This window comes from Myxine glutinosa, chromosome 10 (assembly GCF_964187855.1).
Source record: "Myxine glutinosa chromosome 10, kmMyxGlut1.1, whole genome shotgun sequence".
NCBI lineage: Eukaryota > Metazoa > Chordata > Myxini > Myxiniformes > Myxinidae > Myxine > Myxine glutinosa.
In genome coordinates, this window is record NC_136270.1 from 33,368,757 (window position 1) to 33,440,845 (window position 72,089).

Genomic DNA, 72,089 nt, shown 5'->3' on the forward strand with positions numbered 1-72,089 from the left:
GCTGATTGGTGGTTAAGGGCTCTCTGACCCCAACTTTTGATGACGATGAGGTGCCACGCCTTTCTTCCCCGAACAGAGCACATGCTTAATGGCGGAAATTGCAGACAACAGCCAAATGCAGTTGGAAATTGACGAAAAGGGGGGTTGGAAGGGAATCTACCTTATTTCACTTGGTGCAATGGAGTATTTCAATTAATGGAAGACACAGCCTTACACTAATACACATAATAAGGATATAACTGTCAACAAGGGGGGAAATCTATGATTGGCTAACGTGTGGTGTTTATGAACTAATTACGGGACGCACTTTGACCTTTATACATAACTGGAGCAAGGAGGGCGATACTTTACAACAATTTACACAACAACAACAACAAAAAAAAAACATTCTCATATCCACAACAGAAAGTGGATTATTAATGAAAAATGAACATTTATTACAACCTGGGTTTATTGTGATTTTCAAGTCAGAGATCCGTTTGAGAACGACAGAGGAGGGGTGGAATGAAGGTGAGTTTAGAGAATGTAGGGAGGAATGACTGTAAGAGATTGAATATTTTTTTGAAATGGAATGATTTGATGAGGAAATTGAAAAAAGCCTTTTCAATAGGAAGAAAAACAGCATGTGGTAATAAAACACTGCAGGGGAAAGTTTAAACATATTTAAACAAAACCGTGAAAAACAATCTGGGGGAAAGTCCCTGAAGTGAGGTCGTGGATCAGTGAGGTGTTGTTTGAGGGGGGAGGGAGGGCAGAGCAAAGTCGAAAGTTCGAGGAGGTGGGGGTTTGTGATGGAAGGGAGAGGAAGTGGGGAGGAGGCAGCTTTGAGGAGGAGGTGGTAGGGGGGAGATTTGGAGAGAGATAGTTGGGGGGGGGGGAGATTTGAAGGGGAGGGATGGGGGGGGGTTAGGAGGGGAGGAGTGAAGGGGGAGTTTAGAAAGTGGATTATTAATGAAAAATGAACATTTATTACAACCTGGGTTTATTGTGATTTTCAAGTCAGAGATCCGTTTGAGAACGACAGAGGAGGGGTGGAATGAAGGTGAGTTTAGAGAATGTCGGGAGGAATGACTGTAAGAGATTGAATATTTTTTTGAAATGGAATGATTTGATGAGGAAATTGAAAAAAGCCTTTTAAATAGGAAGAAAAACAGCATGTTGTAATAAAACACTGCAGGGGAAAGTTTAAACATATTTAAACAAAACCATGAAAAACAATCTGGGGGAAAGTCCCTGAAGTGAGGTAGTGGATAAGAGAAAGGAGAAAGGGTTAAATGAGATGGAGGAAGGAGAATGAGATGGAGTAAACGATGGATGGTGTTGGTGTTGTTTGAGGTGTATAGGTCCATTGTATAGGTCCATACTACATCTGTGCCAAATTTGGTGCTTTCCTGAAAAAATGAACGATGCTTCCTCTTAACTGCCTAACTAAAGGCCCCAGATGTTTGAGGTCCATACCGTTAAGGAAGAGGGAGTGGGGGCATCGGGTACATGACAGGAGAGGGGAGGGGTAGAGTAAGATGAGGGGTGAGAGGAGGAGGTAGGGAGAGCTGTTTATAGTGTGTCGGAGATTGCAGAAGAGTTAGGAGAAAGGGAAGGATGAGGAGGACAAATGGTTGATGGTGATGGGAAGAGGGACAGTGAGGTGTTGTTTGAGGGGGGAGGGGGGCAGAGCAAAGTCGAAAGTTGGAGGAGGTGGGGGTATGTGATGGAAGGGAGAGGAAGTGGGGAGGAGGCAGCTTTGAGGAGGAGGTGGTAGGGGGGAGATTTGGAGAGAGATAGTTGGGGGGGGGGGGGAGATTTGAAGGGGAGGGATGGGGGGGTTAGGAGGGGAGGGGTGAAGGGGGAGTTTAGAAAGTGGATTATTAATGAAAAATGAACATTTATTACAACCTGGGTTTATTGTGATTTTCAAGTCAGAGATCCGTTTGAGAATGACAGAGGAGGGGTGGAATGAAGGTGAGTTTAGAGAATGTAGGGAGGAATGACTGTAAGAGATTGAATATTTTTTTGAAATGGAATGATTTGATGAGGAAATTGAAAAAAGCCTTTTAACTAGGAAGAAAAACAGCATGTTGTAATAAAACACTGCAGGGGAAAGTTTAAACATATTTAAACAAAACCGTGAAAAACAATCTGGGGGAAAGTCCCTGAAGTGAGGTAGTGGATCAGAGAAAGGAGAAAGGGTTAAATGAGATGGAGGATGGAGAATGAGATGGAGTAAACGATGGATGGAGGAAACTAGGATTGGAAAGGCGAGTTACGGCTGGAGAAAGAAGGAAAAAAATTTTTTGTGTGTGTTTAAAACGTTAGACAAAGGGTAGATGTGCGGGGAAGTTAAGGGGAGAAACGAAAATCTAAGAAATAAGAAATACAGTGAAGGAAATAACTTAAATACACAAAACACCGATGGGGGGAGGGAAGCTTCAAGTTACATGGCCGCGCATGCCGTGCGAACAAAAAACGATTTAATTATACACAAGTTTGCACGAATTGTAAACTAAGATTAACTCGAAACACACCGTAACACATACACAATAAAATAACGAGCGGAAATTTGACAAAGACACAAATGGGAAAATACTTAAACTTTGATGCAGTGTAGAGGTCGAAGTCGCTTCCTTGCTCACATCCTCAACATTTACCTATTTTCCCTCCTCTCTGAAAAATATTAAAAATAAAAAACATCAAAATTAATAAATAACTTTATCTCTCCGCACGGTCTCTCAAATTCAATTTCATTTCTATTGGAATTTATTTCGGCCTGTTCTCCCGGTTCTACATTTCCCTCTGCCCCCTTCTTTTGTCATGTTGAAGAATCTTACTACTGAACTCCAACTTAGAAACCTCTCAACCAGATTACCCAAAGAAACTCAAACTTGTTTTACCAAGTCAATGTTTTATTGAGGCTGCAGAGAGCGGTTACATAAATAAACGGACTAATGTTCAAGATAATGACAACGCGTCACGCTCTCTCATTCTGCCGGTCTTTGCAGCGCTGCTCTTACTCTCGATGACCAGTCCAGTTTCTCGGAGCATCGTGGTTAAATAGCAAAAGCTCCTTTGTTGTCGTGGCATTGGAATGCAAAGTTCAACACAAAGCTTATAGCTTTCAGACATTTAGGCGCTTCGAGGCATCTGTTTCCTGTCTTGAAAGCCCTAAAGGCTTTGCAACAGCTGCTTATCGTTGGGAACTACGAAACACTTCATTATCCTTCCTGGAAAGGTCATTCTCTCATGACCTGCCCGAGGAGGAATGCGCTCAGCTTTTTCCGTCCAGGTTCCATTTCCAAAAGCGTTACACAGGAAATCATGTTCTGTCCTTAAATGGATTTGAGAACATATATTTTTTATAATTCCACAATCCCTCATTTTTTCTTTTTGTTCATATTAACCATTAATCTAAACATCACCACAATACTCAAACCACAAATTTGGTAATCCAATTCCCTAAGGCATACACCGTCATCCTGGAAGAATCTGATAACAAAACATTTCTTTATTCATTGACTCTTTCCATATTGATAATGCAATTCAATTCATTTGCATAAAGCATACAACACTTCACCTTCACCAAAACACAATAATTTCAATTCACCATTTAAAAAAATAATGAAGCATCTGCAACATTTGGCAATACGTTTTGCTTCAAAACAAATGTGACTCTTTGTTTGAAAAAAAGGGGCTGATCACTTGTGTTTGAAATTCAAGTATGAAACATTTTTTCTTCTAATGTCTTCATAGCACCGACACTCTTTCGTGTAGGGTTCCGCTGTTGTAATAGCTGAGCGGAGTCATAGACTGACCCTGATCTCCATGTATCATCCTTGCCACTCTTGCTGTGAGCCATAGTAATTCCTGAACAAGGCCTTCGCCCAGTTGTAGTCGACTTGCCTCCTCACTCATCATGAGTGGGCAGCAAGTATTGGTGTGATGTTGATTGGCCAGCAAGATGTGGAACAGGGATGCCAGATGCATCCACAATGATGTTGGGACCATGGTGTTCAAGTTGTCCATGGTCCATACCAGGAGCAACCAGCAAAATCATGCACAGCTGTTGTGGAGGAAAAGGCACAGCCGTTCACTTGCAGCTCCATGCTGGCTCCCCGGAAGTTGGTGAAGTAATGACACACGTCACCGCATCCCGTAGAAGTTGCAGGTAAAATGTCGTCGTCCTGCAATTGCTGCGTGATGAATGTTTGAGGCATTCAAACAAAAGTAAGTGATCGCCCTTCCTTCATATGTTGCAGTGTGATCCAGGCAAATGGTCACATACATTTTCCTTGGTGAAGGTAAGCATCCATCTCCAATCTTACAAAGGAGTATGTCTTCATCATTCTTTGAGAAGGAGGGTGTATGCCAAGATTAACTTCATTTTTTCCACAAATTTTCTTTCTCAAACTTCTTCCCAAATGTCGTTATCACTCCATTTGAGATGTGATCTGGTCTTTCCTCCACTCAGCCACATTTATATCTGCTTTCCACACACACTGAATCAGATAGGGTACATCGTAACATGAAATCACTATATTTTAACTAATCATGTATATCTTATAACAGCTTCACACGAATAATATTCAAATCAGGTATGTGTTTTATACTACTAAACGAAGAATAGCATCCACAATTGCTTTCAGGTTAATATAGTTCAAAAATTAAAGTCATGCAGGTATTTTAACACTACTCAAAGAAAATAAATGCATTAATAATGAGTATATATGATTAAAATCACAAACAGGAATATCTAATTCCCAACAAATTTTGCAAACAAACAAATTAAGCATGATGTATTATTATCATAATTCCTCCCCACTGTTTTTATTTTTTTATTTTTTTATTAACAGTGTGTAACTCGTGGTGATAGGAGTTCACCGATCTTGTAAAACGGACACAATTCACAACATTTTGTTATGCCCTTATCTTAACTCTACTGTATTCATTTGCAACATCACTTGATTCAATCTTTTAATCTCAGTATTCATGTCACCATAAAAGTCTTCCTCTTGTGGTTCCACATTTATTTCCTCATTCGTTGCTTCATTTATTTCCTCATTTGTTGCTTCATGCACTATCATAGTGTTGTTTGTTACTTTATTCAAACACACCATCACTAAGGCTTTCAAGCAAGCCACCACTAAAACTATTGCCAATATAACTACTAATCCAACAAACAAGTATTGGAGTATCTTAGCTGCCACTCCTCCAAATGTGTTTCCCAACCATGCAAAGGCACCCCCTTTCACATAATCGTGATATCTTGCTCCCTCTTGTCTTATTTTATCGGCTATGTTATAAACTTCTCCCGAATTATCAGGTATGTATGTACAACAATCTGTACCAATCACTGCACATGTCCCTCCTTTTTCCGCTAACAGCATATCTAATGCCATACGATTTTGTAATGCCATGGTTCTTGTCGCTGCCAGCTCATTTGTAAGTTTTGTCAATCCACTAGCTGTTTTATTTGCCAATGTTTCCATAGCCAATGCCATTTGCCGAAGTTCATGTCCTGCCTTCCAGGTTCCATAAAATGGAAATATTACCATTTCAATCCATTCTCCCATACTAATAGTTCTTTTCTGCCTAGAATGCAGGATACGCATTGGTGACTTTGTTAACAAACGCATGTGTGGAAGTACAAACCCAAGAAAGCATGTTCCGAACCATCCCGACAGAAGATACGGATATGCCTTGTGTCCACATATAAAATATGTATTATTATATGTCCATGTGTTGTCCATTCCCCAAGTGCCTTCCCAATACAAAGTTAAACCCTTGGTGCCATTTGGTCCTAGTGGGACAGGCATTCTCATCCAGCCTTCTTCACGACCATAATTGTGACATTCGGAGGTTCCCATAGACCTGTTATTCGTAGGCGTTTGGGGTCTGGTGATACACATGAATCCTTTCATTTGTTGTTGAATAGTCACGTAAGAGGGCATTTTGTCCTTATCATATCATATGTAGGTCTATAACTGTCCTCAAATTGGTAACAATTATATCCTCCTCTTTGCCATCCTATTCTCCCTGACATTGAGCCTTCAAAATCTGCTGCTATCAGGGTGTCTGGGAAACGGCTACATAACTCTGCCCAACCAAAAGGAACTGCCTCCAATGGTACTCCGTTCTCACTAGAATGCGGCATTTGTGTACATATCCAACAATTACTTTCATTTGCTCTATCAGCCCTTGTGTGGGCTAAATGTAAAAAAGTATTAATCCCGTGTAATCCATCGGGTTCTAAAGGTGTGTCCCTATCTTCCATCAAACTTCTCTTTTGCTTATGTCGTACCGCATAATCATATATCTGTATGTCGGCCACTAATGTTGTGTTTTGTTCTCTCATTACCCCGAAATAATCCATGCAACACAGAGTCCCCACTACTAGAGAACTCATCCCTAGGATAAATATCAACATTTTCAAGGAGTATCCGAAGTAGAAGTCTCCGGTTTCCCCTGATTGGTCGGCTTGTCTTGATAAGGTCTTTCCCTGTGTCCACCTGTATCCATCTGTAAAACATATGAGCTACCCCTTGTATATGTCCATACCTATAACATAATTACATGTCAATGAAATTCAACATTATATACCAAACTCATAACTAGCAAGCTTCCTAACAGGTTAATAAAGAAAAATCCCTTAATATTTAACATAAATCTGATTATTTGCCTTTCCCTGATCCCCCTATCTCCCGGGGTCCAACTAAATCCCCTGATCATGAGTGTAGTTGTGATACATTATCACTCATGCTGCACTAATATCAGTAGATAATTGTATGTCATGTAGGCAAATAAATGTCACTATCTTTCAAATTCCAAGTAGGAATACTACATGTTGAAAATGCAATGTTTATCAATGCAAGGGGTGATAAAATGTAATTCAAATGAATGGAAATCATGACTTTCATTTATCTGCCACTGAATGTTCTGCTGGGCTGTCAGGTGCAGCCTCATTTTCTGTGGGACTGTCCTCCTTAGCCCCATGTGCTCGCTTGCAATGAGAGGCATGAATCCAACTTGGTCTGCCTTGGCATTTCACTGCAGTATGCGTTGTCAGCAGCACCTGATATGGTCCTGACCATCGTGGTGTCAACGCAGTTTTCTGTTTGAAAATTTTGATGTACACATAATCTCCAGGTTGAAAAGAATGACACTCATTCTCTGCAGGTTCTGGTAAAGCTTCCTTCACCTGGGAATGAAACATCTTCACGATTTTGGTCAATTCAATACAGAAGGAGGACATCAAATCGTCCATCTGATGAATATCCATCTCCTTGATCGTCAAGGGAGGTGAATGAGGTACCCGCATTGGTCTCCCCATCAAGATTTCATGCGGGGATAATCCCGTTCTCCTATTGGGAGTAGCCCTCATCGCGAGGAGTGCAAGTGGAATGGCATCCGGCCATTTCAAGTTGGTTTCCACACAGATTTTGGCCAACTTGTTCTTTATTACTCCATTATGTCGTTCCACTGCTCCCGCCGACTGGGGGTGATAAGGACAGTGAAGATGAAGGTTTATCTGCATTGCCTTACCCAATTCCTTAACGACCTCTGCTGTGAAATGCATACCCTGATCAGAAGAAATCCTGCAAGGAACTCCGAAGCGACATATGAAGTCCTTCAACAGAATCTTCACAACTGTTTTGGCATCTGCATGTCGACAAGGGTAAGTTTCTACCCACTTCGTAAACATGTCTACAATCGCTAAAACAAACTCAAATCCAGCGCACTTCTCCATTTGGATAAAATCCATTTGTAAATGTACAAACGGACCTGACGGTGCGGGATGAGCTCCTGGTGTAGTCTTTTCACCTTTTCCTGGATTATACGCCTGACACACCTGACATGTAGCACAACATTGCTCTGCCACAAGTGTAAATCCAGGTGCATACCATTGTCTTGACACTGATGCACACATTCCTCCTTTGCCTGTATGACTCACTCCATGAGCCAGACGAGCAATCAATGGCAACAACTGGCGAGGAGCAACAACACGCCCATCGCGAGAAGTCCATAATTTAGATTCCTTGTCAAATGTGCATCCAGTCTGTACCCACACATCTTTTTCCCGGTCCTCCACCACTTCTTGCATAGCACTGACGTCTTGCAGCGTCGGAGTGTTTTCAGGAATCCTTACAGGTCCCTGTATAATCACTGGGTCTTGTTCAAAATGTGCCGCAAGCTTTGCTGCTTCATCCGCCCTTGCATTGCCCTGCGAGACCTCATCTCTCCCTCGTGAATGGGCCTCACATTTGACCACTGCAATTGCAGATGGTAGAAGGATTGCTTCCAAAAGGCTAGCAATCAACTTCCCGTTTTTAATTTGGCTTCCTGAAGATGTCAAAAAGCCTCTCTGTTTCCAGAGAGCACCATAATCATGAACAACCCCATGCGCATAACTGGAGTCTGTATAAATGGTGACTCTCTGGCTTTCCGCTAAACAACAGGCTCTAGTTAATGCATAAAGTTCTGCCTGTTGAGCCGAGTAAGTGTTTGGTAATTTCCCGCTCTCCCATGTCTCAACATCTGTGCATACTGCATATCCCGTCAATAGTGAACCATCCAATGCTCTCGTTGATGGTCCGTCAACATACAGTACCAGATCTGTGTCTGGGATGGGAATGTCCTTCAAGTCGATGCGAGGCACTAGTGCATGTGCCAATACCTCCGCACAATCATGGGGCTCACCATCTTCCTCTGTTGCCAGCATAGATGCTGGGTTCAGCGTTGGACAACGCTGAGTGGTAAGGTTTGATGGCGTCAATAACCCTAGTTCATACGTTGTAGCCCTTGATGCTGAAAGGTGCTGTGTTCCTGCCTTCAGCAAAACCATCGCCACCGCATGCTCAACAAGAAGAATTAAGGGGCACCCCAGGACTATTGTAGCTGTGGCTTCTACTGCATATGATGCTGCTGCCACTGCTCGCAAGCACTGTGGAAACCCTCGTGCTACTGGATCCAATCGAGTGCTGTGATACGCTATGGGGCGCAGTTTTCCCCCATGTTTTTGCGCCAACACTGATTGGGCGAATCCTCCTTTCTCATGTGAATAGAGGAAGAATTTTTTTTCATAATCCGGCAGTCCTAAAGCAGGAGCTGATGCTAAGGCGTCTTTCAATGTCGTAAAAGCTTGTTCAGCCTCCGGGGTCCATTTCAAAGGATTTGGACTGTTTGGTAAGCTGATGTCCAACAGGGGGCGAGTCAGTAATGTGTAATCAGCAATCCACTGATGGCAAAACCCTGTTGTCCCCAGGAAAGATTTCATCTGCTTGACAGTTGTAGGTTTTGGGAGTGCCCTGATTGCCTTTACACGTTCAGGGCACAGTCGTCTCGTGTCTCCTTTCAAAATATGTCCTATATATTTCACCTCTTCCTTACAGAACTGCAACTTATCTCTCGAGGCCTTGTGTCCTTTGTCTGCCAACGCTGTCAGTAGCACAACAGTATCCTGCTCACATCCTTCCTTTGAAGTCGAGCATATGAGAAGGTCGTCAACATATTGTACCATCACTGAACCTCCAGGAAATTCAATGTCGCTGAGGTCTTCATGTAGAGCACGTGAAAACAAAGTTGGGCTCTCTGTGTACCCTTGTGGTAAAACAGTCCAAGTAAACTGTAAACCTTCGTACGTGAATGTGAAAAGATAACGTGAATCCTCATGAATGGGTACACTAAAGAACGCTGAACATAAGTCCACCACAGAGTAGAACTTTGTATTGCATGGAATACTTGACAGTACAGTGATCAGATTAGGGACCACCGGATAGGCTGGGATGACACAATCATTAATTGCTCGGAGATCCTGTACAAATCTCCAAGTAGTCTTGACTGGCTTCTTCACAGGTAAAATAGGAGTGTTGCACATGCTCACAGTGCGAACTATAACTCCCTGATCCACCAATGATCGAATCACTGGTGCAATACCAGCTTTTGCCTCTGGTCTCAATGGATATTGGCGCTTTCTAGGCAGTGGCTTAGAATCATCTACTGTGATCCTTACAGGTGCAATACTCTTGATCCGTCCCACATCATTCGGATGCGTTGTCCACAAGCATGTTGGTATTTGATCGAGTGGGTCCGGGTCACCGTTGGTGTCGGAGCTGAGTAGGTATACCCCAACATCGTCAGTGTCATCTGATTCAACAATCATGTTGAAAGTTGAAGAAAGCACCTGCTCTTCGAGCTGCCAGCAAAATCCATTTCCATCTAAGTCATAGAGTGGGGCGCATTGAATTTCTCCCATGTATCCCATGTTTTTACACTCTTTCAAAGTTGCAATCATTGTTCCAACATCTTTTGCTTCATATCCTTCTGCCACCGCTAAGGTGACGTGTGGGGTTGTTGTTTCGGGTTGATTCCACAGGAGTTGTTGGTCTGGCGTCAAAGACACTGACATGCCAACTCCCTGTCTTCCTACCCACAACGACATCAGATGTACATCATACCTGGTGTGCAGGTATTTAGAAACCTGCTCTGCATAGGACACCTCCTCTCCTGTAGCATCACAACATGTCGTACAGTGAAGATCAGTCTGCCATGTCAGAGAGTCCATCAAAAAATTGTCTACCCATTCCTGTACTTTGGGCATTTCATCCTTCAATGTCATAAAACTAACACACAAAAGTTCCGCCATTTGTGTATCATCGATGTCCCATCGATGTGTTCTTGGTCTTGTCAGGCTGTGTAGCACCTCAGAAATAAAGTCGTGGGAGTGTTCTGGCATTTCTAGATACACTCCGTTTTCATTACAGATGACAGTACAATTCAATTTACACAATAAATCTCTTCCCATCAAATTTACTGGAACGCCAGATGCCACAAGAAAGGCATGTTGTGCAGTCAACGGGCCAAGTTGGACACACAATTCTTCTGTGACAGGCGTGAGTATGGGAACCCCTGATACTCCTACCACCTTCGTATAGTATTTTGACAATGGTATATTGGGAAAATCTGCTTGTCGTAACGTGGAACGCGTGGCACCCGTATCGATTAGGAAAGGAGCCTTGCGTCCGCCTACTGTCAAATTAACATTTGGTTCCTGTGCAGCCGACCTTGAGATTAAAGGAAGCGCTGCCACTTGGTCATTCTGGTCTAGTCAAAAGGATGTTGCAGACCATCTATTCTGCTGAGGTCCTCCCTTAATTGGGGCGTTCCTCAACGGAGCCCTATTTGGTGGGTAAGGTGTTGGTAGTTGGTAGTATCCCTGTCCTTGGTTTCCCTTTCGAAATTGTCTTTGGTTGATATATGGGCATCTCTTCTTCCAATGTCCCATTTCTCCACAATTGAAACATCGATTTCTGTCATTGCCTGGTCTGTCCACCTGTTCACTTGTATTTCTGGGCTGCATCTCTGGGTCTCTGGGTTGCCACTCCAATCTCCGGTTATCTCCTGAAACAGAGTTGTTTCCTGCTGCATTGTTGCGTTGTTGCCCAGAAAACCTATTGCGTTGATTCATAGTCATCAGGGCTTGTGTCTGTAGTTGCATCAATTTTTCGGCATTTACTGGCAGTTCCTGGCCTGAATTCGCTGATGATGCAAGGCATAATTCAATATGTCCTGCATTGGCTTGCCTTCCCAAGCAATACACTGTCTTTCCACTTCACTCTTCAATTTTGGCAACAGACCATTAATAAAAAGAGGTTTTAAGGCATTGTCAATTTGTGCCCGGTCTATTGCCGAATATAGTCGAAAAACATCTCGCAATCTGTCCAAATAATCACTAGCATCTTCGCCTGATTTCTGCTTGCATGTAACCACTTTGTTCCAATCCGTCACGGGTGGAAATTTTTGTATGGCCTCTATCAATCTATTTATCTGTGCCGTTTTAGCATCCGTGGGCATGTCTAACTGTCCATCTTCTGCATTTACCCAGTTTGCCTCACCCATTAATTTCCTCAAAGTGGTGGTATTAGGAATTAACCACTTCAAAAGTATTTCCATGTCCCTTGCAGTCAGCAATTGAGTTTCCACAATCAGTCGCAGCTCCTCCGCGAATTGAAGTGGATCTGTTTTGATTGATGGCATACTACTCTGCAATGCCTTCAATTGATGTACTTGCCAAGGTCTATACATCAGATTCCTGATTTGCCCCTGGAAATTGCCGCTGAGGAAAATTCATAACACCACATTGCTCAAAACCTCCCTGTGAGAGAGTCAAGTTTTGATTGTTCACTGGCAAATCACATTGATCATTGGATTGATTGGCATTTATCACAGGACCCTTACTCCTTGTATTGTGAAATGAAGAGTATTTTGAAGTTGTTGCAGCTGGTTGCATCGCTTGCCCACTTTGAGTCAGTTCCTGTCTCTGAATCTGTTCCTGTCCCCCAATTGCACCTTCTTGGGTAGTTACCTCAGATGGGTCACTTCTTTCATCTGTCCTCTGTTGACTAGAACCAATCGCTCCACTCTGTTCTGGTCTTTCGGCAGGTACAGGTACAGGTACTACCTGTGGCTGATATACAATATTTCTCCGATAGGGTGGAGGAGTTTCCTCTTCCCGTTCATCTATCTCGTATGACTTTGCTTCTGGGTACAATCTGGACTGGGATCGCTTTCCGTTGCTAACTTCAAGAGGCATCTGAGTGGATACCTTGCCCAACCTATGCTGTATCTGTTTCACCTCTTTCTTCAAACCCCCCATCTTTGCTTTGGTCTCCCTGTCCCTAGACTCAATGTCCCAGTAATAAAATGGTTTCCAATCCACTTTCAACTTCTGTCTCCCTCTTGCTTCTAATTCTTCTCTGAATGTTTCCAATGTGTTCCTGTCAAAAGTGCCATCCTTTTGGAATTCCTTTTTCCTTCCTTTTGTCCATTCATGCCAGGATTCCACATCTTTAAGTGAATCTGCACCATATCGCTGATATATGTAGTTGATACAAGCACCTCTTTGGGACAAGTCTAATTGACCTTGTTTATCCTTGCAGACTCCATTCCCCATTTCGCCTGTGTGTGAATAACACTCTATACTCACTCAATGTACCAGATAACTACTAGGACTACACTTTGGACTACACCTGTACCCACTATCGACTGTGTGTACTGCAAAAATCTCTGAAGTTTGTTCCACCTTATACAGAGTAGCGTTGGATGCGTTGTTTCCTAGCTTATTCCTATAAGCTCCACTCTGTGGTCTCCCAGGAAGTATCTCTCCACCTTTTCAATCGATGACTTCAGGTGATTTCCAGAGAGTCTCCCTGTCCTGTGGCTTTTCCACACCCCAATCTCACTGATCGGTGTTGCAGATGGGCCAAATTGATCAGTAAGAAATGGGTCAGCAGGTATTCCGTTCTGTTGAGGGGGAATCACACAGAAAATAACCACATATATAATATAACTATATCGACTCACCACCTTACTCTTTGTTTTCCTTTTTCTTTTTCTCCAAGGTTTTCTTCACATTGATGTCTCACAAATATATCAAAGCTTCTTCCTTGAATAACTCATTTACACATTAAGCAAGCAATCTATCAATGTTCATCAATAAATCACATTATTCATTCAGATAACTCTATACATAAGCCTTTTCCCAATGTTGCCAGAACAGTTCCATCCACTGACTGAGATCTATGATCATTGATCATCACCTTTGACCCATACCTTTTGTCAATTGACAAATCACCGTTCTGCCTCTGGATCATATCTGACATATTTTTCCAATCTTGTCTGGCCATTATATCACAAATTCGAGTTTTGAAACCACTGAAGGCAACCCAACCCTTCATTTGTGAGATAGTCAGCCAAGATTAATCAAACAGGTACGAAACAGGTCACTGAGAAAAATGTCCCAATTTGAATGGTACCCAAACTTCTTGACAATTAAAATTTTGTAAAACTCCTGAAATGTTCTACCAATGAATGACAATTAATTCATAATATTTGCCAATTTTAAAACAATCATGCTCAAATTTTGACACTTTATTTAACTCTATTACTTGTAATGCATCATTAATCCTACAGGGCTCAAAAGTTGTCCTTAAGCCCAAGCAATCATTTTACACCGAAAACTTCATGATCTCATTCCTGTCAATCATAACAATGTCATGATTTTTTAAAATCATTATCATAACGATTTATCATTATTATCATAACCATAGTCAACAATATTCATCCATTTTAGAAGACAAACATTTCCTGTATCATCACATCCACGTGGTATAATCAACAATGAGAGAAAAAAAAAACAATGAGAACTGTACATAGCAACAAGCTACCATAAAGGTTTGAAAGGAGGGGGGTGGGAGGGAGGGAAAGGGGGAGGAAGGAAAAAGCAAAGGGGAAAACAGGTAAAAGACAGGTGAGAGAGGTAGGAAGGAAGGGCGAGGGAAAAGAGGAGTAAAGAGGGGAGGAAAAAGGGTGGGGCGAGGGAGTAGGAGGAGGGATTTTTTTTTTTTTTTTTTTTTTTTGTATACAAGATCGAGGCTCGTGAAAGAGCGAACATTAATCACACAGAAAGACAAACCGACACATAAAACATAACATCGGGAGCGGTAGACAAGATGGGGAGAGAGGGGGAAGGACACAAACACAACATTTGAGAGCAGGGACCGAGAGACATGGAGACATCGAGAGATCTGAGAGAGGGCGAGGGCTTTGGGGGGGGGGGGGCATGGGAAGGGGGCGGTGGGAGAGGTATAAAACATATGGACACTGCCAGGACTTCGAGGAAAGAAGTTGGAATTTCAAACAAGGTGGATCTGGGGTGAATTAGCGGGGGTAGAAAAGATCAAGGTTTTGGATGGGGGAAGATAAGAGATGGTGGTGAACAGCTGTTTTAAAGACCTGGAGGGAGGAGTGGGATTGAAGGGAGTGAGGGAGTTTGTTCCAGAGGCGGGAGAAAAGAGGAATGAAAGAGTGAAGGTGAGCAGAGAGCCGAGATTTCGGCAGTTTAACCATCAGAGGGTTGCTGGCAGATCTTGTGCGACCTGTAGGAATATTTGGGGGACAGAGCACAGAGAGAGCTGGGGGTGCAAGGCCGGAGAGGAGTCGGTAGAAGACAGAAAGACCACCTACCTGCCTGCGGTGAGTGAGTGAAAGGCCCTCAGAGATAGCATCATCGCGGGAGATTCCAATAATTCTGAAAGCTTTGGTTTCAACAGCGTGAAGCCGAGCTAGGTGTGAGGCAGGAGCACCGGCCCATAGGGGAGAACAGTATTCCATTGAGCTGCGGATGAAAGCCTTGTATGTGGTGAGGAGCTCAGGTGTGCCGAGGAAGGACTTCGCACGACGGAGGATGCCCAGTCGGCGACTGGCTTTGGAGGCCAGCTTGGAAATGTGGTTTTCCCAAGAAAGATCATGGCAGATAGTGAGACCCAAAAGCTTGAGCGACAGAACTTCTTGGAGAGGATTGTTGAGAAAGTAGATGGGAGGGTTGTCCAGTCGATCTTTTCGGAGAGACATAGTAAGAGTGTGAGATTTGTCAGGATTGAAAGACATGTTCCACTTGTTTGACCAGTCTGTGATTTTGTCCAAGTCTTCAGAGAGTGAGGAGGCTGCAGACTGCCGATCTGAGGGAAGAGGAATGGAGCGGCAGAGAGTGGAGTCATCAGCAAAGAGATAGAGAGGATTTTCAAGAGAGTCAGAGAGATCATTGATGAAGACCAGAAAAAGCATGGGGCCCAGAACACTGCCTTGGGGAACTCCAGCCTGAACAGGAAGAGGAGATGAGAGAAACCCATTCAGGGCCACACGTTGACGACGACTAGAGAGGAAGTCCGCCAGCCATGCATGGAGATTTCCATGGATACCAAAGGAGAAGTGTTTGGTGAGCAGAGCGGGGTGCCAGACCGTGTCGAAGGCACGTGATATGTCGAGGGAGACAGCTCTAATTTCCTGTTTGGCATTGAGGACCTCCATCCATTGTTGAGACAGCAGAAGCAGCATGTCCAGAGTAGAGTGACCTGGTCTGAAACCAAATTGATGATCAGAGATCAAGCCATTGGAGAAGAGGAAAGATTTCATATCCGAAGCAATGATGGATTCCATGACTTTGCTGATAATTGGGAGAAGGCTGATTGGTCTGTAGTTGCTAGGATCTGTTTTTGCACCTTTTTTGTGCAAAGCGGTGATGTTGGCTGATTTCCAAGCAGATGGCAGTTGACCTTGAGCAAAAGAGAGGGTGAAGAGAACAGAGAGAGGGTGAGATAGAGCGGCAGAGCAGGATTTTAGGACCCGTGGGCTGATGCCGTCGGGTCCAGTTGCAGAATCAGAGTCGAGGGTTGACAGAAACTTTTCCACCTTGTCAGGAGGAAAGGACACGGAGTCCAGGAGCAGCAGGGTACGACTGGGTATGGTGGGTACAGAGAGGGATGGGTTTGGGACACAAGATTTAGAGGCAAACACAGAGTTGAGGCATTCAGCTTTTTCACGTGCGGAGTCAGCTGTGTAGCCGTTTGAGGTAAGGGAGGGGATGGAGGGGGAACAAACACCAGAAACGGATTTGACCAGACGCCACCACGATTTGGAAGAGGGAGACAGATAAGAGAGTTCGGTCTTGAGAATGGAGAGATATTGTTTCCTGGCTCTCCTGAGGGTGGACACACACTTGTTTCCGGCTTTGTGAAAGGAAATGAGATTTCCTTCCGTTGGATTTGCTTTCCAGGAGATGAAGGCAAGTTGTTTCTGGGCAACAGCCTCACCACAAGATTCAGTGTACCATGGACGGGAGGAAGGGTATGAAGACGAGATGGGATAAATCTGTGCATGAGAGAGAGCAATTTACTTTGGAAGAATTCCCAGGATGAGTTGATGTCAGAGGTGGTAGAAATGGGAGACCAGTCCAGATGATTGATGGCTGCTTGAAGACCGTGCCAGTTGGCCTGAGTGAAATGCCAGACTCGTCGACGCTGAGCAGGCTCCCTGAGGATGGTCAGAGAGATGTCCACTTTAACAAGGACATGATCAGATGATCCGATTGGAGCAGAAGAAGAGCAGCAGACATTTTCAGGGAAGTTAGTCATAACCAAGTCCAGAAGAGAAGATGTTCCGTTGACTGAGATCCGGGTCGGGAAATTGACAGATTGTGTCAGTCCCAGTGAGTCGCAGAAGTCCTTTGCTGAGGAGCCATGGCTGGTGAGAGAGGTACCCACACCCAGCCAACTGGCATGATGACAGTTGAAATCACCACATATGAGGAATAGAGAGTTGGGATGAGTAGATAGAAGTTGGTCCATATTATCAGACAGCGAGATGTAGATGGAGTCATCACTGTTTGGTGGACGGTACAACACACATATGAACATAGGATAGGATAGGAGGAGGGGTAAGATGCAACGAAGGAGGAGAAAGCTAGGGGGGGGGGGGGATAGGACAATGGAAGAGAAGGGGTAGGGCAAGGGAGGAGTGAGGCTGGGGGGAGGATGGGGTGGGGGCGGAGGAAATTCATAAATCATCAACATATCATTTAAACTCATTGGAACAAACGAAGCATTCAGAATCCAAAATAAATTTTCACAGCATGGTGCATGGTGCTTAATTACCTTCGCAAAAGCGGAAGGTTATGTTTTGATCGCTGTGTATTTATTTGTATGTCTGTGTGTGTGTGTGTGTGTATGTTATTCGCATAACTCAAAAAGTATTCAACCGAATTGCATGAAATTTGGTGGGATGATTGGTTATTATACGGGACACATTTGATTAGATTTTGGGAGCAATCGGGTCAAAGGTCAAGGTCAAGGTCACGAAAAGGTCAAAATCGTATTTTTGTTGTTCTGTTCCCTACACTCCCATGCCAAGTACAGAACAGTAGCTGCGGCGAAGGTATGCGCTCTACCGAGTGCCCGTTCTAGTTTCATTAGCTCTTGTATGAGCCTCAACCCAAGTGAGATCAAGTGAGAAATGGAGAGAGAAAGGGAGACAGAAAGATTGAGACGGAGAGAGGGGGCAAACAAAGAAAAAGAGAGAGAATGAAAGAAGAAAAAAAAAAACAGGAGAGATGATCTCTAATCTCTGTGTGTGTCTCTGTGTCTAATCTCTGTGTCTAATCTCTGTGTGTGTCTGTGTGTGTGTGTGTGTGTGTTCCAGTAATCTCTGTGTGTCTGTGTGTGTGTGTGTGTGTTTGTCTGTGACCGCTGTTTCTCGACAACTACCGGTCCGATATACTTGAAACTTGCCAGGTATATTGCTGGGGACCCGAGGATGTGCCTTTTCAAGGTTTCATATTAATCGGAGAAGTAGTTACCGAGCTATTAGTAAAAGTAACGCAAGCCGTTCGCTTTGGCTTTGCGAATGGACCAAACCATTTCATATAAATAGAGGGGGGGGGTTCTACCGTACTCGCAAGCCGTTCGCTTTGGCTTTGCGAATGGACCAAACCATTTCATGTAAATAGAGGGGGGGGGTTCTGTGGCCAGCCAATCACAGAACACGTTGTTGCGTAGGCGTGGCCGATGTGAATTCGAGGCGTAGTGGGCGCCATTTGGAGGAGCTGGGAGGACTCAGACGTGATAGAGTGAGCCTGAGTGAGTATATCAAGACAAGAACAAGATCTAGAAGGAGGTATGTACGGTGCGATTCATATAATATATTGTTTAGTTATCGTCGATGAGGAATTTGGGGTCGGAATGGGTGATCGGCCTGGGTGACTGGGTCTCGACTAGATGCTGGGCCGCACCAAGGAACGGGCACCCACGTACGGGCACGTCCTAGTAATACTGATGACAAAAGATAGGTGTGATAACACCTGTCTGACAGGTGAGGATATGAAATTATCGAATTTACATTCAATGGCTCTGCCTTATAGAAATTCTACATACCCATAACATGGGATTCCCTCTCATCAATTTTCATATCGATCGAGTAAAATTTAACTGTCATCCAACATGGCCGCTGCAATAAAACCCTAAAAAAAAATGTATCTTTTCCTAATCGGGATTCAGATATAGGGATGATTACAGGTGAAAATGTCATATTACACAAAGAGCGGCAGGGGGGTGGGGGGAAGGGGGCGGGGAGACAGGAATACAGGAATACAGGTAACAGGTAGATTGGGAGAAGAAGAAGAAGAAGAGAAAAAGATGAAAGCTACCTGGAATCTTTCAATACCCATGCATCCTGATTCCAAAGGGCCATAATGAATGGTCATACAAGACCATACGAGGCCACGCTTATGAGGCCAACGTAGGTTTTAGCATTCTCCAAAAAAAAACACAGCAGCTTTTGTCTTACCCAAACGACATGACACCAGTGGTGATCATAGAGTTCAAAAAACGTGATGATGTCACAACGCATGAATGTACTATACTTCCGGATATTCTCCCCGACACAATTGCGCTGTTTTCCTTTGTAACAAAAAGGAAAAAAATTCACGTCTGCTCAGCACAATCAGCCAATAGGAAATGAGGGGGGGGGGGTGGACAGGTATGAAGAAGGGGTGGGAAGAATAAGGGGTGGATGAGGGTAGTAGATGTTGGTAGTGAAGGTAATAGGTAGTGGTGGTGGTTGTAGTGGCGACAAAAACAAGGCAGGGAAGCTGGACAAGCTGGGACAGGCTGCAATAAGGGTTTGAGGGGAGGGGGAGGGGGGAAGAAGGGAAGGGGAAAGGAAGGAAGGGGCAGGAGCAGCAACACAGGTAGATGAGATGATGATGATTGATGAGAGATGATGAGGAGGGGTATGAAGGGAAGCAAGAAGGAGTGGGGTAGAGGAATTAGGGTTGGAGGTGGGAGGGTGCCGCATCAAGAAGCATCGCAGTAGTGGGGTGATTGTTAGGGTGTCCGATGATAAAGGTTAGGGTAGGGTAGGAGTGGAGAGGTGCGGAGGTCAGGATGTGGTCAGGGTGGAGGCGCGGTGTTGGGGTGGGGGTGGAGAGAAGACGAAGCGAAGCAAAAGTATATTGAGCCACAGTGTAAACATAGCCGCCGGGATTGTGAACTAACTTGGTGAAAAGCTCTGTCGTCAATAGTATAATGAATAAATCAATCCACTGGGTGTTAATTGAACGGGCGGATAGGGGCTGGAATCGTGTCATCCAAAATTTAATTCAAGCCGAGGTTCGTGCCGACAGGTCTGAAAAATCGATCGATGCCGTTTTAAAATTAATAAAATTAATTATACTCGCTGACGAGATGCGAACCGAGCCAAAAATATCAATGTCCTTCGCATTTACCGAGTGTACTACCTCCAAGCTGGGAATCAAAAAAAATTCCTGTGTATATGTATCATGTGTCCGACCGTGCACACAGCATCGGTCCATGTATTTGCCTCGCGCACGCATTACTGTGCGTAGAGCAGCTCGCTCGGGTTAGCAGTCCATTGAGGTGCAAAACCATATTTACCGACGCAAAGCGAGTTCGTGCCACAAAGTGAATTTATGTCATAAAATCGAGCCAGCCGATTTTAGCGCCCGATCGTAAACATCGCATATAATCGCTATTTATCGAGGAGAAAAGAAAGAAAAAATCGCTCATTATCGCTAAAAAATCGTAAACCCTCGGATATCCGTTAAAAAATCGCTTTTTGTTGATGTCAGTGACCATCAGTCTGCTCGTTCTATTGTTATAACCAATCGAAATAACGGATCTCAACCATTATATTTAATGGGAAATCGACATACTTAGGAATCGTGTACCAACGAAACGAGCAGATATAGGACGCAGGACATCCATCGTAGGACGTTAACTGGAATCAATTGTGAGATATATACAAAATACACAAAAAAAAAAAATACACACAAAAAAAAAACACAAAAATAAATAAAAATAAATACACAAGGTCAACCCTATTGCACAATATTACACCATTTCAGTTTACATGACAGGGACGAGCACAGCACCCTTTCTCTAACGACCAACGCGGTCTATTAGTGGTTCTTTGGACTCGTGGAATTTACCGGAAAAAAATGAACAAATTTGGAAAAAATTAATTTTTTTTGTTGTAAATTTGGGAAGAAAAAAAAAAGTCATGATACCATTTCTGAAATGTTCCGGGGCTTTCCGCACACCTTGAAGAAGTATACCTTGTGGTGTTGCCCATCTACCACATAGCACATACACAAAAACTGAGCAACTAAGCAGGTTCGCATCGTACTGTACAGATGACAAAAGACGGATGTTTACCTTATAGCTGGGTCTTGTACACCTGGGTCTTGTACACCTGGGCAGTCGATCTCCGTACTGGGACCACCAATTTGTTGAAGAATCTTACTACTGAACTCCAACTTAGAAACCTCTCAACCAGATTACCCAAAGAAACTCAAACTTATTTTACCAAGTCAATGTTTTATTGAGACTGCAGAGAGCGGTTACATAAATAAACGTACTAATGTTCAAGATAATGACGACGCATCGCGCTCTCTCGTTCTGCCGGTCTTCGCAGCGCTGCTCTTACTCTCGATGACCAGTCCAGTTTCTCGGAGCATCGTGGTTAAATAGCAAAAAGCTCCTTTGTTGTCGTGGCATTGGAATGCAAAGTTCAACACAAAGATTATAGCTTTCAGACATTTAGGCGCTTTGACGCATCTGTTTCCTGCCTTGAAAGCCCTAAAGGCTTTGCAACAGCTGCTTATCGTTGGGAACTACGAAACACTTCATTATCCTTCCTGGAAAGGTCATTCTCTCATGACCTGCCCGAGGAGGAATGCGCTCAGCTTTTTCCGTCCAGGTTCCATTTCCAAAAGCGTTACACAGGAAATCACATTCTGTCCTTAAATGGATATGAGAACATATATTTTTTATAATTCCACAGTCAACATCTCCAAACTTGTTCTTCTTTAAACATATTCAGTCAATATAAATGCTTCTTCTTCCTTTAAAAGCACCTAAAATTATTTTTCAAATGCATTTCAAACCTTCAGAAATGCTACACATGCTCTTCTTCTTCTGCACCAAAATATACATATCTTCTTCTTCTCCTCAAAGGTTTTACAAAACTGTTTGTCAGCCCCCAAGCATCGACCACATGTATAGCACATTGGAAAGACAATGCTATGGATCATTACGAAGTAACGGTGGCAAACTCGTCAGCAATACCCCCACACACGTAACAATACTTTTGCAAGCAACACTGCAACGAGCAGTCTCGTGTACTTTTAAGACCGAGATGTGATTATGGGAGTGTGCAATACAAAATTCATCTGTGATTATAAGGAGGGTGGAAATGAATTCCAAGTTGTGTGACAACATCTTCAATCGCATTCCTAGCTTGTGGTTCCAGATGCCATTCTGTATAGGTCGATGCACATGTTTCCACTGAGCTCTCACACCCAACCTTTTCTAGGGGAGGTTTGAGGGGTGGATATGGATTGTGCTTGAGGGCGTTCTCTACGCTATAAATATGCCCGATCTCAACGATAGTGCAGAAAGTTTGACTGACTTGTTTGTCGCAAACAAAGCTGCTTTAGGATTTTAACGATTCAATCTTTTCGATTTTTGTAATCTGAAAAGGAAATTGCCAATCCAGTTGAAGTTTTGAACTTTGAGGCAGATGATGTGCAGCGGGTAACTTTGCTGTGCATCGGTACATGTGCACCTCTGCTGCAGACACTCAAGATACCATGACCCAAAGCTCAGATTCTTCATCTTTGGGGCTCAAGGCATGGATAATGGCACAGATTGACAGTGGTTTGTATCCTGGACTAGAGTGGGAAGACAAGGAGAAAAGGACATTCCGTATACCTTGGAATCACGCTGGGAGACAAAGACATTGCAATGATGTGGATTCTGCTGTCTTTAAGGTATGTGCTTGGCTAATCCACATTCGTGTTTTCAACAGATTGCATACCATAAATGTTGATCCAGCTGTCAACTTATTTTGGTGTTTCGCAGGCAGGGCAATTCATCAATGTGTGTGCCGTCCCTCTGATGGACGTTAAACTGGGCGTCCCATCTGACAGTATTACTTGGTGGACCGTGAAGATCTAATGGTGGTCCTCCACAATGAGTACATGTGCGAGGTATCACCCACACCCTGAACAAATTGCAAATTTTCTGTTCTGACTTCCAGTGGGCACTGCATTCGTGGCACCCCTGAACAAATTACAAATTTTCTGTTCTGACTTCTCGTGGGCACTGCATTCGTGGCACCCCTGAACAAATTATAAATTTTCTGTTCTGACTTCCTGTGGGCACTGCATTCGTGGCACCCCTGAACAAATTATAAATTTTCTGTTCTGACTTCCAATGGGCACTCCATTCGTGGCACAGCAAATGATGGTTTCCGCAGCCATGTTAGGTTGGGTTGTCACAATGTCTGCTTGTGTTAACTGTCACAGTTCATATTTTAAAAAGCTATTACACTGCACCAACGTACTTCACTATAGACTACTTTCTGATCATGTCATGACTTTGGTGCATTCCATGTATGACTGTGACGGCCGTTATTCAACCTCTGGTCCTATAGCAGAGGAGAGGCTTACTGCTGTTGTCGGGTTTGTTTCTACAATTGGCACTCCAAATTTTTAATGGTACCAAAGTGTTTTTAGACCCCAAGGAGTACAAAACCAACATTTATTTAAAAATATATTCTTCCTGCAATCTCAATTTACATGAAATATGAATGAATTTCCAAGCTGTATGTCGGAGCTGGGTGGGACTTTTGGAATGAGATTTTGCATCAATAATGCGAATATAGAGTACCGTAAAAATGGGGGGAATAGGGACAGCAAGGTGAATAGGGACACAAACTGAAAAAAAAGTTCGGAAACTTTTTTCGCTGAAAATTGATAACCATACTGATTTGTTGATATTTGGGTTGAAAGTGTTCTCTTGTTTTTTTAAAAAGCAACTTATAGTCCCTATTAACCCCATATATGGGTTAAATAGGAATAAATAGGATTTTTATGGCTGTCCCTATTCACCCCGTTTTACGGGTGAATAGGGACAGTCACTAATACAAAAAAATAATAATCAAGAAATAGGGACAGTTTGGAGAAACTTTTTATCCCATTTTTTTTTCATTGGCACCGTGGTTTATATTATGGGTGCATATTATGTGCATCCATCTGAGCTATCAATTTAGCAATAAGTTGGAAACTCAGGATTGTTTCTTGATTATTATTTTTTGTATTAGTGACTGTCCCTATTCACCCGTAAAACGGGGTGAATAGGGACAGCCATAAAAATCCTATTCATTCCTATTTAACCCATATATGGGGTTAATAGGGACTATAAGTTGCTTTTTAAAAAAACAAGAGAACACTTTCAACCCAAATATCAACAAATCAGTATGGTTATCAATTTTCAGCAAAAAAAGTTTCCGAACTTTTTTTCAGTTTGTGTTCCTATTCACCTTGCTGTCCCTATTCACCCCCATTTCACGGTATGTGAGGTTGACCTAAAATCGGAATTGACCTAATTTTGAGGTCATGACCTAATTATAAACATTTTATAATTTTTCAACATAACTCAGCTAATGTTTGTCCGATCGGAACGGAATTGTGATTTCTAGATAGCCTAGAGCAAGGCGCATTTACGCTTAATTTATATCACAACCTCCCAGTTAAAGGTCAAGGTCAAATGGCAGTCTGAAAAATTAACGCATTTTTCTGTCATCGCTCAATTTTACCAACGTGGAATCTTAAAGACTGCTTGGCCTTCCAATATGTTCTTGCAACGTAATAGTGTACCTGCATTGAAGTTGTGCATCTGATATTTGAATCATGTCCTTGACGTACTTTTTTCGGATTGTGACCAAATTAACAAAAAACACCTTTGTGATCATAACTTGAATAATTTTTCTCCAATTTTCATGATGTTGAGTTTTATGGATAGATTGTAGATGGGGACACATTGTCTTTATTTTACACTCTATCCATAAATGTTGAAGGTCAAGGCCATATGGTGGTCCAAAAAGATATGGTCATCATTTGATCATGGGCCAAGGGTAAATCGCTTTGTGATCGCAGGTATCTAGTTACAACTGACCCAAAGACTGCTCCACCTTTTGCTGATTATACCTTATGCTTGCCAAACTTTTCCTGAAACGTTGCTCCTCCTTTCCAGCTTTTACCAACTTACTTCGTTCATTAGCTCATCTACGATTGAGTCATGATGAGCCATTAAAACTTTAAGGATGTATTTCAGTCCATCCTTCCATCAGTCAGTCAGGTAGTGGATCCATTGACTTTTTTCCTTTTTGCCCTACTCCTCCGATGCAGCTCAACGGATCATTTTGAAACTCGGCATGATGATTCATGGCGTCGATGTGTAAAAACTAATTGAGCCCTTTTCCAAATTACCATACAGGTGGAGAGAAAAATGTCTAATTAACTCAAAATGTAATTCATGTTTGTATGTCAATCACATATCGTGAGATTGCGTCATTACACAAGATGCTTCGTTGTTTAATTTAAACCTCTGAATCACCCTCGTCAGAAGAAAGGGTGTTGCAACTCTAACACTCTGAAGACCCTTTAAGACCCCTTAATCCCCCAAGACCTTTCAGAACCTTAAGACCTCTAAAACGCCCATTATCACCTAATGCAGCCCAACTGGGACTGCCGTCCATCGGGAGATGAGCGTCTGTCCCACTTGGAACAATTCATTTATTACTCCTTCCAGCCCTCACTGTAATGTATTTTTGACTCTTGCAGATTATAATGTTGCAGCATTGGGGACATCAGGATTGACAGGATGGCCTAGTTAACGAGGATGGAGATGGAGTTAACGAGGGCCATGCCATCTATGACTACAACTTTAAATTTCTCAGACATGTCGGACATGTCAGTTGAAGCTTCTTGCTCAGGCTGCGCTTCTTGTACTTCAGGCGCCTCGGCTTGGGGTGGTACTTCAGTTTGGGAGTTTTCACTCAATACTTGTTCGCCAGAAACACTCGGTATGGCATTAGCTGGATCGCTTGTGGCTTCTGTTGGGCTAGGTTGCTCCTTGGTAACTAGCGCTTCAAGATGATGAAGGACCTTAGCCTTGTCATATGCTAGGAGAAGTGACCCATCCGAAGCGAAAAGGGCACGTGGAACAATTCCAAATTCATACTTCCCAATACAGTCCTTTAGATCAAGGTCTGGACGGCTTCTTGATGCTACTATAAACCTCTGTAGGAGTCCTCGTTCTTCTTTGACTTTAATGAGTTTGTCACCTGCTTTCACTTTCTTCACTGTGTTGGCACTTTTGAAAGTGCCTATGTTCTTTCTCTTCATTGGATCCCACACTGAAAGTTTTCCTTCTGTAAGGCGTTCTTTGACAAATGTCTGGAACAACTGTTGTCCGATGGCATCGCGGTCTACTATGTCCTTTGTTACCTTTTCATCAATTACTTTCTTGGTAAGAAGGTTACACAGGTCACTCTCATCGGTTACGAATGGGTCTCCATGAACAACAAATACCTCTGTCAATCTAGCGGAATTTCTCATTACTCGGGTGGACTTTCCCCCTGTGATCTCGTGGTGTTGGTCTCTGGTATCAGCACCTTCCATGCCATATTCTCTTTGAAACTCCTCTACTAGATTAGACAAGTCAGGTGCAATCAGGAAGAAACGGTCTAGAGCTCTCTCAATTTGGGTTATTCCAGTAATGCCTCCAATGACCTTGAGTTTGCGGTTCTCCTGCTCAATTCCGTGATCTGGACCTATTGAAGTGAATGCAGCAATGCCCTTCGTCACACAGAAATTTCCTTTCAGGAGTTCTGCCCAGACATCTGGAAAAACTTGTTCTGTTTGCTGCATTGTTGACAGGTACAAAGGGAGCAAACGTGAGTAGTTCAGGTGGTCGTGAGCAAAGAAGTACTTGATAAGAGCTTCAGTGCTTTCCATATGCAGCAGCAGGTCCCGTTGTCTGGTAGCTCTAATATACTGAAGGATAGTTTCAAACTGCCTCAAGTAGTTACGGATGTAGTGTTGAATTGGTGCTGGATTGCTTTCAAACTGTCCCAACTTTGTGAGGATATCTCTAGATTCGAACATGGTCATGGTTTCTCTAACGGCATCTCTGAGGTTTTGACGGTTGCCTGTGTTCATGCTGATATCTTTCTGATATGCTTTTTCCAAATAAATGGACTCTTCACTTAGGAACACTTTATCTTCTGGTGCTTTTGTTAGGAACCTGTCAAAGTAGAGATGGTATAGAGCAAGCAATGTTACAGTATGTGCTTCTAGGGACCTGTAGAGATGTTTTCCATTTAGGATTTGTGTTACGGTTGTTGGAGAATATAGTCCAGCTTCGACCCAAGCCTGGTCAATGCCGCTTCCTTCTGCCATATTGAAATTGAATTTGAATTTGACTGCCATATTGAAATTAATTGTTTTTGAACTCCTTGGTATTGAAATTATGGGTATTATCATTAATTTGGACCTCATACTGTGTTCAGAATACCAGTTTTAATGGAATTTATATATTTTGGCGGCCATCTTGGATTTGACACCCTTAATCCGTTAAAAAAAATTAACAACCTATTTTTTCGAACATGTGACACCCCAAAGACAAGGAATCAAGTGGAATTTTGCTTTTAACAAAAAAAAAACACGACAGCCATTTTTAAGACATAGCAGCCTACACTATAGGGGTACACACACTCGCTGCTCAGCTGTCTAGCCTGTTTTGAATCTCGGCCCAGATATAAACCGTCATCTCGGTGTTGCACAGGTGCTAGTAGGTAATAACTTTCAGGTGCTAATAGGCTTTTTATGCCTCCGCTCCTGAAGGTGGCCGGAGGAATTACGTTTTCAGGTTGTCCGGCAGTCCGTCCGTACGTATATACGTACATACACCCGTACGTATATACGTACATACGCCCGTACGGGCCAAACCTCGTTTTTCTCAGCAACCACATGCCCGATTGAGACAAAACTTTCAAGGTAGGAGCAACACCCATATAGAATGTCTTTATGATAATTGACATCATGGGTCACGTGGTATGGCAACCAACTTGGAATAAACGCAAATAATAAAAAATTTATTTCTCGGAAACCACTAAATGGAATAATTTGAAACTTGCCATATTGCCAAGTATTCCCAATGGGGAACAAAAGCATAACGATGACATCATCGGTGAAGTGGTATTGTTCTCGTTTAACTAGTGTTTTAAGTTACATATTTAAATGGTGCAGAGGTTTTCTGCTGATTCCTTTTCGAGGTTCAGGATAAAAGACACGAGAGTTCAGAATTGTTTGGGAATCTGATAGTTGAAAACAAAAAACACATTTTGAGGGTTCTAAGCCAAGGTTGTTTCTCCTATACTTTATGAAGTGGAGGTATATATATATATATATAATTTAAAACACCCAAAGTAAAAGAACAACCCAGTCAATGGTTTTCTGTTGTCGTCCATTGGATGTGGAGCTTTCAAGACTGAGTTGCTTCACTTTGACCGGATACCGGCAGTTCTCCTGGCTTGTCACTCACACACTCTAGTACAGCGGTCGGGAACCTATGGCTCGCGAGCCATATATGGCTCTTCCGGTGACGGCATATGGCTCCCAGACAATTTTGAGTTGAAAAAAAAAAAATCAGTTTGGAACTGATTTTAAAATACTTGTGATATTTCTTAATAATACTGTGTCATTTTAAAGTAAACAGAAATTAGTTTTGAAGATAAATTTCACGGGTCACGGGTCACCCGTGGGTTGGGTCGGGAACCAATGGCTCGCGAGCATGTCTGCGTCATTGTAAAGGTGAAGAAATCAATTTTATCAGATAGCCAACTAGTTTATCCGCTTCAACCCTTGTAACGGAAAAGATGGCGAAAAGAAAAAAAGACGATGATTACCGTGCATTCCAGGCTGCGTGGACAGAGGAATTTGCATTTGGTGAGAGAGCAGGATCTGCGGTATGTCTAATATGCAATGATAAAATTGCATCGATGAAACGGTCAAATATAAAGCGGCACTTCGATACGCACCATGCTTCATTTGCATCGAAATATCCAGCGGGGGACAGCAGGAAAAGGGCATGCGAGGAGCTACAGCGGAGAGTGCAGGCGAGTCAGCAGCAACTACGTGTGTGGACCAAGCAAGGTGACGGGAATTCCGCTAGCTTTGCGGGTGCTTTGGCAATAGTAAGGAATGGAAAGCCATTCACAGATGGCGAGTATGCCAAAACATTCATGCTTGATGTGGCCAATAAACTGTTTGATGACTTCCCAAATAAAGACAAGATAATCAAACGAATAAAAGACATGCCCCTGTCAGCAAGAACTGTGCACGATCGTAGCATCATGATGGCAAATCAAGTCGAGGAAACACAAATTAAGGACATAAACGCCGGGACATACTTTTCTCTCGCGTTAGATGAGTCAACAGACGTTAGCCATCTATCTCAGTGCAGTATAATTGCCAGGTATGCTGCAGGTGACACACTGCGTGAGGAAAGCTTGGCTGTTTTGCCAATGAAAGGGACAACAAGAGGAGAGGATTTATTCACGTCTTTCATGGAGTTTGCTAAAGAAAAAAAACTACCGATGGATAAACTTATTTCTGTCTGTACTGATGGTGCACCCTGTATGTTGGGGAAGAACAAAGGATTTGTAGCGCTTCTCCGTGAACATGAAAAGAGAGCCATCCTAAGTTTTCATTGCATCCTGCACCAGGAGGCGCTTTGCGCTCAGACGTGTGGCCAGGAGCTTGGTGAGGTGATGTCGCTGGTCATTCGAGTGGTCAACTTTATTGTTGCCCGAGCTTTAAATGATCGCCAGTTTAAAGCTCTGTTAGAAGAAGTTGGGAATCATTATCCCGGTCTGCTTTTACACAGCAACGTGCGTTGGTTGTCAAGGGGGAAGGTGCTCAGCCGTTTTGCAGCTTGCCTGAGTGAAATCCGGACTTTTCTTGAAATGAAAGGCGTCAAGCATCCTGAGCTAGACAACACTGACTGGCTCCTGCAGTTTCACTATCTCGTGGACATAACTGGCCATCTGAACCAGCTCAATGTGAAAATGCAAGGTATTGGAAATACAATCTCATCCCTTCAACAAGCAGTGTTTGCATTTGAAAGCAAGCTGGAAGTCTTTCTCAGGGACATTGAAACAGGTCGTCTTCTGCACTTTGAAAGACTGCAACAATTTAGAGATGCATGCTTAGCAAGTGACTCCACTCAACATCTGGATCTCCAGCAGCTAGCTGGCTTTACGTCCAATCTCCTGCAGTCATTCAAAGCACGTTTTGGAGAATTTCGTGCGTGCACTGGTCTTTTCAAGTTCATCACTCATCCACATGAGTGTGCAGTGGACAAAATCGACCTGACATGCATCCCCGGGGTCTCTATCGGAGACTTTGAGCTGGAAGTTGCTGACCTGAAGGCATCAGACATGTGGATGAGTAAGTTCAAGTCACTTAATGGAGAGTTGGAAAGTCTTGCGCGACAGCGAGCAGAGCTGGCGAGGGAACACAAGTGGACAGAAATGAAAAATCTTCAACCTGAAGACCAGCTGATTCTTAAAACTTGGAACGAGCTTCCTGTGACATACCACACAATGCAGCGTGTGAGTATTGCCGTATTGACCATGTTTGGCTCTACATATGCATGTGAGCAGTCATTCTCGCATATGAGGAACATTAAGACCAACCTACGCTCACGTTTAACTGATGGAAGCCTCAACGCCTGCATGAAGCTCAACCTCACCACGTATGAACCAGACTACAAGGCCATCAGCAAAACCATGCAGCACCAGAAGTCGCATTAAAAGTAAGACATATTTAATTTATTATACGTTAAAAATACTATATGGCTCTCAATGAAATATATTTAGAAATATTTGGCTTTTATGGCTCTCCCAGTCAAAAAGGTTCCTGACCCCTGCTCTAGTAGGTCAGACATCTGTGGTTCATGGGTTGGGCATCATGTGGGGTAGGTGATCAGACCATTAAAATCCTCTTTATTGATCTGTAACGTAATCTTGGTCACTAAACACAGTTTCCATGAGGTTTTCAGAGAAAAGGTATGCTGTAAGCTATTATATACTATGAAGGAGCAAAATCATCTTTCTTTGGACATCTATGCTCACATGTACAGTCACAATGTTTTGTATGTACAGGCTTGGACAGTGCATAGGGGAAAATACCGTGAGGGGATGGACAAACCCGATGCCTCAACATGGAAGGCTCGTTTACGCTGTGCTCTCAACAAAAGTCCACATTTCCAAGAGTTGAAAGACCTCAGCCAGGCCCATATAGCTGAATCATACAAGGTGTACCGCATCCTGGCTACGGAGTCACGTGAGAAAGGTAAACACCAATTGGAGAGCTGTTTTTTGTTTTGTTTTTAAGGTAGTCTGTCACTGTGCCGTGTAGTTAGAGTGCAATTCCACCATTGTGCAACATCACTCAATTCATAATTACCTCGCCGCACGGGAAGCGAAAAGCGGGGTTAAGCAATCGGTTCACTTTGGTCTGTCTGTCCGTCCATCCGTCAAACAAACATGAGTTTGTGATTGAGGAACAACTTAATTTCAACTGAATGTTATATTTTGCGCAGAGGAGTGAGATAATTTTTTTCGTCTGTCTGCCAGTCAAACAAAATTGAAAATCATTCCAAACAGAAAAATTGTAAGTTTGTTTGTTTTTATGGATGCCATAATGGACACAAACAACAGGCAAAAGGAACTAATGTAACGTGTTAAATAAGGTGGTGTAAAAGATACTGCATCAACGGCAGTAAACTTCTGGAATTAAATTTTTTTTTTATAAGACTTTTAAAATCCTTATTTTATTTAAATTTAATTATATGATTGAATGCTGAAGAACACAAATCACCTTCTTATCGCTTCCAAAAACCTCCAGTTTTACAGTACTTGGGACATGTTAAATAAGGTGGTGTATAAGACTGCATGTCAACAGCGCTAAACTTTAGGATTTCTTTTTCATACGACATATAAAACATTATTTTATTTCAATTGAATTATATACCTGAACACTGTGTGGGGTAAGGTATTCTATGAACTATCTAGTTTTCTAGGGCAAAGGTAGGATTCTTTATGCAAGAAGGAGAGATGGAAAGTAAGGTGCTCTAGCATGCAGAGCCAAAAGTTACTCATTGAATCAACATCGTCAACATCGTCATCATGTGTCAGGTGAGGAAAAAATGCTAAACATGGCAGGCAAAGGTGATGTTTTCCGAGAAGATGATGCCATATGGATTAAGTATGCCCAGAGGAGATGGATTGGGCTGTGGCTTCCCTGAAAAAAATGTTCTGTAGAAATTCTACAGAACTCAATAATTCTACAATACACAATAGTACAAGTTCTACAGAACATTTTTGAGGGCTGTGTGTTGAATACCACAAAGTCCTTGCATGAATACCATCGAGGATACCTGGGAACATATGCATTGGGAGCTACAAAAAAGCCAAGATATCAGATACAACCAGAGAGTTCATAGAACACCTTACCTCATGCTGTATTGAGAAGCAAGGACATGGGTGGGGTCAATGGGCAGTAAAATTGCTTGGTCGTGATGACATAAAATGCCATAACATTTTGTCCAAGTACTGCTAAACGGAGGGTTGATGAAAGTGCTAAAAGACGATATGTGTTCTACAATGTTGAAGTATATAATTAAATTGAAATAAAATAATGATTTTTTTTTAATAATAAAAAAGTTTCTTTGTTGCAGAGTCTTTCACACCTCCTTGTTTAACACATTACATTAGTTATTTGTGTTTGTTATTTGTGTCCTTTATAACGTCCTTAAAAACAGTAAGTTTCCTGGTTGGAATGATTTTCAATTTTGTTTGACCGTCAGGGGAAAACAGTTTAAAAAAAACTAACTCACTCCTCTCTGCGCATGTGCGATCAAGGTGACTTCAGAAGCAAATACTGCTAAACTACAGGTTTGTTTTCCGATTAATGTTCAACATATAACATTCAATTGAAATAAAGTTGTTTGTCGATCATAAGCCGACGTTTATAGAAAGAAGTGAACCAACTGCTTAACATAACTTTTTGGTTCGCGTACGTGGGGTAAATATCCGTAGACCCATTGGTTGTATTCATATCCCGCATGTTAAAATCGAGTTTGTTTATAATTAGGGATGTTCATTCTATTCTGGCAGGGTACTATATATATATATATATATATATATATATATATATATATATATATATATATATATATATATATATATATATATATATATATATATATATATATATACATACATACATACATTGTATCCTTACTGTGCTCAACATGCCATTTGCATCTTTCCTGTTTAAGCCAGAAATGTAAGGAGCATGAATTGAGATAAAATGGAAGTTTCCCTCTCACTGTTTTATTTCATTCTGGAGTACAGATGAGGACAGTTTCAGCTATGCAGAGGAAAGAAGAGACTTGCGCTTGACACCTGCATATCCACCGAATGCACCGGTAATGGAGTATTTCATCAGCATGTTCATATTGTCAGCATGTTTGGAACTGTACCATGTAATTATTTCATGAACACTGGAAGGAGCCATCTATTTAATACGGACGTTCGAGAGGTAGCTACATTGAAAAAATTGAAATTGAGAATTAGAAGAGAAGGGAGGATTTTGGGAAAGAAAAATTTGGGTACGGAATGGTATAGCAGGAGTTGGGAGAGAAGGGAAACAAATTTTAGATGAAATAGGAGTAAGCAGAGGGAAGACACCAGCCTTAGACAGATCTGGAAAGGGGTGGTGACTGGACTGGTAAGGAGTGGGATCAGAATGCTTTCATATTTGCGTACGTAATAAATAAATGGCCCCAAGTTCAGCTTTGAAACCAAAATATTGCAGTCCTATCACACCAGTGATTAAGCATGTTTGCTTGCAGGTTTCTGAAGCAAGCCTTGATCATTTTGCCACTGATGGATACACCTGTGGTATGGTTTTATTTTTTTTATTTTTTTTAACAAATTATGTAAAATTGTATTTCATTCTGAGCAGGATAGCGCATGTGCAGAGAGAAAGAAGTAATTTTTTTTTTTACTCTGTCTGCTTGTCTGGCAGTCAAACGAAATTGAAAATCATTCCAAATCAGGAACTAGCTGTTTTTAAGGATGTCATAAAGAACACAAACAACAGGTACAAAGACCTAATGTAACATGTTGAATAAGGTGGTGTAAAAGACGCTGCAGCAGCGGCGGTAAACGTCTGAAAAGGTTTATTTATTTGACCTATAAAATCTTTATTTTATTTCAATTTAGTTATATACTTCAACACGAGAACACAAATCGCCACTTTGTCACTTTCAAAACCCTTCCAATTTGCAGTACTTGGACAAAATATTTCAGCATTTCATCTCGACCAATCAAATTTGTCGCTCGCGGACTCTGCCCACATCCTTCTTTCTCAAGACTGCGCGGGATAAGGTGCTCCTTGAACTGTGTGACATCAATTCAAAAAAATGCTTTCTGGGTCGAGTGAGATGGCAATGCAACTTCTGAGGCCTTTATATATTTATATCATGCTCAGTGGAAGATAATCTGGCTAATGCAAAGGGTGCATCCATGAGTTTGGGGGTTGGGGGATCATTGTAATTATAGACACATAACCCTAACCTTAATCTTAATCCTAACCCTAACAACTAACCCGAACACTAACAACCCTAACCCTAATAAACCTAACCCTAACCCCAACCCGAGCCCTAACCCTAACAACCCTAACCGTAACAACCCTAACCCTAACAACCCTAACCCTAACAACTCCAACCCTAGACCTAGCCCTAACCCTAACAACCCTAACCCTAACAACCCTAACCCTAACCCCAACCCTAGCCCTAACAACCCTAACCCTAACAACCCTAACCCTAACCCCAACCCTAGCCCTAACAACCCGAACCCTAACCCTAATCCACGCTCTAAGTCTTACCCTCATAACAGAAAAGAGGAAGAGGGGATGGTGAATAAAGGAAAAGAGCCAAAAATGAAAAGGAATATGGGAGAGGGAAGGTAAGATGGGGAATAGAAAGGTGTAAGAATCAGTGAAAAGTTATATAATTTTGGTTACCGGTACGTGATATCTATATAATAATAGCGTAAGGACTCGACTTTGTTATCCCTTTTACGCCGCACCCAGTGACCCGATGCCCACGACACTAATGGATTTACGATCTACGAGCCGCGCTCTTTGTTTATCACGTACAGCCATACTCGAAAAATCGGAATTAGCCGACGTTGGGGCCCAAAAGCATCCGATTATCTACCGATACGATGCCATCTTACGACGCCATCGTATTGGCGTCTGCTGGGCGAAGGCGAAGCAAGCTGTCCGCTGATTGGACAGGCGAAGGCGAAAGCAAGCCGTCCACTGAGTGGACAATCCAGAGCATGCATTTGTGCCGGTGTCGGCGATCGTTGTTCATATACGCACTCTTCATTCTCATCTTTCTTCCTAACTCTTACTCGCACAAGCAAATCCCCTATGCCATCCATAATGGTACACTCTATCCATACACCACATCCTCCCTTCCGTGGATGTTCCACGGGTTTCGGCTAGTGAAAATGATTCCTACTGAGTAGGCCATGTACTTTGGCTAAATTATATACTCCCTCCGAATATCTGGCTGCCTTGCCTCATAGGACATTTCCTCGTGTGTAAACTCCGTGGTATTGTGGTCAGCCTCCATCCGGTGACCGGATCAGAACAAATAAATCGATCATCTATATGTATAAACTAGCAGAAGTACCCGGCATTGCCGGGCAGGGGAGGAGGAGGGGAGGGGGAAGAGGAGGGGAGGGGAGGGGGGAGGGGGGAGGGGGAGGGGGAAGGGGGGGGAGGAGGAAGAGGAGGGGAGGGAAACAGGGGGGAGGGGGAGGGGGGGAGGGGAGGGTGTGGGGGTGCCCGGGGGAAGAAGGGCCCCTCCCCCATCCCCCTTCCCCTCCCCTCTTCACCTCCCCCTCCCCCCCCTTCCCCCTCCCCCCCTCCCCCCCGTTCCCCTCCCCTCCTCCTCCCCCTTAACACCAGGGGGGTTGATTCAGCCTGTCATCCTACCGAGGTCGGCAAATTGAGTACCAGTTCACTGGTAATTCCCTGTGTGCCGCAAGAGGCGCCTAACAGGGTTGGCGGCACGAACCCGGAAGTCGGAACTCATTGTCGTCAAATAAATGTAGCATGTATGTTTCACTCTCTGTCACATGCCGTTGGTCCCATGTCAATCGGATGAAGTTGAAAAATTAACATTACGAAGTTTCTCTGGGACGTACTGATTCCGAATAATGAAGTTGAAAAATTAACGTTCCGAAATACGCTAATTACGCTAACAGAAGCGCTGGCGCTGCGAAGCGCTAGAGGGAGCGCTGCGCTCCCTCCCTTCGATTCCCTCCCTCTTCTGCTAGCGTTTCTGCGCTAATACGCTAATTTTAAAACCCGAAGTTTTTTAAAATTTAAGGTGTGCTGTAGTTGCTCTGAGACGTACCGATTCCGAATATGCCTTTGGTTTTTCTCTGCGATGAGTAGTTCTCGAGTTATAAGAGGACAAACAAACATACTTTACTGCTTTATATATATAGAAGTTGGTACGATTCGGCCAAGGAATCCCAGAGATAATTGCAATTAAGTGAGCCGTGACGTCACGGAACGCGCCGCCGGTAATATATTATAATTTATGGTAATCTATGCAGCACGACATGATCATCACGGAAAACAAGGCACCTTTGCCGGCGCAAAACGGCTCTCCCAGGGTCAAACTCGGTATCGTTGTGAGCGCACGGTTCAGCCCTTCAAGAAAAAGTTTATTTTGTAAAAATCGAACCACGCGTTAAAAAGATATGACTGGTTTTGTTCGCCGGCACGTCGGCGCTCGAATCGGCTCGCGATAAAATCCAACACGTCCTTTGTCGGGGTCGTCTGAACCAACCACGGGGCCTAGAAGGCTGGGACTGGTCTCAAAAGTTAGGTCTCGATCATATCTCGTAATGCTGGAAGCTGCACGTCTCTGTGATAATCTTGTGGACCATGACAAGAGATCGTGCGAGTCGCTCGCAACGGCTTCAAGCACTTCCGCATTCGACCATTTCATGAACGCCATACGCCCCGCCCATCAAAGCGCGTACGTATTAAACGAACATACAGTGGCCCATGTGTCGTCATTTGCGCATGCGCCAAAGTCTTTGCAGGAACATGCAGCATCGGAACAGCGCATTTGCGCATGCGCAAGAGTGAGAACCGCCTGTGCACCATTACGCTAACAGAAGCGCTGGCGCTGCGAAGCGCTAGAGGGAGCGCTGCGCTCCCTCCCTTCGATTCCCTCCCTCTTCTGCTAGCGCTTCTGCGCTAATACGCTAATTTTTAAACCCGAAGTTTTTTAAAATTTAAGGTGTGCTGTAGTTGCTCTGAGACGTACTGATTCCGAATATGCCTTTGGTTTTTCTCTGCGATGAGTAGTTCTCGAGTTATAAGAGGACAAACAAACAAACATACTTTACTGCTTTATATATATAGAAGCCATAGGTATGTAGTCGATGGATTGAACTCAGTTACTATTCTCATACCAAGCCTACCTCTCATTCCATCTGATACAAATGAAATATAATATATGTGTATTTTTATGTCAAACTTCTTTTATTTAAAACGATAACGCTGCACCACATGGTACACCGCCCACTACACCACACGCTGTACCGCCCACTATACTGCGCACTATATACCGCCCGCTACACCGCCCGCTGATACAAATATATGCCTTTAAAATTAAAAAGAAGACAGTTTCCTATACATTTGGCCTTTTACCTGTTCATCAACAAGTCACCGGAACAGAACTTGCTTGTACCTTCCGAAACCGTCATTTTGTCACGGGCAACTGTACCGGTATGTAGCTCTCTCAAAGAGTACGATCATTGGACTCATTAACTATAAGTACAGTACATCCAAATATTTACCAATTTATTGGCATCCAGTGCTCAAAGCTATTGAAAGATTTTATGGATTCCATTTTATGAAATGTATAAGGAAAGAAATGTATAATGCTTTGGAAAGGTTTAGAAATTTTTCTCCAAAGTTATACAAAACCGATGTGATGATTTGGGCCTCTGCCAACTATGATGATAATAATGATGATGATGATAATGGAATGGGCCATCGATTCCAAGGATCTCAGGTTAACAATGACATGTAAACACACCTAGAAATGTGAATTTATTTATAGTGTGGGAGATACTGCCCACACAACAACCACACAATGAGATAGAAAGCAGTCTAACCTGGCAGCAAAGAATATCTGATAACAGCTAATGCTAGCACATGGATCCCCAGCTTTCTGTCCATCCGAAGACCGGCACATTTTTTTTTTTTAATTAAATGCCCTGCCTCTGAAACACCTGTCCAACAGTTATACAACAACAACAACAACATGCATTTTAAGGCCATTTTCCCTGCTAGAGCGGGGGTTAGCCTTGCGGTCCCGATGACAATCTTCTCCATTCTGCCCTATTTTCTGCATCTCCCCGTGTTAACCCCCTTGCCCGCATTTCTTCTTCGACCATCTTTAGCCAAGTCTTTCTCGGTCTTCCCCGTCCTCTACTTCCTTCTTCATTCATTTCCATCACTCTTCTCAACCAGTCACTTTCATCCTTCCTCAACACATGACCAAACCATCTCAACCTGTTCCTCTTCACAGCATCAATCACAGGCTCTATTCCCTTCATCTTTCGCAATTCAGGTCAGGTTATATAGTCAGTAGTTATACCCAGGCCAAAATGGAACCCAGACTAGACAGCTCAAAAGTGAGTGCGCTACCTCTGCACCATACTGCCAGATCTGCGAACTATACCTTACACATCACTTTGTTACTTGATATAGCATGCAAACACTCAGGCTTACATGACAAAACGGATAGATAACTGTAGACCAATGTGATGACTGATGTCTCAAATGCAGTACTGTGTGTTCCCTTTGAGAATGAGTTTATTTTGTCATTGTAGGAATGGAGCTGGAGTGTTACTACAAGAGCATGCCTGTGTGCAAGTGGCAGGCCTTGCACGCAAACGGGTGCTGCATTTCATCCAGAAAAGTGGAGATCCACGATGAGAGAATCTTCGGCCCTCGGGACATCCTCCAGTTTCGTTTTCCTAACACTGAGCAGATATCTGACCATCGACAACGGCTCCACACCGACTCGATCCTAAAACACGTCGAACGAGGTCTCCTCTTGCTTATGACTATGAACGGGCTTTATGCGTACCGCCTGTGCATGGCAAGGGTGTTTTGGACTGGACCTTGTGCAGAGGATCCTAACAATCCCAACAAGATGGAGAGGAATGTGTGGGTGAAGCTGTTCGATTCCAGGCAATTCATACATGGTAGGATAATACTGCCTATTATTTGTGCCTCAGGGATTAATTGAATACATTGTGTTACAAAAAAGGACCACTTGACTTGTAGCTTATCTGGTCCCTGTCCTAATGTTGTAACCCAAATTTGGTAGCATTTTGACTGCTGGGTCTGGAGAAGAAGATTTTAAAAGGAATTTATGTGATTTTTCCCAAAAATTGACTGAAGTCGGCCATTTTGACACAGTTCCGGTCACGTGATCAGCATGACCTCCACAATTCAACGTCTCTACCCTGGCGTAATGTTGTAACCCAAATTTGGTAACATTCAAACTTCTGGATCTGGAGAAGAAGATTTTAAAAGGAATTTATGTGATTTTTCCCAAGAATTGACTTAAGTCGGCCATTTTGACACAGTTCCGGTCACGTGATCAGCATGACCTCCACGATTCAACATCTCTACCCTGGCCTAATGTTGTAACCCAAATTTGGTAGCATTCAAACTTCTGGGTCTGGAGAAGAAGATTTTTGAAGGAATTTACTAAGTCCGCCATTTTGACATACTTAAAGTCACGTGACCGGAACGAGCTTTCCAATCCCCGTTACCAGTCGGGAGCGGAACCTTGCTGACACATTTCAGCCAGATGGGTCCAGTGGTTTAGCCGGAGAAATCAAAATGGGAGACAGACGTTCCAGGTAGGAGTGGTCCAGTGGTTTAGCCGAAGAAATCAAAATGGGAGACGGACGGACGGCGCATGATGACAATACCTTATCTGGAATTCCATTTCCAGACAAGCTAATAATCTCTTTGGCCTTTTCTGCAGAACTGGGGTTGTACATGCATATGCTGGGGCCTATTCCAAGATTCCACGTGACACTGTGTTTTGGAGAGAGGCTTACAGATAAATGTGGCCACGCGCAGCACGTCACAGTACAGGTGTGCACAACTCATTGTACATAATGTGTAGATAATTATATCAATTACAGGCATGTGTAACCGCACTTGTGTGATTGATCAACATGATTGCATTGTGGTGGTGTCAGGAGACGGGCCAGCTCGTGTTAAGACACAGGTTAAGGTATCGATGTGCTGCTGTGCAGGTGGAACCCCAGTTTGCCAAACGCATGTATGAAGAGGCCCTGCTGACGATGTACCCATCGTGTTCTTACATCGAGATCTCTCCACAAAACCCTTCTGATGAACTCTTAATTATTCTCAAAATGCTCCTGCAAAACATCAACGACTGTGATTGATTTAAACTACTTACAACTGCCATTGCTTTCTGCAGATTTAGTGTTTATTGTTTCCAACATCATCAAATCTGGAGGTACACCACTCATTAAGTAAACGATTTTACTGTTTGAACTTTTGAATTGAACTAACACTCATATATATATTGTTGCGGATATGAGAACTGTATATTTTTTTTGATTGTGTGCTTTATTATTATTATTATTGTTTATTCTGCGCCCCCTGCCTCCGGAGCTGTGTAAAGGTGAAAGGGCATCCCATAATTAGTCCACAAGCATACACGTCAGCCAAATAATAGAATAGCCCTGTTTGATAGTTATATCTTATTCTGTGTTTTAGGGTAAGGCTGTGTCTCCCATTAATTGAAGTACTCCATTGCACCAGTGAAAGAGAATAGATCCCCTTCCATTCCCATCCCCAAAATCTCCATTTCCTTTTACATCCCCTTTCGTCATTGCCAAGCCTCGATTGCCCATATTACCTCCCCTCCAAAACCACCATTGAACATGTGCTCGGATCGGGGAAGAAAGGCGTGCCCGCCCGTCGTCATCAAGGGTGGAGCCAGAGGGTCGCGTGACCAACCAGGGCCGAGGTGAGCACACCGATGGGCGTGTCCTGAAGGCCGGCGGCTTAATCGCTGGAGGCGCTATAAAGGCGCGCGCGCAAGAAGTTGCGAGGAGAGCTGAGTTGGGTGGTTTTGGTCAGAGTGGGTCGTGAGTTGGTCGTCAGTGGAGGGTCAGTGGTTGTGTTGGTTGCGGTGGTAAGAAGTCGGTGGTGAGAAGTGGTGGCGTCGAGTGGTCAGTGGTTGCGTTGGTTGCGTTGAGTTGTTGATGGTGAGGAGACACCAGGGCCAAGAGAGAGAAGGTTCAAGGTCAATTACCAGCAGTTGCGCCAGAGACGGCAGACGCGCCCTGAGGTGAGCCAGAGAAGCAGCTTTGGCTCCACAAGCAGCGTTGACTCCACCAGGCAGCTTCAACCCGTTACCCCGCGGGGACCCGATAGCGGTGGCATCGGTGGCCGTCGAGGTCCAGCCGACGTCCCGTGCGGGATCAAGCCCGAACCATCTGCCCCAGCTGAACCTTCCCTTTCCTCCACCCTTCTTGTGTACGTGAGTTTGTTCTGTGTGTCTTGTCCCTGGGTATTAATTAAGCTTGCATAAGTTAATAATTGCACTGTGTCTCTGATTCTTCTGTATATTATTTTATTATCTTTCCTTCTCCTTGGTTACTTTGAGCATGTAAATAGTAGGAATAAATTTAGTAGTATTTCCAACCTTTTGGTCTTCTTCTTCTTCTTCTTCACATCTGTGTCGCCTTTGTCTTTTCCCTATTGAATAGCTGCGGTGCGATCCGGCCAACGTTTGGGTGAAATCGGGTTCTAATCGGGGAGTAACTGTTCGGTCGCGGAGCCTTCGCTCGGCAAAGTAACATCTAAACCGCGATCAGTAACAATATATATACTGAACAGCAATAGAAACGTCACTTCATAAAAATAATTCCTGAACATTTCCCATAGAAATATCAATGCATTTCGTTTCGATATCTCGTTATTTACATTAGTCTGTATCTAAATTTAATCCTAACAACCGACAGTGGTGCACACGTGGATAAAAACAGGTCACCAAAACGCAGGCAAAAAAACGACCATGGTACAAAGTCGTGCATGATTCCCATGGAAATCAAAATGCACGTGCGTCTCCTTGTGACTTTCCCTATAAAAGGCACCCCAAAACGTGTGTTCATCATTCGTGTTTCGATGCCAGCGCCATGCCCAGACTTACGAGGATTCAGAGAGACCAGGCTATTGGAAGATTGCATGCTGGACAGACTGCACGAATGGTTGCCAATGCTTTCCATGTCAACGTGAGAACCATCTGCAGGTTACAGGAACGATACCAGGCCACCAACAGCACCGATGACCGCCCACGCAGTGGCAGACCGCGGGTAACAACACCACGACAGGATTGACAGATTGTGCATCATCACATCCAAGATCGCTTTACCAGGGCTACAGAAACTGCAAGACAAACAGTTGGAACCCACCAGAGACACATTAGTGGTGATACAGTCCGTCGACGTTTGAAGAACAGGGATGTCCGTTGTCATAGGCCGTATCGTGGCCCCATTCTTACAGCTCGACACTGCCGTGACCGACTACAGTGGGCCACACAGCATCAAAATTGGCGTTACCAGCAGTGGAGAACCGTTCTTTTCTCAGACGAAAGCCGATACTGTGTTTCCACGGCAGATGGCAGAGTGAGAGTTTGGCATAGACATGGGGAACGCTACTCAGATGACTGTGTGATGGAAAGAGACTCGTGGGGTGGTCCAAACATCATGGTATGGGGTGCTATTGCTCTCAATCACAAAGTCGGTCCTGTGTTTTTTTTTTTTTGGTTTTTTTTGTATACTGAATCGAGGCTCGTGAAAGAGCTAACATTTATTTCACAAACAAATCAACCAGACAAACAAAACACACAAAAAGAGGGAGCGGAAGACAAGATGGGAAGAGAAGGGGAAGCACACAACCACAACATTTGAGAGCAGGGAGATGTGTGGGAGGGAGAGGGCTTGGGCGGAGGAGGCGTGGGAAGAAGGGGGGGGGGGGGGGTGGGAGAAGTATAAAACACAAGGACACCAAGGACTTCCAGGACAGAAGTTGGTATTTCAAAAAAGTGTTCCAGAATATTGGTCCAGGAAGAGGCAATGGTGTCACAGCTGCTCGCTGCATCGATCAAGTCCTCAGACCTCACGTTGTGCCACATTTTGGACGTCACGGAAATCATGTCTTCCAGCAGGACAACGCCCATGCCCACACTGCCAGAGCAACAAGGGACTTCCTGCAACAGAATGGCATCCAAACCATGCACTGGCCTGCGCTCAGCCCCAATTTAAACCCGATAGAGCACTTGTGGGACGAGGTTCAAAGAAGACTGAATGACGTTCGACCAAGGCCGACAACTGCAGCTCAACTCAGTCAGGCGTTTCTCAGAGGGTGGGCCCAAGTGACAAATGCCTTCATCAACCGATTAATCCACTCCATGTACAAACGATGTATGGCTGTCATCAACGCTCACGGGGGTCACACAAGATACTGATTTTGACCTCCCTTGTTCTCACCTGGTCTTGTGTTTTTCTTATTCAGAACATTTCACATTATTGTTTGAACTGTGGTGACCATACCTGTAATGTTTCATGTTGATCCTAAATCTCAATTCGTGTTGATCATGACTTGAAAATAAAGACTCCAAAATATTGATTCTGACTGACGTTTCTTTTGCTGTTCAGTATATATATATATGAAAGCTAATGGTTTGTCTAATTGATTTTGTGCAATGCTCCATCCTCCATTTACTCCATTAACTTCAATCATTCACCCTCTATGTCTATGTAATGAATAGCAATGTTCGTTTAACGTGTACTTGAACAAATGGTCCAAATGTCAGCAAATAAATATTGAATAGAAGTCAGAACGCTCGTTATTGTAAGTTTTGTGGCGAAGTTTTAAAAAGCGCAATAATTAATGTGTTTGGAAACGAAACGCAAACCATCACAATCGAATGACTCAAATATTCAAGCTGTCTTGAACATCATTAGAATGATTAAGGAGGTTATAAATAACCGGGAAAAACTTGGCCTCAGGGTAGTATTTTTTTAAACATGAGATGGGTGGTACCCTTCACACAAAACCATGTATTTTTATGTCGAGACTGTCTTGCTGAAGCAACAAGGTCAATGATGGCCTGTTATGGTCAGTGTTGACCATGAATTTGGGCCCATTGAGGAAGAGTACAGTGAGATGGCAGGCTTATTAAATAGCTATTTTGCTTCAACATTTCCATAGAAACAGCCAGGGGATTTACTAATAGGTGAGAGAATAAAGGTAAGGGGTGGTGAAGGGCTTTTGGAGGAGTTCCATGTAGGAGTGGACGAGTTCCAGGTATGAGTGGACGAGTTCCAGGTCGAAGTGGACGAGTTCCAGGTCGGAGTGGACGAGTTCCAGGTCGGAGTGGACGAGTTCCAGGTCGGAGTGGACGAGTTCCAGGTCGGAGTGGACGAGTTCCAGGTCGGAGTGGACGAGTTCCAGGTCGGAGTGGACGAGTTCCAGGTCGGAGTGGACGAGTTCCAGGTCGGAGTGGACGAGTTCCAGGTCGGAGTGGACGAGTTCCAGGTCGGAGTGGACGAGTTCCAGGTCGGAGTGGACGAGTTCCAGGTCGGAGTGGACGAGTTCCAGGTCGGAGTGGACGAGTTCCAGGTCGGAGGGGACGAGTTCCAGGTCGGAGGGGACGAGTTCCAGGTCGGAGGGCACGAGTTCCAGGTCGGAGGGGACGAGTTCCAGTTCGGGGTGGACGAGTTCCAGGTAGGGGTGGATGAGTTCCAGGTAGGAGTGGTGGAGAGCCAAGAGAAATAAAATAAAACTAGACAAAACAAGGTCCAGGGCCAGATAATATTAAGAGAGGTGTTTGAGATGTTAATTAAGGACAGATAGGTAACTATTTGAATAATTTTAAAGTAATTAAAAGTAATCAGCATGGATTTACCAAAGGGAGATCATGTTTGACAAATTTATTGGACTTCTATGAAGCCGTTTCTGATTGGCTGGATGAGGGAAGTACAGGGGATGTAATTTGGCTTGACTTTAAGAAGGTATTTGATAAGGTATTGTTGTGTGACTGCCTTGTAGTGAACACCGCAGGGTGACACGGATGACCAAACGAGCTTTAACTCCGAGGCGTTCAATTCAAAAATGACGGTATTCTTTACATGCGAGGGAAAGGGGAATGACGAACTTACCTGGATGTCTTCCACCCGCACCTGGATAAATTAATCAACTCAAATGACACAGGGTTAAAATGTACAAAAATACCGGCTTTATTAAATAAAATGCCGGTAATATGCAAAGCACGATAAATATAAATTCCTAAATAGAGCGCCACCATACAGACTCAAATACAAACAATGGGAAAAAGAACTGTAAAAATTAATACGTGTTTGTGTGGCATTTAGCTCTTATCGGCTCTTGAACCTCGTCAGGAATCGTCAAAACCCCCTCACGTCCTTGGCGGAAAAACCGCAGGCTGCACTCAAGTGGGTGCGAACTCGGCCTCGCGCACCCTTGTTCGCCCAGCCACGCTCGTTTTCGTCGTCCTTGCACGGGAAACCACAGTTCTCGGTCCACAGTTCCTCCTCCTCACGATCACGATGAAGATGTCGGAACACGACCATTCACCACCGGATCCAGCAACCGAGAGATATGAAATCGTGGCTGCTCCCAATGAATGTCCCTCGCCCAAGAGCGCACCATATATGTCCCCGTTCTTTAAGAATGTCCCTCACCCCGGAGCACCCCAATACAAGAGAGAAAGCCACGAGGAAAAAAGAGAGAAGAAGAAAGAAACAAAATGTTGGGACACGACTGTTCGTGATGAATCTTCCTTGCACAAGAGGAGAAAATGTCGGCCGACCGTTCCTTGAAAGTCAAGGCTCTGACGTCATCTCACGACGTCTCCGTGTCTGCTCCTATCAGCGAGTCCCATCTTAGCAGTCTTTTTGCCAATCAAATCCCATACCAATCACTGCTCTTCGGGGTGTGGCTTCACACTAAATACCAACGAGAAACAGGACATTGAGCATGACCTTTTGTGCCTCTGTGCTCACCAGTTCGATGTTATCCACGGTCGTGCTCAATGTCCTGTTTCCAGTTGGTTTTTATTTAGTGTGGTTAATGGGCGATTTCTTACTACGTGTGTGTGCTGCTGGTGTCATAAGGAACAAAGGAGTAAATAACAGAGGCCATTATATACAGGGGATTAATTTACCCATAATCCCTAGCTAATTAACAAACCTCACCCCTCTCATGGGGACGAAGATACAAGCTCTTCCACGACATACGGTCTACACAAATTTCCTACTTATTAAATGGGGTTTCTTCTTCTTCATGACAGTCGGAGCACACTACCTATGCATTCTACCTGGATAAGGGACTGCCTACCCCCTACAAACGTAATAGTATTACAAGTCAGGAGACGACTATGGTTCACGAGTGAGCGGTATTCAATGACAAAGGACGGACTATAACCGAAACAGGCCCGGACTGGGGGGTCGGGGGCCCACGTGTCAGGTGCCGGCCCCCGACATGCGGTGTACATGCCTATTTACAAAGGGCCCCAATGCGCTGCGTGCACAGGCCTTTAAGAGCCAGTTGTACGTAATTGTGTGTGGTGCTGGCCCGGAAATGTCAAAACGAAGGTTACTGACCTTGAAACGAGATAGAAAATAATGTATAATCAGTTATGAGGTTAGTTAGCTACACAATACCGAAAATTCGGTGAAAAATGAAATGAAAAAAAATAAATAAATAAAAAATATGAAACATCGAGCTCCGTGGGGCTAGACACATGACATTGGCCTAACCAAATATCGAAACCCCTGTCAGATTCCACCAAACCCCTCGGAGAAGATGTATCTTGAACTTGATTACCCCCTAAAAATACATCTTTTTTGGCCATGGCTCCGCCCACAATGGGTGCAATTCGCCCACTCTCGGCAGGGTACAACTAGATCATGATATCAACCTCCCACCCAAGTTTCATCAAGATCGGATGATATCATTGGGTAGTTATGCTGCGGACAGACAGACACAGACACACACACACACACACACACACACAGAGACAGACGTACACACATGACGAATATAGTGGTCACTTGATAACTCGTGAACCAATACAATTTTTTATTTCCTTCACAGGAATTTCGAAAATGACCATATTTCTGGCTCACCCTGTATAAGTGAGTGGACAAACACACAAACCGGAGTGATCAACATACTTGCAAAATGTTTTTGTTTTTTTGCCAAGTAACAAACAGACAGACAGAGACAGATAGGCAGACAGACAGACAGACAGGGGTGAAAACACAACCTTCATCCACCTCCGGTGGTAGACGTAAAAAGACAGGTCCTGACATAATCAGTCAGGTATGCACCATTGAAGATTAAAATATTCCCACACCTTTGTTTTCTCAATGTCATTATTTTCATCATCAATCATCATCCGGTCCTGTGGACGGAAACTGTCAAATATGTTTCCAACAGCGAAATAAACCTACTAATATACCAAACAATCAATGACAGGACACCCTTTACATTGGGAAAGGTATTCCTGGTAAAAACAAATAATCTATGAGCTTGTTTAAATTATATGAAGATATTGTCATGCCATTTTCGTTACACACCCATATTTGTTCTTGCGTGTTTTCTAAGAAGTTGGAGATGCTGATTTATAATCGTCTGTTTAAATTTCTTTCTGACTTTAACATTCTATTTGATCATTTTGGTTTCACAAGTAAGCACTTTACATATGTGGCTCTTATTCATTTGACAGATTTACTTTCTAATTCCCACTTTGACAAACTGTGCACCGCTTGTGTTTTCATTGACTTGTTTAACATCTTTGATATCATATTGTTACGTTTATGGGGGATAGGCAATGAAATACCGTAGTCGAGGTGGAAGTGTATAGATTACCATGCTCCGTATGTTGCGATGAAGAAGAAGAACCCCCATGTACCACAGTGGGGAATCCGTTAGACCGGATGTCGCGTAAGTGTATAATTGTCCCCATGATGAGGGGTGGGGTTATGGTAATTAGTTAGGGATTAAGGGTAATTAATCCCCTGTATGCAAGTGCCTCTGTAATATTTTCCTGTGTTCCTTATGACACTGCAGCACACACACATAGCCAAGCCAAGCTATCGTGCATTAAAACAGTAAATAAAAACCAACCGGAACAGGACATTGAACAATAACGCTGGCGCCGCCACCTGCCACATCGAAACATCAAGTAGGCAGGTCCGTGAGGCCACGCCCTGAAGAGCAGCGATTGGTCCGGTATTGTCCAGTGATGAGAGAGACCCGCTGATAGGAGCACGCACGGTGATCGTCGGATGACATCAAAGCCTTGAGAATAAAAGACGAGTCCCGACATTTTGACCTCTTGCGCCAGGGACATTGCAAGTGAACAGTCACATATACGATGCTCTATTTATTGCGTTGGGTCCTCGTTGTGTGTGGTTGGAGTTTGGGCTCGCTCTTGATGGTGACATTCGCACTCCACCCCCTCTCGCTACCTGGTGTTCGTGAAAGGCGGACGCAGTCACGCATTTTGTCTTTGTGGTCAGTGGGTTTCATCTATTCGAGCGACTGCATTTTCCTTTCCTTGGCCCGTTGGTGCTGGTTGTGCGTCGTCTTCGGTGCGCTGAGAGACGTCGGTGCTGTGTGAAGCGGCGAGCTAAGGGCACGCTAAGGCCTGCTTACCATGCACGGACTTCATGCCAGGGCGTGCGTTTTCCGCGCATGGACCTCCGGGACCCATTCGCGGACTGACAGGGTTCAAGAGCTGCTCAGAGCTAAGTACACAAAACACGCATTATTTTCCAGTTATTTTCCCCTTGTATTGTATACGAGTCCGTAGAGAGAGTCCCTTGATTCGGAATTTTAGTTTAGCATGTATTCTTTTGTTACAGGCATTTCTTTCAATAAATCCGGTATTTTTACATTCGAAGTCCGTGTCGGTTGAATTAATTATCGCAGGGTCGAAGATGTACAGTGGGGTCCGTGAAGATAAGAGCTTCGCTACCCCCCCCCCCGCTGCCCTCCCCAGTGCATATAAAGAAGGTCCGCCATCGTTGACTGAGCACCTCGGAGTGTAAAGCTCGTTCGGCTATCCGTCCCCAGGTGTGTTAACCCCAGGAACACGAGGATATTCTTCCCTCCAAATTTGATTTCGATGGTGTGAGAGATTGTGATCTTGAATGGTTTAAAGACCATCTTATCAACAGACAACAATTCACAATCGTTCAAAGCTCGAATTCTTCATGGAAGGCTATTACCCATGGAGCTCCTCAAGGGATTTATACTTTGCCCTCTTCTTTTCTTATTGTACGTCAACGACCATACATGCTTGCTGTCCATTATTATATTTTTTATCTCTTTGCCAATGATACTGCTATAATCTCTTCCAATCATAGTCGTGACTATGTTAGTTATGTTATGCGGTTAGATAGCTACACAATACCGAAAATTTGGTTCGATTCCGACAACTTTGAAAATTTGACCTTTGTGACCTTCAAAGGTCAAAGGTCGATGGTTCTGAAATTTGTTGGAAAACTTGTATTTCATGATGTATGTGATAATATAAGATCATGTACGACATTTCACCCTATCAGGAAGCGAACAATGTAATAATACCATCAAAAATCGACTTTTCTAAATTTCGTGACCTTGTGACCTTGACCTTGGGGCGAAAATGAAAAATCGAGCTCCGTGGAGCTAGACACATGACATTGGCCAAACCAAATACCGAAACCCCTGCCAGATTCCACTAAACCCCTCGGAGAAGATGTAGCTTGAACTCGATTACCCCCTAAAAAAACATCTTTTTTGGGCATCGCTCCGCCCACAATGGGCTCAATATGCCCACTCGAGGCAGGACACAACTAGATCATGATATTAACCTCCCACCCTAGTTTCATCAAGATCGGATGATATCATCGGGTAGTTATGCTGTGGACAGACAGACAGACAGACACACCCATGACAAATATAGTGGTCACTCTGTTTGATAACTCGTGAACCAATATCGGAAGTTGTTAGCTGAGATGGGGACTTCTGGAATGGCTGGTTGGGTAGCTAACTGGATTGGAACCTGGCTAACTGGATTGGAACCTGGCTAACTGGATCCTAATGCAAATAACCAAAGAGTACCTGTGAGTGGGAGGATGTAGGGCTGGAAGATTGTAAGTGTGTGGGGGTATGCCAGGTATCAGTTGTAGGACAATTATCCTTCTATAATTTGAGAACTGGGTGTGAGTCAGTTCGTCTGTCTGTGGATTTTGTCTTTGTCTGTCTGTTTGTTGGTTTGACTTCAATGCATTCATAAACCGCAAGATCGATGGAATGAGTTGAAAATTGGTGGTTGTACACCAGGTGTTGGTTTAAGGCAGTATAAAAAGATCATAGTCCTGGTGGTTCCGGGGAGGACCCCAGTTCTCTCTATGTAAATGTGTATCGTATAGTGCCACCTGGTGGACGCCGGTACACCATTTACATGGAGGTGGAATGAACTTGTCTGCAAGGACGGGATCTCTGCAAATCATTGATCATTTGCATCCAAATTTTCGGATTCGGATTTCCAAATTTTCAGATAACACAAAGCTCAGAGGTAAGACCGAAAACATTATTAGATTCAGGAAAGTCCAGATACTTTCCTAGCTCAGATGAAAGATTTGCAGATGTCGTTTAACACAGGGAAATGTAAAGTGCTGGGATGTGTAAGAATAATGAAAACTAGATGAGCCCGCGGAACTTCCGCACAAGAGACAAGAGGGAGCACTTTATCAAGAGTATACAAGATAAATAGAATCGTACCTCAGTGGTTAAGGTGTGTGCGAATCCTCCTGTTACGACAATAGGTTGTGCAGCGAAATGCTGTTCGTTTTTGAAGTAAATATTGCCTCCCAAAAATAAATATTATCTCAACATTGACTTCACAACAACAACAAGAACAACAGTACACTCCAGAAATATTCCCTTTAGAACAACAACTACACCTCCAATAACAGGATCGCTCCAGAAAAAAGTATATTACCTCAACATTAACTTCACAACAACAACATGACCGCATGAACAGTTTTCCATCTCAGGTCGACATTAGTGTTCTCATCGCCCTCCACAAATAAAGCGAGGCTTGAAAATAAACAATTCCCATTACCGAATATCTTCTTCACGAAACATCTCAGATTGTTTGGAGCAGTACATATCGCCATTTTACAACAAATGGAACTTCCACACAACATGTTACAAAAACAACACGATCGCTTCGGAGAAAGAAATATTACCTTGTACGTATTACCTTCATAAAAACAACTACACCTCCAGTAACATTATTTCTCCAGAAAAATAAATATTACCTCAACATTAACTTCACAACAACTACAACAACAATAACATGATCACTTCGGAGAGAGAATCTGTTGAGGCCTGAAAGCCAAAAGCCTGAGGCCCATATGTGCTCTGGCCTTGTCAAGGCCAGTGACGGTTATTGGCTGCAACCTTTCGATATATATTTGATAATCCTTGCTTTAAATTGAAGATAAAACTGAAATGAAAGGCGTAACGATTGTGAATACTGTATACCGCTTCCGCAGATGGCTTGGGCCGACCCGAGCAGGAAAATGGTGGCTGAGGCCAGCTGTTCAGCCAATGGGTGTAAGGCAGTCCTTTGATGGTCAGCCCACCGATATACGCTAATACATACATACATAAGTCAGTCCGTCCAAACATCCAATCAAAAACCAGAATTCAGCTATTTAGTATATGCATACGGATTACATAATGAAAGGGGCAATCTTGGAGTGCGTCACACAAGATAAATATCTGGGGGTGGTAATTGATACAGGGGGATAAGCAGACAGCACAATGCCAGGTAGCGATAGGTCAAACTAGCAGAGTTTAAGGTTGCATTCACAGGGGGGTAAATTTTAAATCAAAAGAGGTTGTGTTAACACTGTACAGGAATTTAGTGAGCCAACTTCATATATGCAATTAAAAGTTGAGTGGTAGTCAGCAAAATCACGTGGACTGTCCAAAACTGGTCCCCCTTACCCCCACAACTTTCCCCAAATCTACATTTTACTTTTTTATGCCTCCGCCCCCGAAGGTGGCCAGAGACATTATATTTTTGGGTTGTCATTGCGTCCGTACGGCTAAAACTCGTTTTTCTCAGCAACCATGTGTCAAATTGAGACAAAACTGTCAGGGTAGAAGCGACACTCATGCAGAATGTTTTATGATAATTGTGATGTTATAGGTCATGTGGTATGGCAGCCATCTTGGAATAAATGCAAATAATTAAAAAATATTTCTCGGAAACTGTTGAATGGAAAAATTTGAAACTTGGCACATTGTCAAGTACTCCCAATGGGGAACAAGAGCCTGATAATTATGACATCATCGGTGAACTTGTGTACCAACCATAAACATTTTAATTGAATGCCTTATCTCACTATAATTCACCAAATGTTCATCCGTTTGTCTGTCTGTCCATCCGTCCATTCGAAGGTACCGCAAAAACGGCTGAACCGATCGCAACGATATTTCGGGTGGGTAATCCTGGTATCTCGCGGAGTAAAATAGGGTATATTGTTTTTCCCATTTCAGCTTTGGCCTCCAGCATTTCCAGGTTTGGACTCCCGCATAACGCTATTTTCCCGGGTGCCACACAAACGGCTGCACCGATCGCTGCACAGCTGCACCGATCGGCTGCACCGATCGGCTGCACCGATCCGACTCGGTGACCTCAGACAAAGACTTTTTATAAGGACGTGGGTTGAATCCCTGCTTGCGAGAATTGTTTTTTTTAATTTTTTTTTTTTTTGTATACTGAATCGAGGCTCGTGAAAATGCCAACCCCCTCCCCACCATCACGGTCATCTGTCCAACTAACAATCCCACGAGATATGCAGAAAGGACGACCCAAAACCAAGTATCCTCTTTTCGATTCGTATACAAACATCATTAAAAGTAAATAATGACCTCGGCCAAAGTTCAAACGACGTGAGTTTAATCTCTACATGAGAAAATTCCACATAGCTATTGGGGCGGTGTATATGCTAACAGATCGCTGTCTCCATTGATCTTGCCAAGGCCGTAACACCTATCGGCTCAAAATCCATTTAACTGTTGACTTGGTAGTTTTTACAATGAAGGAAACATTAACAATGTTGTCAAAAGTTTATTGTGCGATTAATTTGTGATTGGAGTTATGTTGTTTGGAATGAAAAAAAGAGATATTGAGTTCAAGTAAATGACGACATGCCGTGATGGTTTCTATTTTCTGATCGTGAACTTCGCGGATCGCCATATGCAGATTCGCCATGGAACCACGATCGATGTTTCTATACGTGAACGTACCCGTTTGTTTGCGAACGGGTACGTTTTGCATGGAAGTCCTTCACGAACTTGCTTTCCATGTCTGACGTGTGACTGAGGGTGCTACGGGAATGTGGAATTTATTGGTTTCATGCTTTAGCATTCGCCGTATCTGCATTGCCTGTTTGCTTCTGGCCTCCCACCCGTGCGTATCACGAGTATCTCACTAGTCCTAAAAAATCTGAAATTGCATGCACATATCCATGACCCATTTGTATTGAAATATTAAATTGATGACATCATAGGTCACATGGTTTGGCAGCCATATTTGATTAAACCTCAAACCTTAACAAAAACATCTTCTCCCAAACCACCAAATCGATTGACTCGAAACTTTACATGTGTCATTGACTAGGCATGGCGATTAAAAGTTGATCACAAAAACGTCACTTGTCACATGGTGTGGCACCCATATTGGATTGAAGGAAAATATTAAATAATTGCATCTCTGGAACCACTTACCCTGTCAATGCAAAACTTTACAAATGACATCCAACACCATTGCTGCATATACAGGGTGTCCACAAAGTCACGCATCATAGGAAATCATTTAATTGATTATTTATCATAGAAAATTACATTATTTAATTCAACAATTAGCCCAGATATGTTAAAGAACATTCAGAGGAACCTGCTTTTCCGTTTACAAACATGTTTTGAGATTGGTGGGACACATTGCAAACAACTGCAGAATCATCTGGACTGGACTCCCATCTCTACTGCCTCTGACATAAATTCTTCCTGGGAATTCTTCCAAAGTAAACTGCTCTCTCTCATGCACAGATTTATCCCATCTCATCTCCAGTTGTCTTACCCTTCCTCCCGCCCATGGTACACTGAATCTTGTGGTGAGGCAGTTGCCCTGAAACAACTTGCCTTTACCTCTTGGAAGGCTAATCCAACTGGAGGCAATCTCAGTTCCTTCCACCAAGCTTGGAACAAGTGTGTGTCTACCCTCAGGAGAGCCAGGAAACAATATCTCTCTACTCTCAAGCCTGAACTGTCAAACCTGTCTCCCTCTTCCAAATCCTGGTGGCGTCTGGTCAAATCCGTTTCTGGTGTTTGTTTCCCCTCCATCCCTCCCTTACCTCAAATGGCGACACATTTGACACCGCACGTGACAAAGCCGAATGCCTCAACTCTGTGTTTGCCTCAAAATCTTGTGTCCCAAACCCATCTCTCTCTGTTCCCACCTTACCCAGTCGAACCCAACTGCTCCTGGACTCTGTGTCCTTCTCTCCTGACAAGGTGGAGAAGTTTTTGTCAAACCTCGACCCCGATTCTGCAAATGGACCAGATGGCATCAGCCCACGGGTTCTAAAATCCTGCTCTGCCGCTCTATCTCACCCTCTCTCTGTTCTCTTCACCCTCTCTTTTGCTCAACGTCATCTGCCATCATCTTGGAAATCAGTCAATATTACCGCTTCACACAAAAAAGGTGCAAAAACAGATCCTTGCAACTACAGACCAATCAGCCTGCTCCCAATTATCAGCAAAGTATTGGAATCCATCATTGCTTCGGATATCAAATCCTTCATCTTCTCCAATGGCTTGATCTCCGATCATCAAATTGGATTTAGACCAGGTCATTATACTCTGGACATGCTGCTTTGCTGTCTCACCAATGGATGGAGGTCCTCAATGCCAAACAGGAAATCAGAGCTGTCTCCCTTGACATATCACGTGCCTTCAATACGGTCTGGCACCCAGCTCTGCTCACCAAACTCTCCTCCGATGGTATCCATGGAAATCTCCACGCATCGCTTGTGGACTTCCTCTCTGGTCATAGTCAACGTGTGGCCCTGAATGGATTTCTCTCCTCTCTCCTTCCTGTTCAGGCTGGAGTTCCCCTAGGCAGTGTTCTGGGCCCTGTGCTTTTTCTGGTCTTCATCAATTATCTCTCTGACTCTCTAGAAAATCCTCTCCATCTCTTTGCCGATGACTCCACTCTCTGCCGCTCCATTCCTCATCCCTCAGATCGGCAGCCTGCAGCCTCCTCAATCTCTGCAGACCTGGACAAAATCACAGACTGGTCAAACAAGTGGAACATGTCTTTGAATCCTGACAAATCTCACACTCTCACTTTGTCTCTCTGAAAAGGCCGACTGGACAACCCTCCCATCTACTTTCTCAACAATCCTCTCCAAGAAGTTCTGTCGCTCATGCTTTTGGGTCTCACTATCTGCCATGATCGTTTCTCGGAAAACCACATTTCCAAGCTGGCCTCCAAAGCCAGTCGCCGTATGGGCATCCTCCTTTGTGCGAAGTCCTTCCTTGGCACACCTGAGCTCCTCACCACATACAAGGCTTTCATCCGCAGCTCAATGGAAAACTGTTCTCCCCTCTGGGCCGGTGCTCCTGCCTCATGCTGTTGAAACCAAAGCTTTCAGAATCATTGGAATCTCCTGCGATGAAGCTAACTCCAAGCGCCTTTCACTCACTCACCGCAGGCAGGTTGGTGGTCTTTCTGGCTTCTACCGACTCCTCTCCGGCCTTGCTCCACCAGCTCTCTCTGTGCTCTGTCCGCCAAATATTCCTACAGGTCGCACAACATCTGCCAGCAACCCTTTTATGGTTAAACTGCCAAAATCAAGACTCTCTATTCACCTTCACTCTTTCATTCCTCTTTCCTCCCGCCTCTGGAAGAAACTCCCGCACTCTCTTCAATCCCACTCCTCCCTCCAGGTCTTTAAAACGGCTGTTCAGCACCATCGCTTATCTTCCCCCATCCAAAACCTTGATCTTTTCTACCCCCGTTAATTCATCCCAGATCCACTTTTTTGAAATTCCAACTTCTTTCCTGGAAGTCCTTACAGTGTCCATGTGTTTTATACCTCTCCAACCTCCCCCTTCCCATGCCCCCCCCCCCCAAAGCCCTCGCCCTCTCTCAGATCTCTCGATGTCTCCATGTCTCTCGGTCCCTGCTCTCAAATGTTGTGTTTGTGTCCTTCCCCCTCTCTCCCCATCTTGTCTACCGCTCCCTTTATTATATGTTTTATGTGTCGGTTTGACTTTTTGTGTGATTAATGTTAGCTCCTACAGGAGCTGACTCTCTCTGACTCTCTGACTCTCTGATCTCTCTGATCTCTCTTGAAAATCCTCTGTATCTCTTTGCTGATGACTCTACTCTCTGTCGCTCCATTCTTCATCCCTCAGATCGGCAGTCTGCAGCCTCCTCACTCTCTGCAGATCTGGACAAAACCACAGACTGGGCAAACAAGTGGAACATGTCTTTCAATCCTGACAAATCTCACACTTACGATGTCTCTCCGAAAAGACCGACTGAACAACCCTCCCATCCACTTTCTGAATAATCCTCTCCAAGAAGTTATGTCACTCAAGCTTTTGGGTCTCACTATCTGCCATGATCTTTTCTGGGAAAACCACATTTCAAATCTGGCCTCCAAAGCCAGTCGCCGACTGGGCATCCTCCGTCGTGCGAAGTCCTTCCTTGGCACACCTGAGCTCCTCACCACATACAAGGCTTTCATCCGCAGCTCAATGGAATACTGCTCTCCCCTCTGGGCTGGTGCTCCTGCCTCACACCTAGCTCGTCTTCATGCTGTTGAAACCAAAGCATTCAGAATCATTGGAATCTCCCGCGATGAAGCTAACTCCAAGGGCCTCTCACTCACTCACCGCAGGCAGGTTGGTGGTCTTTCCGCCTTCTACCGACTCCTCTCTGGCCTTGCCCCCCCCCAGCTCTCTCTGGGCTCTGTCCCGCAAATATTCCTACAGGCCGCACAAGATCTGCCTGCAACCCTCTTATGGTCAAACTGCCAAAATCAAGACTCTGTGCTCACCTTCACTCCTTCATTCCTCTTTTCTCCCGCCTCTGGAACAAACTCCCTCACCCTCTTCAATCCCACTCCACCCTCCAGGTCTTTAAAACAGCTGTTCACCACCATCTCTTATCTTCCCCCATCCAAAACCTTGATCTTTTCTACCCCCGCTAATTTCACCCCAATTCCACTTTTTTGAAATACCAACTTCTGTCCTGGAAGTCCTTGGTGTCCTTGTGTTTTATACTTCTCCCTCCCCCCCCCCCCCCTTCCCACGCCTCCTCCCCCCAAGCCCTCTCCCTTCCACACATCTCCCTGCTCTCAAATGTTGTGTTTGTGTGCTTCCCCTTCTCTCCCTATCTTGTTTTCCGCTCCCTCTTTTTATATATTTTGTTTGTCTGGTTGATTTGTTTGTGAAGTAAATGTTAGCTCTTTCACGAGCCTCGATCTTGTATACAACAACAACAACAAAAAATCACTGATGTAGCCAACCTTACAAATAAATGTTTTGCCTATGATGCAGTGACTTTGTGGACACCCTGTAGTTTGAAAATTATGACATCGTAGGTCACATGGTTTCGAAGCCATCTTGGATAGAAAAACAAACCTTATCCGATCAGCACGAAACTTCACAAACGTGATCCTCTCCCCATACATATGCAGAGTTTACATTTTTGATGTCATATGTCCTGTGGTTGGGCAGCCATGTTAGCTTGAAAGCCGATATTTAAAAAAATCCCTTCTCCGAAACCGCTTCACCGATCGATGTGAAACCTGTCATGGCTGGTGAAAATGTGATACTTGAGAACAGCCGAAGGGATTTAAATCAAACTTGAATGAGGGGATCTACCCATTACCATGGGCACTGGGCAGGGACTACGCGGAGGCATATTGGCAAAGCAGTCAAAATTGCTCTAGTTACTAAATACAGTATAGCTTTTCTCATTTAACCCTTTGATCTTCACTTGCTGCAATGTTTCCATCCTCAGCAGGCATCTCTTTTGTTTGATAAATTCAGAGTTCTTATTTTGCCTCTTCCTTTTCCATGGTGAAAGTTACCATCTAAATTAAATAACGTGTGTTATAAACGTCAATCAGCACACTGTGGAAAATAATCACTTATTCCTTACTTCCAACATTCCATCCCCAACCCGAATGTGCCCCAATACCCATCTGCTGTCAGGCTACGTTCCACACAACAACGGTCTTGTTTTTATTTTGTGTATACAGAGTCAAGGCTCAAAGAAGAGCAAGAACACTGAATGCAGCAGGCCACAACAGAACAAAAGGAACAGTAGAGAGTGGGGTGGGAGGAGGGGAGTGAGGGGGAAACAAACAGCAGGGTTGAAGGACAAAATAGAGGGAGACTTGGACAAAAATGGGTGTGGGGACAAATGAAGGATGTGGGGAGGAATGGGGGTTGGGAATGAGACATGAAATAGACAATATGAATACAGAAGGAAACTCTTGGGGGTGTGTTTGGGAGGGCCCGTCAATCTTCTGCCCACCCAGGTATAAACGTTGGTAGAAAATAAAAGATCATGGCATAGAAAATATGGTTTTGGATGGGGGAAGATCTGAGATGGTGGGGAAAGGAATGAGATTGAAGAGAATGTGGAAGTTGGTTCCACAGCAGGGAAAAAGAGGAACGAATGAGTGGTGAGCGATGAGCTCATTTACTCATGAATTGTTACCGTTTTGTCGTCTTCAATGACTGACAGACCACTTGTCGGTCATTGAAGACCACGTGGCTGTCCGCCGGGTAAATTTGGTGAGAATCCATGTCTCTGAACACACAGTGACCATGGCGGACGGAATTCCCAATAATCTGGCCAAGCGAAGCTTGTCGGCGATCCACATTTGAAGAGTGAAAACATGGGCCGAATTTGGATTTTAATGGGTTAATAAGATGTTATCCTAAGCGCTATTGATCCCGCTTCTGGTAACCACCCCATTTTCATCAAAGGCGGGATTTATTACAGAGAATAGGGGGGAGGAAACAACATGGCTGCTCTGTAGTGATCACAATCAATTGAATAAACTATACAAACATGCCACAAAACGACCACTAACGTGATATCTGGAGTTCATAGAACACCATATACCACGCACATAATCATACTAACATCCGCAATTTGTTGTCTGTCTGTCTGACGATTTTTGACGGCGATACATTCGGTCGTTACTGATCCAATCTCAACCAAAGTTGACAAGGAGACTAATGGTCAAATGATGGAGGTTGTAGTGATTTACCCCCCCCCCCCCCCCCTCCTCCCCAAGGGGGTTTTCCCTGTCAATGAGGTTGCGTATTGAGGAGTATATCCGTGTTGAGGTAGCTTTATCATAGCGTTTTTCCAAGGTCGTTTCTAATAACAAAAGTAACAACAATAACAAAGTAGCAAAAGTAACAATAATCTAATAACAAAAGCGACAAATTTGATTGGTCATGATGACGTAAAATTCCATAATATTGTTACATGGAAAGAGGGGGGGGGGGGGCAGGATCCATAGTTACACTGTGTAAGTGTAGTATGGTCTGTGTGTGTCAAGTAGCGGTTAGATTGACATGTAACAGGGACCTGTCAGGTTAAGTCGTTTATTACACATGAGGCAACATATGTAATTTATAGACAGGTTAGCTCTTAATATGTGTGCATGAACACCTCATGTGGTATGTGTGGCTAGTAGGTGAGCACTTCTCATGAGAGACTTCTAGAACTTCTCATCTGTCTGTGTGTGTCAGCCATGGTGGCATAATGTGCTCTGGAGACAGAAGTGCCATGCTGGAATTACTTGTTATAGGCACTGCCCCATGGGCAGGACAGCAAGAGCAGGGGACTCCTCCCAGTGGAGTGGAGAACTGGAGAGACACCATGCTTGAGGAGGGGAATGAGACCTGAACTTGAGGAAGAAGTGACCTCGTTGTAGAGAGGAGATAGCAAAAAGCCTCGTGTGGAAAAACTGTTCAAACTGTTGGAGTGGAGCAAGTGTGGCTTTGTCTTGGATTGACCCAAGCTGGTTTCACCCTGCGTGAGTGGAGTGTGGAATAAGAGGCTCAAGGGCACCATCAGGAGGCCTTGCTTAAAAGACAAAGGGGTCATGAGGCTTGATGGAGGAGGTGGATCATCGCTGGCATTCCACACCAAACACAATGTTATTTGTGCTCGTTTTGGCTGTTGGTCGCTATTCATCTCGCACCTGGATCCCGAAGCGATATACTTTGAGTCAAGCATTGACCCTGCAGCATCAGATAAAGGGAAGTCTCGCCTACAATTGTTTTGTTGTATAAATGTGATCTGTGGCGCCAAGTGGATTAGGAATTGTTTTTTTCCAATTATTGTACATAAGTTTGAATATTCCCATTTACCTCTTTGTGTCCATTTGAATCACTTGGTTCGTTCCATTTTATTTATAGTGTCTTGCTACCCTCTTCCCTGTTTATGTTACAAATAATGCTTTAAAGGGTAAGAAAACATGTTTCACCTATTTGTTTCCATGTCCGTGTGCGGCAATTATTTCGGCCCAATCAAAGATCCTTGGAGAACAGTAAAGTTCGAATTAATTAAATAAACGCAGTACAAACACTAATAAAAGATCGTCCGGTCCATCTTTCGAGTCTAACTCGGTGCTGAGGTTCTTGTTTTAACGAGAGCTTCAGACGTGACAATATTTTGTCCAAGTAATGCTAAACGGAAGGGTTTTGAAAGGGCCAAACAGGAAATTCTGTTCTACAGTGTTCAAGTGGAAAATTTAATTGAAACACAATAGCGATTTTAGAGGATGAAGAAAAAAACTTTATTCCGAAGTTTACCGCCGTTGCTGCAGTGTCTTTTACACCACCTTATTTAACACGCTACAATAGTTATTTGTGTCTGGTGTTTGCGTCCTGTATGACATCTTTTAAAACAGTAAGTTTCCTGTTTGGAAAAAATTTTCAATTTTGTTTGTCTGCGGTATAGCAGACAGAGCAAAAATATTACCTTCTTACTCTGCGCATGTGCGATCGGGACAAATTCAGATCCAAAGTACTGTAGTGTAAAACTACAGGTTGGTTTTCTGATTCAAGTTCCAATTCGTGTTCAAAATATAACCTTCAATTAAAGTTAATTGTTCCTTGATCATAAACTGATATTTGTATCGATAGATTAAACAGACCAAAAGGAACATTCCGGAATAATTGGAGCATCATGCTATGGTGATGCTTTCATGGACAGATAGACAGGAGTAAACCGATTGCCCAACCCCACTTTTCCCCTCACTTGAAGGGAGTAATTAATTACAGGGAGCCTAAATACATTAATTTGGTGGGGGAGGGGGGAACATAGGACTCGTAAGGGGTTTGACAAGGCAAATAATCTGTCTTGCGCAGCATCACTCGCATACGCAGTGTGGGTCTGTCGTTCAGCTCTCCTCTCCATCCAGGTGTTGGACTCACTTGGGCATGCATCTAATGTGCCTTCCCTCTGGGACCTCATTCGCTCTCCAGCCGAGCCACTAACAACAAAACCAACAACGAGCAGCCAACCACTTTGCGCTAGCCCACAGCAAAACCACAGACCACCAGCCAGGCCCAGCCAACAACAAACTCGCAACTCAGAACCAGTAGCAGCACCAGCCTGATCTTTCTGCATGGTCTGCCCTTTAAAGTCCCCCAAGGCCCATTAAATTGTGCCATGGGGCATGCTCATAGGCCAACGCAGTCAGACAAATTTCCATGTATGGGCTGGTGTTTAGGCTGCTTGGCAGACTCGGCTGATCCTGCAATTGTACCATGGGCCACCCTTATTGGTTGTAACAGTGACGAAAATTGGAGATTTCAGAATGAGTGGAAGGGGGGGGGGCGTGGCTTAGACACACACCTGGACGGGGAGACTAGAGCTTTCTGAACACGTGGTCAACAGGTTTAATCACTACTGGAATTACTCGAAAGACACATACACATCAATGAAAAACATTCTAATCTATCTCCCATTTTACTCCCTAGACCAGATCCGTAACATATATATATATATATATACACACCTCTACAACGGAACAATTGTCGAGTAAACTGAACAATTAGCCTTTGTTTTCTTTTTGTAATTGTTCAGGTAACAGATCTCAACACTTATCCATAAAATTTACATTTATTGCAGCCCCTTCGACAATCTTGATCACAAGAGCGACTTTTGTTCGTCCTGATGTCTTCAAATAAACACATCTGCTTTCATTTTGCTCATATACGAGTACTGTCAGCAGGATGGATCACGTTAAGAACTTTCAAAATGAGACGAAATGTCTGTTTTGCCTCAAGCTGTTGTGCTGGATTATGTAAATAATATATTTATAATTACACATAATTGGAGCCAAGTGATTGGTCCAGTGGTCAGCACAACCACTATTTCCTACCTTCATTCAACGATTATATTGGTGGAAATAATTCGCAGCAGATGCCAAAGGTGCAACTGGTCTTCCTCAGTGGACCCCAAAAGGTGGGAATAATTGGAGCCATTAAATTAGAAGTAATTACCAGCTGGGTCGTCAAACTTTTTTTATTAAACTAGTTTTATTTTAAGATAACATTTACCGGTGTGCGACGCTAACTAGTAATACTCCCATAACCATCCATCCCTTGTTGTTTGGAATATTTGTCCCAAGCTGGTAAAGCGCTCCTTGATATTTGAAGTTACCGGAGTTGGCGAAACAAACGGCTATCTATGTGTTAGAGCTTAACGTAATAATTTTGAAAGAAATCTCGAAAAAGATCTGCAATATTCATGACAGTTTACACAGTTTTGTGCATTTCTGATAATATGATGAAGAGAAGAGTATATCTGTAATAACATGCATCCAACTCGTGCGGCAAACTCAGCTTGCTCTCGTACTTTGTTTCTGAAGTCACGGAGCATACACCAGGACTTATTTACCTTGAGTTCTCATTTATTTTTCTTCCTGTGTGGTTTAAGCTGCTTTGCAAAGGCCAAATTCTTGGGTATCTGGAGGGAAAATATACACATTTTGGAGCAATTGCATTTACAACACGTCCTCCAAGCAAAGATAAAGGCTTTAAAAACATGTTTTGTTTTTCGTCTTGGGATACAAATGTGGTTTTCCACTTTGAAGAAGGGAAGAGAAAGAAAGTTTCAAACTTCGTCAAAATATATATATTGAATCGATTTGAATTAGTTTTGTGTGTTTTTTATTTTTACGCAAAATCGAGCCTTATGGAAGAGTTAGTTGAGGTTGAGAAAAGGTAAAAAAAAAAAATTAAAAAAAAGCAACTTTGTGACGGTTGGTCATAGTTTGATACAACAAGCAAAGGAATGAGCTGAACAAGAAAAGGAGAGAGAGGAGAGGAAGAAACACAACAACCGGGAAGTAAGATTTAGGGTACTGTTGATACCTGATCGGGGTAGAAAATGTTACAGGTAGGGATGGGGGTGACACGAGGTGGTGGTGCACCCCGTGCTTGAACCCATGGAGGGAAGAACAAGATTCAACAGCTCAAGGAAGGCACTTCCATAAACATGAGAAAGGATAAACAAGATGGTTGAAGTGGGTGGAAAGTCTAGATTTTGGGGGTTTCACTGGGAGGGGGATTACTGGCAAAATGAGTGTGTCCTCGATGAGTTCGAGAGAGTCGGTGGGTGGAAAGTCTAGATTTTGGGGGTTTCACCAGGAGGGGATTACTGGCAAAATGAGTGTGTCCCAGAGGAGTTTGAGAGAGTCGGTGGGTGGAAAGTCTAGATTTTGGGGGTTTCACTGGGAGGGGATTACTGGCAAAATGAATGTGTCCTCGATGAGTTCGAGAGAGTCGGTGGGTGGAAAGTCTAGATTTTGGGGGTTACACCAGGAGGGGATTACTGGCAAAATGAGTGTGTCCCAGAGGAGTTTGAGAGAGTCGGTGGGTGGAAAGTCTAGATTTTGGGGGTTTCACTGGGAGGGGATTACTGGCAAAATGAATGTGTCCTCGATGAGTTCGAGAGAGTCGGTGGGTGGAAAGTCTGGATTTTGGGGGTTATACCAGGAGGGGGATTACTGGTAAAATGAGTGTGTCCCAGAGGAGTTTGAGAGAGTCGGTGGGTGGAAAGTCTAGATTTTGGTGGTTTCACCAGGAGGGGATTACTGGTAAAATGAGTGTGTCCCAGAGGAGTTTGAGAGAGTCGGTGGGTGGAAAGTCTAGATTTTGGTGGTTTCACCAGGAGGGGGATTACTGGTAAAATGAGTGTGTCCCAGAGGAGTTTGAGAGAGTCGGTGGGTGGAAAGTCTAGATTTTGGTGGTTTCACCAGGAGGGGGATTACTGGTAAAATGAGTGTGTCCCAGAGGAGTTTGAGAGAGTCGGTGGGTGGAAAGTCTAGATTTTGGTGGTTTCACCAGGAGGGGGGATTACTGGTAAAATGAGTGTGTCCCAGAGGAGTTTGAGAGTCGGTGGGTGGAAAGTCTGGATTTTGGGGGTTTCACCAGGAGGGGGATTACTGGTAAAATGAGTGTGTCCCAGAGGAGTTTGAGAGTCGGTGGGTGGAAAGTCTGGATTTTGGGGATTTCACCAGGAGGGGATTACTGGTAAAATGAGTGTGTCCTCGATGAGTTCGAGAGAGTCGGTGGGTGGAAAGTCTAGATTTTGGGGGTTACACCAGGAGGGGGATTACTGGTAAAATGAGTGTGTCCCAGAGGAGTTTGAGAGAGTCGGTGGGTGGAAAGTCTAGATTTTGGTGGTTTCACCAGGAGGGGATTACTGGTAAAATGAGTGTGTCCTCGATGAGTTCGAGAGAGTCGGTGGGTGGAAAGTCTAGATTTTGGGGGTTACACCAGGAGGGGGATTACTGGTAAAATGAGTGTGTCCCAGAGGAGTTTGAGAGAGTCGGTGGGTGGAAAGTCTAGATTTTGGTGGTTTCACCGGGAGGGGGATTACTGGTAAAATGAGTGTGTCCCAGAGGAGTTCGAGAGAGTCGGTGGGTGGAAAGTCTGGATTTTGGGGGTTACACCAGGAGGGGGATTACTGGTAAAATGAGTGTGTCCCAGAGGAGTTTGAGAGAGTCGGTGGGTGGAAAGTCTAGATTTTGGTGGTTTCACCGGGAGGGGGATTACTGGTAAAATGAGTGTGTCCCAGAGGAGTTTGAGAGTCGGTGGGTGGAAAGTCTAGATTTTGGGGGTTTCACCAGGAGGGGGATTACTGGTAAAATGAGTGTGTCCCAGAGGAGTTTGAGAGTCGGTGGGTGGAAAGTCTGGATTTTGGGGGTTTCACCAGGAGGGGATTACTGGTAAAATGAGTGTGTCCCAGAGGAGTTCGAGAGAGTCGGTGGGTGGAAAGTCTAGATTTTGGGGGTTTCACTGGGAGGGGATTACTGGTAAAATGAGTGTGTCCCACAGGAGTTCGAGAGAGTCGGTGGGTTGAAAGTCTATATTTTGGGGGTTTCACTGGGAGAGGATTACTGGTAAAATGAGTGTGTCCCAGAGGAGTTCGAGAGAGTCGGTGGGTGGAAAGTCTAGATTTTGGGGGTTTCACTGGGAGGGGATTACTGGTAAAATGGGTGTGTCCCAGAGGAGTTCGAGAGAGTCGGTGGGTGGAAAGTCTCGATTTTGGGGGTTTCACTGGGAGGGGATTACTGGTAAAATGAATGTGTCCGAGAGGAGTTCGAGAGAGTCGGTGGGTGGAAAGTCTAGATTTTGGTGGTTTCACTGGGAGGGGATTACTGGTAAAATGAGTGTGTCCCAGAGGAGTTTGAGAGAGTCGGTGGGTGGAAAGTCTGGATTTTGGGGGTTTCATCAGGAGGGGATTACTGTTAAAATGAGTGTGTCCCAGAGGAGTTTGAGAGAGTCGGTGGGTGGAAAGTCTAGATTTTGGGGGTTTCACCAGGAGGGGATTACTGGTAAAATGAGTGCGTCCCAGAGGAGTTTGAGAGAGTCGGTGGGTGGAAAGTCTGGATTTTGGGGGTTTCATCAGGAGGGGATTGCTGTTAAAATGAGTGTGTCCGAGAGGAGTTCGAGAGAGTCGGTGGGTGGAAAGTCTAGATTTTGGTGGTTTCACTGGGAGGGGATTACTGGTAAAATGAGTGTGTCCGAGAGGAGTTCGAGAGAGTCGGTGGGTGGAAAGTCTAGATTTTGGTGGTTTCACTGGGAGGGGATTATTGGTAAAATGAAGGCATCCTCGAGGGGTTTGAGAGAGTCAGAGTGTTGAGAGAGAGAGAGAGAGAGAGCAGAGGGGACTAGACCAATGGAGAGGTGGTTTATAAAAACAAACAAACAGGTAGACCACCGACCCGGCTGAAGGCGATATCAAAGCAACAGACATTGTGCTTCAGTCTAATCACGGGAGATACCGATGATATTGGGTGCTTTGGATTCCACAAGTTCCAGGAGAGAGACCTGTGATGCTGGTGCAACAACCTGTAGTGGAGAGCAATACTCCCTCAAGCTATGGATAAAGTCCCTGTAGGTTTAAGTAGTTCTGATTTATCAAAAACAGACATTGTGCTTCAGAATGCCCAGTCTGCACCTCGGAATGATGGAGGATGCCCAGTCTGCACATATTAGGCTAAATCGTAAAATCCAAGATGTAAATGAGACAAACATTGTGAGGGTAATCGCCCATCATGTGAAACACCAGGGCGGAAGTTTAAGCTAGGTCTTGATTTGAATCCAGATTAGGTAGTGCATACCTATAAACAACCTTGCAACCGTAAATGTTCTCCCTTATCCTGTACTGTATTTGTCAGTTTATTAATTAATTTGTGCATTCCTGCCGCATGCTGAGCCCACTTTCAATGTCTGCAATGGCTTTAATCCACAGAAAAGTCAGGAAATATCAACAGACGTGCAATAGAGGAAACACGTAAACGGGTCCTTCATTTTCCTTTCTTAAAGTTGTAATCGATAGACCAACATTTGTCCATAGAGGGCGGTATAAGTCGGTGGGAATGAACCACGAGCAACGGAGGCATTGGAAACTCGGCTTCATCGAATAGAGTTGCCTGCTCCACCAACGAAGGTCGACCGAGGTTATGTTTTCACCCCTGTCTGTGTGTCTGTTTGTTTGGCTGTGAACAGGATATCTCAAAAAGTTGTGGACGGATTCGAACAAAACTTGGTGAAGAGGTTGGTTGTGTGACACACAGGGTCGGCTTTAGGGGCAGGAGACCCAGGCGACCACCTAGGGTGTCGGGCTCAGGGGGCACAGGAATCAGGGGATGCTGGGGGGCGTCGGGCTCAGGGGGCACCGGAATCAGGGGATGCTGGGGGGCGTCGGGCTCAGGGGCACCGGAATCGGGGGATGCTGGGGGGCGTCGGGCTCAGGGGGCACCGGAATCAGGGGATGCTGGGGGGCGTCGGGCTCAGGGGCACCGGAATCAGGGGATGCCTGGGGGCGTCGGGCTCAGGGGGCACCGGAATCGGGGGATGCTGGGGGGCGTCGGAATCAGGGGATGCTGGGTGGCGTCGGGCTCAGGGGGCACCAGAATCAGGGGATGCTGGGGGGGCGTCGGGCTCAGGGGGCACCGGAATCAGGGGATGCTGGGGGACGTCGGGCTCAGGGGGCACCGGAATCAGGGGATGCTGGGGGGCGTCGGGCTCAGGAGGCGCCAGACTCAGGATACGCTGGTTGCAGGGAATTGAGAGGGCGCACCAGCTACGAAGCTATAACAAGGAAATTTGATGCAGGAGGAGGCCATTCCACCCATCATGCCTGCGCTACAACACCAGATAATAAATAAACCCGTCAAGCTAGAAATTTAATTTCATTGAGGGAGTGGGGGTAGGAGTGAGGGTAGGAAAATTGTGGCAAGCTTATGGATTAAAGCGTTAAAGGTTGTTAAGAACAGTTCAAAAAATTTTTTTTTTATCTTTTATTACTCGGCAAAATAAATGTTTGTTTTTTATAAGTATGTTGATCACCGGTTTGTTTGTTACTTGGAGATTTTTCAACTATATTGGTTTGTCTTGTGCGTTATTCTGTCTGTTTGTTTGTATGTCAATCACCTACAGGTCACAATTTTAAACCGATCTTCACAAAACTTCACCAAACGGGAGAGTTCATTATAAGCAAGAAGCCTATTGATTTTGAAGTCAAAAGGTCAAAAGGTCAAAAGGTCAACATAGGCCAAAACGTCAACAACGTTGTCAAATATCTAAAATCAGCAATTTTCATCCAATTGACTTGAAATTTGAAGAGGATTTGCACATCAGGTCACTGAATTCAAGCACCAATTATTTTTGAGGTAAAAAGGTCAAGAAGAAGAAAAAGCACAACCTTTAGAGGCCATTTTTCCCTGCAGAGCGGGGGTTGGCCTTTTTTGGGCACCTTGGTCCCCTTTTTGAAGTAATGGTTTATGGCCGGATGCCCTTCCTGCCGCCAACCATGTTAGTCGCCCACACAGGGAATTACCAGTGAACTGGTACTCAATTTGCCGACCTCAGAAGGATGACAGGCTGAGTCAACCCCCCTGGTGTTAATTCAGCGATCGACCGGGATTCGAACCCAGGATCCTAGGATCCCAAGCCGGCACCCTAACCCTAACAACACCAGGCTAGTAAAAAAAGGTCAACATAGGCCTAATTTCTAAAATTGAGAGATAGTACCAAAAATCTATATATATCATGATATCTAAAAAACAGATGGAGACGAGTTATGATAAAACTAGGTGGATTCGAGTTAGTTAGGGGACAAGAACAAGCCGATTCGATTTTGGTTCAGATCCAGCCGACCAGTGGGATACAAAATGTAAGCTGTTCAGCCTGGCGGAGGTATGCTCTCTACCAAGTGCCGCTCTAGTTTGTTCTGTTTTGCTTCGTGTCGCTCTAAGAGTGATTTTTCATTTTATTTGTTTGGGGAACGGGAGGGTCTAAGAGTAAAGTCGGTTTCAGGGTGAAGAATGTACAACACCAACCACACACTATCTCTTGACGAGATCCTCTCACAGACGTCACAATCAGCACAGATGTACACAATGAGTCACCCATACTCATGCTACCCACCAGTCCTGCCAATGTCCCTGTACCCCTCTTTCTCCAATTCATCTAATAATAATAATAAATAAATAATAATAATAACAGAACAGGTGAGGTTCTGGAGCTCACCTGGATCAGGAGCAAGTCATTGACATCAAAAAATATCGAAATGTTGTTCATGCGCAGAATCTGGTCACGTGATTGGTTAAGTGGAAGCCCTCTCGATGCTTATTACAGCAATACATGTTTCCAGATCATGGTTTTACAGGTTACAAGTCATGTTTTCAGCTGAGGGCAGGGCTGTGCTGCTGATGCAATGCCCCCTGTAGGTTAGAGCAGAATTTTTTTTGGCGTTTTAGGCCTTATTTCAACCCGTTAATGAGCACAGATTTTGATGCAGTAAATGCACCTTCGTTAGGTCCATGATTTGTCATGCCGTGTTTGTGTTGTGCCGGTGCTGTATCGTGTCGTATTTCTTCTGGAGTAATATAAATTAGTACATAATCTCTAATAAACCGTCAATTAAATGGAAAAAGAAAACCTACTAATCTGTCATGAACATGCAACCGGCATTTTCATCTACACTATTAACACCAACATCTTCACCAACACCATCTTCGTCTGAATCGCTCGCATAAGGCTCAAAAGAATACGGCTCTGCAATTCCCCCAAAAGCGTTTCCGTCACTAATTTTGTCTGTAATAGTTTCTTCGCAATCCCACTGATCAGTTTCAACACACTGAGAACCTTTAGAGTTGCTAATGATGGTGGAATCAGTATCGGAATCCGAGCTTGATATGCACGGTTCTTCATGTAAAACCGCCATTTGGATCAAGGTCAATTCATCGTGTGATATAATTGACAAAATAGAAAATCAATACTTTTGTGCTGATTTGTCAAAATCATTTTCTATCACTTGAAGTCATAATTGACAAAATCACAAAGTGTGATTGGCCAAAAAAAATCAAATATTTTTCCCTTCAATTTAGACCATGATTAATAATTTTCAATGTGTTTTAGAAAAACTAGATGGTATTAGAATACTTACCCTGCGCAGTCAACTTGGTGTGAGCCAACTCTTCTCTTTTTGAAGGGTTTTTTTCCTTTGATCCAATATGGCTGCCAGACCACGTGAGCGATGACATCATAAATTGATATTCTCTAATATAATTGTTGTGTAGATCACGCTCAAGAAATTTCAAACTAAGCGTTGTCCCTGTCGAATTATGACGTCATACTTAAGGCAACAATGAGGTCATCGTTAACAACACTTATTCCCCATGCGGAGTTCTTTACAATGAGCCACGTTTTAATTTATTCCATGGAGCGGTTTCGGCGATATAGAGGTGCAACGTTTTTTCTTTTTCTTTTTCAAGACAGCACCTGTACAATGTGACCTATGACATCATAATTATCAATAAAAATTATATAGGAGGAATCGCTCCGATGGTCAAAATTTTGTGTCCATCGGACTAACAGTTGCAGAGAAATATTTTTTTTCATTCTGATCAGATCAAGCTTTGTATTTGTCTAATTATGACGTCATAATGAAGGCACCGATGACATCATCATTAACATATCTTATTCCCCATGTGGAGTACTTGATGATAAGCCTTGTTTCACAAAAAATTTCCATTGAGCGGTTTCGGAGATATGGAGATGTAACGTTTTTCCAAGACCGCGTCCGTACCACGTGACCTATGACGTCATAATTATGAATACAAAAATTGTACAGGCGGAGGTGCTCCTACGGTAAAATTTCGTGTTAATCAGACTAACAGTTGCCGAGAAAATGAATTTAAAAATGCAGACACGTACGCACGTACGCCACATGAACGCAAGTACGCAACCGAATGCCTAACTGTAATTTTCGCTTCATAAGTGCAGGGTAATAATTTTTGCGTTTGGGCTCCCCTTTAAGCCACTTAGCGAGTGCCCTTCCTTGAAACACCCCTGCTTACTCCTCCTGCTCCCCACTCACCCCTTCTACTGCTCCCCACTCACCCCTTCTACTGATCCCCACTCACCCCTTCTACTGCTCCCTACTCACCCCTTCTACTGCTCCCCACTCACCCCTTCTACTGCTCCCCACTCACCCCTTCTCCCCGCTCACCCCTTCTCCCCACTCACCCCTTCTCCTGCTCCCCGCTCACTCCTTCTACTGTTCCCCGCTCACCTCTTCTACTGCTCCCCGCTCACGCCTTATACTACTCCCCGCTCACCCCTTCTAATGCTCCCGCTCACCCCTTCTACTGCTCACCGCTCACCCCTTCTACTGCTCCCCGCTCACCCCTCATCATGCTCTCCCCTCTCTTCCTGCTCCCCACCTACCCCTTCTACTGCTCCCCGCTCACTCCTTTTACTGATACCCCTCTCTCCCTGCTCCCCGCTCACCCATACTCCTACTCCCTGCTCACACATCCTCCTGCTCCCCACTCACCCATACTCCTACTCCCTGCTCACCCATACTCCTGCTCCCCGCTCACCCATACTCCTACTCCTCGCTCACCAATCCTCCTGCTCCCCACTTACCCATACTCCTGCTCCTCGGTCACCAATCCTCCTGCTCCCCGCTCACCCATACTCCTGCTCTTCGCTCACCAATCCTCCTGCTCCCCACTTACCCCCTCCCCTCCCACCCTCCTGCTCCCCGTTCATTCATCCTGCTCCCTCTCCCCATCCTCCTGATCCCCGCTCACCCCTCCCCTCCTCCTCCCCGCTCACCCCTCCCCTCCTCCTCCCCGCTCACCTACCTCCGTCCTGCTCAACCCTCCCCCTGTTCCCTGCTCACCCACCCACCATGATCCCCTTTCAACCACCAGTGAGTCATCGTCGGTGTGGCGGTTATCACACTTTATGTCTACTAGGGCATGCCCGTACTATATATATATCTAAAATTATATCCCCCCCCCTCTATTTACATGAAATGGTTTGGTCCAAAGCGAACGGCTTGCGAGTACGGTGACAATCCCCCCCCCTCTATTTACATGGAATGGTTTGGTCCAAAGCGAACGGCTTGCGAGTACGGTGACAATCCCCC

General features: G+C 44.1%; 1 protein-coding gene across 2 annotated transcripts; it reads left to right on the plus strand.

Moving 5' to 3' along the window:
• The first annotated feature begins 1,019 nt into the window (after positions 1 to 1,019).
• On the plus strand, positions 1,020 to 41,626 carry LOC144894023 (interferon regulatory factor 4-like). 2 transcript variants are annotated; one of them, XM_078785541.1, is made up of 8 exons: positions 1,020 to 1,042; positions 22,476 to 22,669; positions 30,913 to 31,102; positions 33,169 to 33,242; positions 33,669 to 33,717; positions 38,755 to 39,132; positions 39,927 to 40,039; positions 40,204 to 41,626. In XM_078785541.1, the coding sequence occupies exons 2-8, from the start codon at positions 22,490 to 22,492 to the stop codon at positions 40,354 to 40,356; spliced, it is 1,137 nt and encodes a 378-aa protein (XP_078641667.1). In that variant the 5' UTR covers positions 1,020 to 1,042; positions 22,476 to 22,489; the 3' UTR covers positions 40,357 to 41,626. The 2 variants fall into 2 exon arrangements, with proteins under 2 accessions (XP_078641667.1, XP_078641666.1); XM_078785540.1 differs by lacking the exon at positions 1,020 to 1,042 and having other exon boundaries at positions 22,293 to 22,669.
• The last annotated feature ends 30,463 nt before the right edge of the window (positions 41,627 to 72,089 follow it).

Excerpts from the sequence above, each read along its gene's own strand:
- LOC144894023 (XM_078785540.1), top strand. The coding sequence starts at position 22,457 with ATGTGCACCTCTGCTGCAGACACTCAAGATACCATGACCCAAAGCTCA. Across the intron at positions 31,103-33,168 it reads TACGGAGTCACGTGAGAAAG|ATGAGGACAGTTTCAGCTAT; the intron begins GTAAACACCAAT and ends TCTGGAGTACAG. Across the intron at positions 39,133-39,926 it reads TTCCAGGCAATTCATACATG|AACTGGGGTTGTACATGCAT; the intron begins GTAGGATAATAC and ends CCTTTTCTGCAG.